The sequence below is a fragment of the Ornithodoros turicata genome, unplaced genomic scaffold (genome assembly GCF_037126465.1).
Source record: "Ornithodoros turicata isolate Travis unplaced genomic scaffold, ASM3712646v1 ctg00001046.1, whole genome shotgun sequence".
Taxonomy (NCBI): domain Eukaryota; kingdom Metazoa; phylum Arthropoda; class Arachnida; order Ixodida; family Argasidae; genus Ornithodoros; species Ornithodoros turicata.
The window spans coordinates 144,328-216,416 of record NW_026999445.1 but is presented as its reverse complement, the minus strand read 5'-3'; the positions used below and the strand labels follow the sequence as shown (position 1 = coordinate 216,416).

The 72,089-nt window shown below is 44.9% G+C and overlaps 2 protein-coding genes across 4 annotated transcripts in view; one reads left to right on the top strand and one right to left on the bottom strand.

The window, feature by feature from the left end:
- LOC135376141 (glucose dehydrogenase [FAD, quinone]-like) overlaps positions 1 to 7,898 on the top strand; it is a 110,785-nt gene extending 102,887 nt beyond the window's left edge. For all 3 annotated transcript variants that reach the window (XM_064608719.1, XM_064608718.1, XM_064608717.1), the window contains one exon: positions 7,704 to 7,898. In XM_064608719.1, the coding sequence (XP_064464789.1) occupies positions 7,704 to 7,860 (157 nt within the window). In that variant the 3' untranslated portion in view covers positions 7,861 to 7,898. The remainder of the gene's footprint in view (positions 1 to 7,703) is intronic.
- A 6,699-nt stretch (positions 7,899 to 14,597) lies between these two features.
- LOC135376138 (uncharacterized) lies at positions 14,598 to 44,520 on the bottom strand. Its single transcript, XM_064608715.1, has 8 exons — positions 44,487 to 44,520; positions 44,398 to 44,404; positions 40,835 to 40,917; positions 39,884 to 40,099; positions 38,927 to 38,971; positions 23,963 to 24,090; positions 18,285 to 18,440; positions 14,598 to 14,994 (listed from the first exon to the last, which is right to left on the bottom strand). Exons 1-8 carry the CDS (start codon positions 44,518 to 44,520, stop codon positions 14,905 to 14,907), a joined length of 759 nt encoding a protein of 252 aa, XP_064464785.1. The 3' UTR covers positions 14,598 to 14,904.
- Positions 44,521 to 72,089: the final 27,569 nt, after the last annotated feature.

Sequence of the window (72,089 nt, the reverse complement as noted above, 5' to 3'; positions counted from 1 at the left end):
GTTCTAACAGTTTCTTGCTTGATGCTTCTAGTTCTAGGCGTTTTAGCCTTTCTGCAGCTTCTGCCTCTTCCTTGCGTTTCTCGCGCTCCGCCAAAGGATCCTCGCGGAATCTGTCCCGCTCTAACTTGACCCACTCTAGGAGCTCCTTGCCGTCGAGGCCCAGGGTTTTTCCCATGGCGGTTAGTTTCTCAGTGACTTCTGTCTCCATTTCTGCAATTCGCACCCTTCACCCTTATTCCACAAAAACGGTAACTATTTTCGAAGTACACCCCTCCTCTACTCGGTTATCAGCATGAGCACTCTCAATTATGCACGTTTTCTCTCATGATAGGCAGGCTTCACGTTTTCCCTCCGTCTCGATGTGTGTGGACAGCCCGTCCTGTCGCGGACGCCAGTTTTATTTGTCACCGAAAGTTAGGATGCATCTAAAGGGGGTGGTCCCGCCATCGTATAAGGGTCGTTTCGCGATAGCACCAAGTGGGCTTTCACCTCCGTTTTAATCTCGGAGGGATGAGCGTTCTCCACCGGCAGTCGATATTGACCCTCACGGTTAGGAAATGCAACACCGCTAGGACAAACAGAAGAATTGGGCGGACTGTCCTATGTCCGAAGACACATGCTAAAGCAACACTGGATCAGACAGAGAGAAAAGTGTTCGAACAACAACATCAAATTTACTTATAACAACTAGTCATGTAAACAGATGCAACAGCTACAATTTAACCCGTCAACTAACAGATAAATCTGATGCAAGCTTCCGATAATAGGTAAAGTTTGTAAGAGAACAAGTGAAAGTCTTAGCTGTCGGATGGATGATGGCAGACGTGGACTGGTTGAACTTCAGGAAGTTGGCTTGCGATGCGATGGTCGAGTCCGAATTGGGTGAAGGCACAACACTTCACTTCACTTCACATAGGAAATATACACTTAGGACGATAGCTGCAATCTGGCGGGAAAACGGAACTGGTCCTGGCTCGTACGTTCGGGGTTACATTTCTGGCTGCCTCTCCACACAAAGACCACTATCCTTTTTATTCCCTCCTGTTCTTTTATTTTCTCTTTCTTTAAATCCCTCTCCCCTGACTTGTTCTGCTCGACCCTGAATACTAAAAAAAAAAAACATATACATACTTCTAATGGCTTTTAGCCCTTAGAGTTGTTTTTCCCCCTGTCCTTGGCATTTCCTGTTCATCTATGACCTCTTAATTGGAGACAGGTGCTTCTCCAGTTTGTTGCAGAAAACACGGCTCCCGTCGTCTAGACAGATGGGGAAGTAAAATACCTTCATGTTGAACAAGAGATGTTCATGTATTCGCTCATGTATTCGCTCACAGATTTTCGGTATTGTGTACAAAACAGCTATGCGGAAGCGCGTCCCTTTCATTCAACCCTTCAACGAGACAAAGTACTTAAGCTGTGCCAGCGTGACCAAAGCACAGCGGGGTGGACCTAGACAAAGCCAGGTGTGACCCTGAGGCCTGCCCAGGTGTCTTACGGGTTGGGGAAGACTGTTGGGAGAGGCGAAGTGAGACGGTCATCTTGGTTTTGTCACAAGCACAAAGACACTGAGTAGGCAATCATAATGACAATTTAGGGGACTGAAACCACTGTATCAACAAGGAGTTATTAAGTTTGACATATTTTCTAGCACAATAAAGTAGATGGCTTTGACACGTGTGCAAACCATTTTAGAAAAGTCATTACAAAATAAGGCAATGTTACACTAAATGGCATATAACCTGTACAATTAAATCAATGAAATGTGTTAATGAACTAGCGTTCTTGCTCTGGCCCATTATGGATCAAAGAACTGTCCTGAGCGGAAGAGTGAAAACACAGTAGAACTTTGGCTGTTTCAACAGTTTTCTGCTCTAGAAAGCTGACAAGTACTGTTCTATGCTCGTTTGGTGCATTCACAAATTTGTCTAAAATTAAATAAGCAGATGCAGCAGAACTGCGCCATGCTCTTTCAGGTACACAATAAGTAAACAAATTGTGTGATATTGACAACGAACAAAATGTAAAAACAGTTCCCTGCTCTGAACGATAAAGTTTATGTAGCATTTTACACATTCACACAAATATAACATATCATTAAATAGGTAAAGAAAGTTAGCTTGAATGAACGAGCATACTTTCTCAGGCACATTCCAAATAAGATAATGTTTTGTACCGAAAACAAAATCACAAAGGCAATGCAGAAGCCTCATTTTTCATACTGTTATGCGTCTTAAACGATAAGGCAAGATATTGTAAAATGGCCATGGCATAAACGTGAAGAAAAAGCTGCTACACTGTAAGATGACAGGCACCCATATCAGAAAACAACAAGAAAAGTCCCTAGGTAGACACATGCAGTCATTCGTATTTGATCGCATTTTGTTTTGTCACCTTGTGATGTTTCAGAAGGATTAATTTTTTCTGAAGTTTATTATCACACCATTTATCAAAAAAGAAATTTCCGTAGTTAAGACTACATTTGCATGGCACCAAAACGAAGCCCATCTAAACATTACTCCATGTTGCCATGAGTCTGATCATAATTCATGAACCAAGTAGTGGCAAAGATACCCAGAAAATGATGCCTTGTGGCACCTCTGCAGTTCTGCGCATAGCGAATTCAGCATGCCTTCACTCCATCCGTGCTTAGAGAGGGGTTGTGAGTAACTTACACAAACCTAGGGGGAAAGTGGTAATGAAAAAGTTTGCAGGGTAGCACCACAGAAAAGAGGGTTGCTGCATGCTGATCTGCATCAAATATATCTGTCGCCAATTACACCCCCCAATCTTACCCTCTCTCCTTTGCATTTTTTGTCGTTGTTGTTGTTCTGTGCTCCTGCAGTTACTTTGGCTCAGCTTGCGAACCTCCTCTTGTCGCATGGGGAGCAAAAGCATGCTCAATAGGTCAGATGGGGACATGTAGTTTTTCAGTTTTTTTTCCTAGCTTGTGATGATCGATATGCCTGAGTCAACGCCGAGTAATTTCATCAGGATTTCTCTTTCGAGCCATGGCACAGGGCCTTAAGTGGCCTTGACTGGGTAACTTACTGAGCTGCTTGCTCAAAGATCATCATGATAGAGCTCATAAGAAATGAAGCCCAGTACCTAAGGCCGTGGAGACATAATGGAGCGAAATACTGTTGGCCGCATGCCTTTGTTACAAATCTTTGACGTAGGTACTGGGACTGGGACTGTGTGTAGCTGCAGCAGTTCCTTCACGTTTCTGCTGAGACAGTTCTTGCTACCTCATGCAATTCCTTTCTTTTAAAATATGTAACAATCACATTAATGTTTATATAACATGTTGCTATGCCATCCTGCATATCACAAAAGTGGTAGTACAATATAGTGTATGCAGCTTATCAGCATGGCGAACGAGTGCAATGGAGAGCTCAGACAGACCAATGACAGAATACTCAGAACAGCTCACGACAACAACCATGACTCCTCTACCTTTCTGATGATAATTTTCAAGACAGGTACTTAGTATGTTCTCACTGCCAGCTCACAATAGCAGGAAATGTCTTGTGTTGCCATCAATTACCTGCACTAAATGTGTTTCTCATGAATTTGTCGCTACATTTCTGTGTTTTCCTGCACCCGTTCACGATGGTGAGCACAACAAGTACAATCTAGGTAAGAACCAACTTCATTGCTTTGAAGTCTTTTAGTTTTATGAACAAAGAGAGCGCCCTTGCTGCTGATCCACTCACATGGCTGCTCTTCGACTTCTCATGTATTTTGTAGACAGTTTGATGCCCAGGAAATATCTGCAATGTGCAAAGGTGCTCTTAGGACACTTAACAGAATGATGCCATGATTGCACAAAACAATCAACCCTATGTTAGTCTCTCACAAGTCATGAAAACGCAAAGAAATTTAAAGTATTTTTTGCTGTTAAAATAATAGTGATTAGCTGCGCTTCGGTTTGAACTACCCTTTGCAGAGTAAGGGTACCTACCACTCAAATACAAGAAAAGTAGTTTAATTAGTAGCTGAGCTACAAGTAGTTTAATTGCTTCTCATTACTAGGCGAGTCACACTGTGTTCCAAAAGAAATAGCTTGACATGTATGAAAACATACAAAACACATCAAGAAGGAAGGAAATCATAATCCGCTGGTCAGCTGCCAGGAAGAATGCCACGGTTGCTTATTAGCTCCCTGCATAAGGTTCCTGATTTGCAATGCTATATGATCAGGTTCAAGCAGCATCTACAACAATTAGTGTGAAGTTTGACGTGCCACAGCTCCAATGAATTGAAACTATTTTTTTATCGGATATGTTGTCCATAATTGAAAAAGCTGAAAGCTGCTTAACAAAAAACATCACTTTTGCTCAATTCACACTTATTAGTGTTGTTGCCTTGAATGTGCACATAAAAGTGTGCTGATAATTCAAAGAAAAACTGCTAGCCTCTCGAGTATCAATTAGGTAATCGATTACAATTATTACACACAGCATTTGCACTTTCTTCAAAGCACAACGATGCACTACTCACATTCACTGACGGACACTTTCCTTTTTTGACGGTGTTTTCTCTCGCAGTGCTCTGAAGGTGCATGAAACGTCTCAAATGTCACCCTTTACTCAGGATGGTAGCAAGGAAATAAATAGCTGTTAATATTCATATGGTTGCCCCGGTGTTCCACACCGGCTACAGGCGTGGAGCGGCCCATTTCTTGCACTTGTACGTTTTTCTTCATTCTGCTTGAGGACAACACATATATTCTACTCAAGACGCTTGTAATACAACACTCACGCATCCAACAGTTTGCTAACGCCGCACAGGAAATGTGAACATCATAACTTTCGGGTTCTCATTCACGCCAGGCTCTTGTGAGCCATCAGTTGTGTAAGCTGATGCCGACAACGAATATCACGGTGAAGAGGAGCGGTTCGCTCTTGTGGGTATTGTTATCTAATAACGAACGAGACACCGATTGGGTCAAACGATAACATGCACCGTACCACATATTCTTGGCTCAACTCCGACTGCGCGGTCAGGTGCACGCACAATCATCCCACTGCCGTTACAGCAACTTGCCTTCAGGAACATGCTCAATAACGTACACATTCAAGCATACCCGCGTCAAGAATTGATATGCACCCCGATGCAGTCAGTTTGAGCATATCGCCGTGTCGTTTTATGCTCAACCACATGACTTCACTACGCGGCGAGTATAAATGGCATGCATTGGTGAAGTTAGGCCTAAACAGTTTCTGTTTGTACGACACGACAAACACTACTTGTCTCCGCACAGGCACACACTCTTAGTGGAACTTCTGTTCCGGTATCAAAAAGCTAGCACTGTGCACTTGCTACTGACCATGACAATGGGATTCAATTTCAACAAGAAAGCTGCTCACCTGAAGCCGAGAGATGCAGCTACGCAGCAGAGCGCCAACCGCCAACTTTCGAAACCGCAGTTCGTGAGCCCACGTTTGTGAGAGCACGGTCAACAGACGACGATTCCACGAATCTCACGCTCGTGTCGAAGCGGGAGAAAAAATATTTGATTCGATCGCATTTTTGCTGAACTGATTGCAATATGGCTGACAAACGTCGATCGTGCTCGCTGCAGTTCTTAAACAGAGTATGCTCTGTGAAATGGTTATACAGAAGAGTCTGTACCCATTTACAGGGAATTTCTCTGTTTTTTCTCCGTTATTTTACAGAAATTTTTTTCAGTGTATAAGGGCTCTCGATCTACATCCCGCGATGCGCTCTACAAGATAACCAACACACTACAAAACTACATCCAACAATGAAAAAATGGCTAGGAAGCAAGCGAGCTGGTGAAGATGATGCATAATGTAAAAAACCCCTTCTTTCACAAAGTGTCTCACAACTTGTTAGCCGTTGCGAAGAAGTTTCAAATCAACATCGTTTTCAAGAACAACTTCCGTCTTGACCGCCTCACGCCTTTCGCCAAACCTGAAGTTTTTTGCAAGAATCACCGGAATAAATTTGTCCCTTGTTCTTCAAACGTTGTTTACCAGATCCCCTTAGCTTGTGGTTTCTGTTATATTGGCCAGACAAAACGTTGCTTAAATGATCGTTTGAGAGAGCATTCTTTAAAAGTAAAAAATAAAGCCTCAAACTCTGAAATTGCAAAACATTTGGAAGAATGCTCAGATTGCTTCCCTCTATGGGATGAAACAATTGTAAAGGCATCCGAAGTGGACCCACACAGAAGACTGTTGAGAGAGACACTTTTCATAACTTCTTGTGGGAACTGTGTCAGCAAACCTTCCGTAATCTTCGGTCCGGCCTTGAACAGACTGCTCGTTCCCCCGAAATGACCTTCTATTTTGTTCTCAACTGGTGTTCCTTTCCCTTCTGTTTGTATATATTTCTGTTTTGTGAAGTAAAATTTTCAGCTGTGTTTGAGACTTCGTGTTGTGTCTGTCCCTTCGTGTTCCCTAGTCTCGGGGTTTTTTACATTATACATCCAACAGTTTTTGTGCGGGGCAACTGTAATGACCACTTTCATATAACCGACGAATGGCTGAACGAAGCAGTTCGAATGGTCACGATACATTCCTACGTCGTTCATTGCGGTCACACTACGATGCTGCACAATATATGTATCTCGTGTGACAAGCCTGGCAATCGCACGATGCGCACGGGCAGAAATACGGTCTTTTTTCTTTGAAGACCAGTCCTCTGCAGCCTGTAGGTATATGTTCAAATGACCACCAAGTCTCACGTTGTTGCGCAATCGCTCCCATTCCTGCACTTGTAGTAAAGGCAGCAAACGGGTCGACGTGAATGGCAGCTGAATGGCAGTTGTTGTTTCCATCGTTCAATAGTTCTCGGGATTACCTAGGACTACGATGAGCGTTTCGCTCATCGTAGCCGGCGGCCATAACTGGATTTCCTCGCAAACGGGAGTTGACGCCAGGGAAGTCAGAGAAAGCCTCAGCTTTCATCCAATCAGAAGTACGATTCTCTATCTACGTAGATGGAGCAGGTTTTTCCCATCTACGTCACAAAAATGGCTGCGCTCATGGCTTGTTTTGGTTTCTTTGATTAATTAATTTTCGTAATAGGAAGACAAAAGTGATAAACGAAGATGCGTTTCGGGGGTAGTTGGATGTGCTCGTTCTGAATGTCACAACCGTTCTAACACATCGGGAAATCGGCGTAGCTGACCTTCAAGCATCGATCGTGTTCACTCTATAAGCTTTAGTTTGTATAGACGATTGATGTTCCTTCACAGCAGAACTGGCAAACCCAAAAGGAATGGGAAATCATCGAAGGAACGAAACGATATGGGATATCGGATGCAGATCGATATCGGGTCGATGTTCGAGAAAAATTGGGTAAATACGGCAAATAAAAACAGGCGGAATAGGCGGTATACGGTGTTTAAGAGTATGGCGTACTTCTTTTACCTAGCCTAACAGGTTACCCTGTTCATATACTGGCGTCAACTTACACTTAGCCTGGATTTTTGCAAATATTTGATAAAGGCCTCGAAGCTCTTCCATGCAACTGTACTTTTTGCTACGTTCCTGGGGGTCACCTGCCCACCAATTTTGACCACATCATAACGTTTGCTGCCATCTGTGCGTCAACGCTCTCGGTCGCTGTCCCAGTGCAAATCCCTTGGTGACCCCCAAAAGGAGCGCAATTTAATGTACAGTTGGCACACTAAACCGAGTAATAGCTTGCTTGACCAGCTTATCGTCTCACAGTGTGATTGCTGGCATCAAGGGTCTTCGAGTGGTGGACTGCTCAATCATGCCTAATATAGTCTCGGGAAACACCAATGTGCCCGCCATGATGATTGGAGCCAAGGGAGCCGCTATGATATTGCAAGACCACGGACTCTACGACCCAAACTCTATGTAATCTTAGCAGTAACTCAAAATAAAGTGAAGAATGTCGCAGCATTGTCTTCCAGTGAAAACGGTTATGAGAATGTTGTGAGCACGCGAAATGTAAGAACTCGCTGAAGGAGCTATATTTAATATGGAAGCACCTCTCCAACTATGTGATATGGATAGACCGCTACCTGCCGTCGAGATGCCAATAGTAGGTACACTTAACTTAGGTAGGTATATGAATTAGAACGAACTAGTAACGCTTAGAAACATAGAAAAAAAGATATTTGAACGAGACTCTCGTGTAACAGTCTACACTCCATCACTTCATCATCACCTGATGACGTGTAGACTGCTACACGAAAGTCTCGTTCAAACAATTTTTTATATGTTTCTAACCTTACTTGTTCCTTCTAACTCACGATCTGGTCGCTTGACATTGTTCATGTTCCTGCTGCAACTTAGGTACACTCTTAAAAATGAACTTCCCACATAGCACGCTCCTAGCCAACCATAATCCCGAATGACAACGTTCTTGCTCTAGATTTGTTGAAAACGGAAGGCGGAGCCTATGTTGTGCACATTATGCATGGCACAGAATAGGCTCCGCCTCCCGTTTTCAACAAATCAGGGGCGAGAACGTTGTCATTCGGGATGATGGTTGGCTAGGAGCGTGCTATGTGGTGAAGTTCATTTCTAAGAGTTTAGGTATAGGTAAATTATGTTCAATATATTAAATAACCTTACAGACATTTTCTCCTTGGAAAAAAAAAGAAAAAATCGAGAGGCAGCAGCATCAACAACTAAAACTTTATTTCTGGGTTCATCGCCACAGGCGATACTCTACCCGATTGCCGGTGGGAATGTGGGGAATAAAATAACGAGCCCCTTCACAATAACGATCGAAGTCCGATGGTGCCCAGAAATGTCAGAAGAGCTTTGAGCGCAGAGCGTTGCTGGGCTGGATTAGGCAGCATCAGTCCTCTTCTAGTCACCCATGTACATAGCATTAGATACTATTTTGTTCCAAGAACAATATACAGCGGAGTGTCCCCGCGGGAACTCACTCCCGCGGGAAACCTTCTATAGGGTATCTCAGTTAAATCCCCGAGCTAAGTAGTTCACGAACCGGAGGACCAATCGAAGAACTTTCTTTTTTACAAGTACCTGTCCAATACCGCCTACAAGCTGCGCACCGTGGGAAAGAGCGGGAGGCGCTCATTATTTAAATGAAAATTCAAACGAGTTTCGAGAAGAAACATAACTTCTAGAGCAGGGCGCTGTCGGCATTAAAATGGGTTCGTCACCTTTTCGAACCTTCAGTGGACACCTTTTAGAGAAAAATCTGCCACGGGAGCGAGTCATTTCTAGCAGTAATTAATTGGTTTCAGTTTACATATTTGTATCGCGGCTGGTCGCGGCGAAGCGCAAAAGGACGTAATTCATTGGCGGATAAGGGAGTGGAAGCGAGTGCTGTATGTCTTGCAACGTTCAGAAAACGTAAAGATCGCACCCCGGCTCATGAACAAAGCGGTGTTGTATAAAATGTTGAGTGCATAGACTGTGATGCAACCTACATTGGCGAGATAGACAAAAGACGTGGGCCAAGACTAAAAGAGCACACAGGGGACGTTGCCAGGGATACTATTGCTACTCCAACCAGAACTGAATTAGGCTACTATTCTTTGCCTAAGGGGCGCTAGAAATTTCTTAGAGTCCTGGTTCATCAGGCGTGACGCATCAGCCTGTAATACGTACAAACCGTGGCCCCCTATCGGATGTGTATGACCCTCCGCAACGCCCCATTGAGCCCATATTAGGAAAATTCACACAACACTGGGCACACGGCCAATGAGAATGCAGCGATTGCTTCCCACATCGTCCAATCAGAAGTCTTTCCGTCCGGCTCGCAGCCGGACCGGTTCTGGCTCTTGTTGACTTCTGCATTCCATACTGGTCCGTACCGGCTACCCCTGACCTCAAAATCTATTAGCTTTCATGCACGCTGTAAAGTTATTCAGTGATTCCAAAGCAATTGTGAAAAGTGTTGTAGTGAACAGAAATTTATCTGAGCCATATATTGGCACAATCGGCAGCTTGACGCGCTTACATGCATTTGGCGTACTGAGTCCATTGCGTAGCGCTGCCTGGCACACTGCAACACAGTTCAAACTTGCCAAATACGCATATCGACACAGCCTATTCCCAACAACGAATAACTGTCACATACTTGCGCACCATATCTCTTGATCATCATGTCCTTGCGTGCTATACGTGAAACATAAAATGATGCTGCTTCATGAATCTATTTTCTTGTCACCGCTATGCAATTCTGATAGAGCTCGAACGTGTTCATCGAGCCAGAATTCACTACAGCACTTCAGTTCGAAATCCGATTGGCTGTCCGTAGACCGATGCTTGTGTCAAGAAACAATACAACACGATCAACGACACCATCATACACGGAGAGACGGCGACCACTTGCCTCCCAACCAAAGATACCGCCGCCTGGCGTCCACCGTTCAAATTTCAAATGAAACCGCCGAGAGAGTACGCAGCACGCAGGCGAGGAAGCGCCGTTTTGAAATTCCGGCAACCATATCCGAACACATGTGGCGTCCGACCAATGGAGAGGCACGGATTGCTCCATGCGCAGTAACACGCACTTTGATACAGATTTTGCGACTGCTGTGGCGGGCTGTCTAATGTGCCCGTCTTTGGCCTCTGTTGTACTGATGACGCCACTCGGATCGGCGGCAAAACGTTTACACTATTTGTTTTTGATCGTTGTGTTAAGCCGGCTTTTAGAATATGTTTTCAAATAAAGTTGTTTTTACAAAGCTTCCCAAGCTTCGTAAGCTTCGCAAGCTTCGTAAGCAAGAGTTTTTAGAGAAACACAAAGCGAGGCAATCCCAATGAAAATAATAGGAAAATACGCATCCACGCAATTATTCCCCGTGGCACGAATTCGGGTTGTGTGAGTGCATCAATTTATGACCGAAAGAGTATTCGCAAAGATGCGTAGTTTAGCATTCCACATGCGAGGGCCATCATTTAATTTTCACGAAATTACCCACACATCTTCCAAATGCCGTGCCTTTTTGTGCGTTGTGGGGGTCCGACCAATTACAAACATACGATATTTCATTATTTGGCCCTGAAATACAACATAAAAACGAAAGCTGGTGTGTCCCTGCATACCACAGCTAAACCTATAACCCGATTTTGACTGCCAGAATTTTGAAAAGTACAAAATCCGAAACCGAAAAACCCTCCCTCATGAACCAGCTCCCATCGCTTAGCGGCTATTACGATCGCCGTCCATGCCAATGATGGGAAGTTTTCTTCTGATTGCCATGTTAACGCCAGGAAGCAACTGTGGCTGTGAGTGGCGTACAGATGTAGACAGATACGAGAGGACAGTAGGGAGAAGTAGGAGACAGGCGGGTTTGCATGCGCCCTGGGCCTACTTGAAGGGAAAGTGTGAACATTCACTTGGAAAGTCTTCGGAAAACCCGGGGAAAAGTTTCCTTTTTTTTTGTGGGGGTGGGGGTGGGGGTGCGCTTAAAATGAAGAATGTTGAGTGGTTGCGACACCACAGCCGGTGGTAGGATTCGGACCCATATCCTCCCAGTCTTCAGCACGACGAGCGAGCGGACACATTACCTGCTCCGCGATGCCCCTGGTGAATCTCGAAAGCGACCCACGCACCAAACAGACATCGGCTGCGCAGCCTAATCTTTCCTCAGGGATTTCCTCAGAAGCTGAAATGCTGAGCCCCCCCAAGCAGCTCCATACGTGAGACTTTTGCTTTAACCTAGCTTCAATGGACCGGAAGCTTCAACTTTTTTGGAACTTGTAACTTTTGGAATGGCTCCTGATGAAGTCTGCCCAGGGCACGTTATTCGACCTCCACCCCAACCCCAAGAAACGTATCGCCGGATCGGCTGCTCGACTACTCGGCAATAACAGTCACAGATTCCAAACACAACTTGACATGACAACCTTTCCATAAACACTCTTAAACAAATATGTTACATTATAGCTCCAACGCTTGCTAACATTATTAACTATTCATTTGAAGCCGGGATATTTCCAGACCAACTCAAAATAGCCAAAATAAACCCCATTTATAAGAAAGGAGACAGAACAAAACCTGAAAACTACAGGCCTATCGCCATCCTGCCAGCGATATCCAAGGTATTCGAAAAACTAATTCTCAACCGACTGGAAAAATTATTTACATCAAGAAATCCATTATCAAAAACACAATATGGTTTTACTAAGGGAAAATCCACAGAACTAGCCTTACTTAACGTCAGTGAAAATATAAAACGAAATATAGAAATTAACTGCCTTTCCTTAGGAATATTCATTGACCTCACCAAAGCATTTGATCTGCTTGACCACTCCATCTTACTTCAGAAACTGTCCAAATACGGCGTGAGAGGCACACCCCTTAATCTTCTAAAAAGTTACCTATCCAATCGCAAACAATACGTTACACTAGGTAAAGGAAAATCAGAACCAAGCGAGATTAACTGTGGCGTCCCCCAGGGATCCATTTTAGGTCCATTCCTCTTCCTAGTTTACATCAATGATCTACCTAACTTTCTTGGATGTAAAGCCATCATCTACGCAGATGACATCAACCTGTTCTTGACAAGCAAAGATATAACACACTTATATGAACTAGGTAACACAGCTCTCCAAAAATTATCACACTGGATTTCGACCAATCGACTAGTCATTAACTTAAAAAAATCTAATTACATTATTTTTAAACCAAAAAACAAACCACTACACACAACATTCAATCTGAAGATATTCAACAAAGCACTACAGAAAGTTAACGATTCCAAATTTCTCGGCATCATATTTGAACATGACCTCTCATGGAAAAAGCATATTAACTCTATCTGTCAGAAGATCAGGGCATGCATCCCCATTCTATATCGTTTGAGATACATATTTAACACTAAGACGTTACTAGTGATCTATAACTCATTTGTACACTCTCACATATCATACGGCATAACAATTTATGGACTAACATATAAAACATCTATACGGCCTGTCGAAACCATCGTAGATAATGCCTTGCGAATCATACTGTTTCTTAACAGACATCACCCCATAGCATTCGCCTATGATACTCTTCAAATATTAACTATGGAGAAATATATTGCGTTCAGATCACTTCAATTAGCATATAAAATTATAAATGACCTAGTTGCAATAGACTCCATAACACTAACACCTCTGCAACCAATTGTACGTACAAGAAGCACATCAACACAAACGTTACACGTTCCCCCTATACGTACCAATTATGGATGCTTCTCCTTTGCCTACAACACTTCCCGTCTTTGGAACTCACTACCACCTGATATTCGGTTGGTAAGTACGTTTGGATGTTTCAAAAAAAAGTTAAAGGACCACCTTCTATACAAAGCGCACCAGTAACAGCAACAGATATTTCGCTTGTACAGCAGCATGTTTTTCATCCCAACACATTTGTTTACCACATTTGCTCTCCATGCACCAACACCAATAAATTGCTCCGCATCTATGAATATATTCCTTGACGAATATATATATTTTTTTTCTCCTTTCTTTTTCTTTTTGTCGTCCCATTGTTTGTCATCCCATGTTGATGCATTTCTGATAACCTCTGAACTGCCATATAGTCCACCTTCTCGTATATTATACATAATTTATTGCATTTTTTGTATAACCTTTTATATCAATGTATATAGAGCTGATAAATTCACATTGTAACTAACACGGGGTCCCATACTAGCTTGCTAGGGACCCCCGTCTGCATATTATGATTTGTATTACCTGCGATAACAATAAAGGTTTCACAACAACAACAACAACTTCCAAAACGATTCTTCCTATCCCCCACTTGAAAATCCTATCTATGTGGCGAACATTTCGTGCTGGTCGGTGAGGTTATTATGCTTCTTAATCAGGAGATGAGTAAAATATTGTGTGTGAACTTCAATGCCACGTTTACAAGCTTGGTCAAGGTAGTTTAAATCTAGTTTCCAATTTTCGGAAAGCAGCAATCTTTGCATGTGTAAGGAGAGTAGGGCAGAGAGCGATATATTTGTTTCGCTGATATGACCCCTCTGCATAAAGTGAACGTCTGTCCATCCTCACGCTGTTGCAATAGGTACTACTTGGTTCACCCCATCAGATATTGTCATGAGCTGTTCGTCACATTTCACACTTTGAGCTGCATTGGAAGCTCGATTCGGTGTAGGCTCACTTAGTAGTCGTATTACACACGCTAGAACACGTGAAAGGTGGTGACATGCAAGTGATTGACGCGAAACGTGACGTACGTCACGTTTCACATCAATCACTTGCATGTCACCACCTTTCAAAATTTCCGCTATCACCTTTGTACCTTTGCGCTATCAGCTACGTCCAAACTGAGTTTGGATATGAATACGAGTGGAAAGTCATTGCCTTGTTTCTCTCACAAAAGGTTAGCGTCGCACATTACGTATTACAGTATACTGTACAGATGGGTACGTGTACGTGGGATGTACGTATTAGAGTATACTGTACAACTCCCCATTTATTTTCCTTGAAGGAATTCCCCGTGACCTTCGTCGTGCGCTCCATTGCTTCACTCGGTCGTAACACAATGCCCTTGGCATTTACGACGATTGCCACAGCAAAACACACAAACACACGGAGAAGCACAGGAGTGATTTTTTTGTGAAAAATATGACTGACGACAGAGTTCGCTATGCGTTGTGGTAATAACGTTGATTTATTTCCTAAGTACCATGTTTTGTTTCCTATCTTTCTCAATGCTTTATGCTGTGAGAAGAGGAACGAGATAGAATCCTATTGTAATAGTTAGAATAAGTATCAGCATGGCATAGCAGGGACGCGTTGTAAAACGAAAACGGGAGGGTGCAGGCACTGTCCAGTTTAAGTACCGGCCATCGGTTTAAGTACCGGCACTTATATTCGCACCAGATAATTTTGGAATTAATGCAGGTAGTGTTCCATGAGTTCGATGACAAGTCTTCAACGCAGTTGGTAGATATTACTTTGTGTGCTTTGAAGTTGGCGCAGGTAGAGCAACGTACCGGGCCTTAAATTCACCCATGTGAACGTTCTTGTCCCGATGATACACCTGCGCAAATAACACGATGACGGTTAAGAGATACATCAAAAAGTCCGCCGCGCAAAGCCGTGTGATACATATACAGGGTGTTACCCTATAAAAGTCTACCCGTGCCGCCATGCCGTACTCGCCAATTACTCAATGCAGGTGGCACATTGTGCGATCTTCATATAAAGCTCATAAGGACATTTAATCTTGGTGAATCCCGTAGTCAAAACAATCAAGATGGCGGCGTTGAGAAGAGCACTTGCCATGCTGCTCCCCAGATGACGACGTGTCGCATATCCTGCCAGCCGGATGGAACTGCAGTTTCCATTTCGCTTTCGTGTAACTGTCGTACTTTGCTCAGAAGTAAGCAACGTGAGCTACAAAAAATGCCGACATACTCAGCAGACGACCGTCAAAAGGGATGTCGTCTGCTTACTGAGAGGCGCCATCTTGGCTGTTTTGCCTACAGGAACCTCAGGTTTTGCGCTATAACTTTGCGTAACGGTGCTCAATCACTTCGATATTTGCCATGGATGAATGTCCTTATGAGGTTTATACGTAGACAACACATTGTACCGCCTGCATTGAGTAATTGGCGAGCACGGCATGCCGACGCGGGTAGACTTTTATAGGGCAACACCCTGTACATCGCATACACCAGCATGCTTTTCCGTACTTTTGTGACTCATGGTCACCTTAAAATGAACCCCTGGTGTGATTTTTGGTGCTTGTAGGGTTACTTACATAAGGTCACTCACAGCAGCAGTCAACTGCCGTCAGCACAAAGTGCACGCGACAAACCGAGAATGCCGAAGGAAAAAGCGACACGAGCTGTCCGGTGCAGGATATGGGTATTCGGAGGCGTGTTTTCAACAGATGGAAGTATCCTTTATTGCAAAGCCTGTCAGATACGGGTTTCCGGAGAGAGAAGTTGAGAGATACCTCTGTGGAAACTCACGAACAGTGAGCTTCACAATTTCTTGGAGAAGCACACCAAGCAATGTGTGCCCGACCAGTCAACGCTCCGTAAAAGGTATATCAGAGACTGCTATGAAGAGACTCTTGCAAAAATCGGAGAAGAAATCGGCGAGAATTATGTATGGGTGTCCGTCGACGAAACAACTAATAGCACCGGCTGTTATGTGGCAAATTTTATCGTTGGGAGTTTGAAGGCCGAGAAAGCTGGCCGTCCAATCCTGCTCAACACAGTGGAACTGGAGAAGGTGAACCACTCAACTATCGCGCGTTTTTCTACTTCGTCTTTGGAACTGCTGCGGCCTGGCAACATACAGAGAAGGTTCTTCTCTTCATGACAGATGGAGCGTCATACATGTGCAAAGCAGCAAAAGGACTAGTAGTTTTATATTTCAAAATGATTCCTGTGACGTGCGTTGTTCACGCTGTACACCGTGTCGCCGATGAAATTCGCTTGGCTTTTCCTGAAGTGGATTCGTTGGTGTCGAATACAAAAAAGTTTTTCTCAAGGCTTCTTCCAGAATGGGCATCTCCAGAGAGCATGCACCGGACATTCTCCTGCCGCCACAACCTGTCCTAACACGATGGGGAACATGGATCAATGCAGCCATATACTACGCTCTCCATTTTAATGCAGTAAAGCGAGTGGTAGAGCCGGTGCAAGTCGATGCTGTGTCTCTGAAGTGTGCAAGAGACTGCTTTAACAATGTAGAAGTTGAAAGGGACCTCGCAGATATTAACGCAAATTTATGTTATGTGACGGCATGCATGAAGAAGGTGGAAAAAGCTGGCGTTCCTCTGAGCGAATGTGTAAAAACTGTCCAACGTGTCTGCTCTGCGCTCCAATACCTGAAACGGAAAGGCTCTAGAGCCACTGTAAAGATGGAAGCACTTATTCAGAAGAACCGGCATCTGTCCACACTGCTCAACATTGGAGAGGTTCTAAACGGGAGCAACACGCCATACCAGGTCAAGACCTAAGCCCGCACGAGATTTCCTGTTTAAAGTTTGCCCCCGTGACGTCGTGTGACGTAGAAATAAGCTTCACCCAATACAGGGCTCTCTCAAGGGCAAGCAGGTGCACTTTCAAGTTCAAGAACCTGCGAATGACTTTTATTGTGGCATGCTACAAGGAAAGTGATTTTCCGGAAGAACTGGATCAATCAAGATACCACAATCCAGTAGCCATCTAGGCGGTCGGCGCGTTCGTTTACGATTGTGACGTCGAACGTCTTGCAATGGAGTTGCAAATCGTGTGTCACTTGTTAAGCTTGGTTGCTCCGGTGAAGGCTAATCCTACTCACCCTCTTGATACAGCTCACTGAGGTTAAAGTCATGTTCGGAATGAGAGGGTTTGCGATAGGGTTTGATCTGCATAGCCGTCGCTAGCTTCCTTTCGGTAGCCCCATTCGGTAGCGGTCGTTCTATGTTGTAAGCGTTATGGGCATTGTTCTTGATGGCATAAGGTCCGTCAAAAAGGGCTCCTAATTTCCCATCTCTGATTCCGTTGGAGAAGAGCACTTCATCACCGATTTGTCTGGAATCTAATCTTGGTTTCAAACCCTCGAAATACTTCGTAAGCTTGCAAGGCTATAGTGCCTATTTTGCTGTTTTTAGAGCCTAAATACCTGCCTATTATGACCCCATGCCACCATATCAGCACTGCACAGGTATTAATGCTGGTAGTACACTAACAGCTGTCCAGTGCTGGTAAGACGGCGATAAGCGCTTATAAACACATATTCGACGTACAGCCAAAGCGCTTCGGTTACTTTTCTTTCTTATCTGGCTAATTGGTTTGGTTAACTTAACTGTGTTACATGTGCCACCCCAATGTAATGCCCTCTTACGGCTATTGGGGTGTTTATATAAATAAATACATTTTGTAAATACTGCGGGGGTCGAGCACGATAAGCAAAACGCATGCAAGCACTACCAGGAACTCGCGTGATCTAACTGGTACTCAGCAGAAAAACAGGACAAGACATAGTACAGTGAGCTTCTCTGAGTACTTATGATGCGGCTACGGGAGTGTACCTGGTCGAAGTGCTCGGGACTGTGATGACATTTATAGAGGGAGTATGCCTGTGGGGAGTAGAAGCAGCTGACGCGTTTTGAATGACACGACTATATTGGAGTTACGTTAGATCTCAGGACAAAACAGAACATCATAAGTTCAGCCGTAAGGACAGAAAGCCAATTTTAAAGTGTTTCTGATAAAATAGAGATGTTCAGCTTCCTCACTGTCCTCAAGGAGACCGCAATCTCCTCATACCGCCATGCACAACCCCGAGCGTGAGATTAGTGCACATACTAATAAGAAAGCGTATACATACAACGTAAAGAATGTTCCCGGTCGTCTTGACTGGTTTTGGGATTGTGAGACCACAGACAATCAGTAGCATCGAAGCGCCTGAACTGCCACCGTTGAACAGTCGAATGCTTTCTATCGTGCACTGCTCTGCCTGTGTTAACTTCACTTTCTCGAAGTGCTGCATGGAAGAATTGCGAGATACGATATTGCACGTGTATAAGACAAAGACTGCAGGCTAACTGGTGCAGCATGACGATCTCGAATTGTTTTCGTTGATCCCTGAAGTATGTAGTCAAAATTGTTTGTGTACCCCGAAGACAGATAATCGTCGTCATCTCTAAAAGTAGAGTATTACTAGCGTAACGGTGCAGTATAAGAACTATACAAATTACGTTGAAGCAAAAGCCTTATTTCGGGAGTCTCCTTCCATCGGTACAAGAACAGTCCCTGGTCGAGATATTGGCGTTTCCTATCTGAGGCTTTTGATTCAATATACAGGGTGCTTCTTGTTATCTTAAACAAAACTTTATAGAAAAGGGATTTGCCTTATGGGGCTTTTACTTTTGTCATTGGACTTCTCGACGGAGCTGCTTCAAGGCAACCCTATTTTTATCTCAGATAGGTGACAAATTAACTCATATATTCTCATCAACTTTTCAATTATTGACTCTAGGGTCCACACTGCAATTGCGATAGTAAAGCCTGATCTCCACATCGTCCGCTCGAACTGCTGATGAAGCCCAAAAGTAATCGCAGCGCGCGCCACAGACCTAAGTATTTTAGCTCTGCCGTCTGCTGCAAAGCGCAGGTGATCGGCAAAAGAGCGACAGTGACGCCGACATAATCGCACAGACTGAAGTATACTCTTTAGATTAGGCTTTAATATCTCAATAGACAGACTTCAGTGTAATCTGTTTCACACCTGCTGCTTCTGCGCAAACTTGGTGCACTGATAATTGATTCTAATGTATGAACTGGGCTTCATTCCTTTTTACCTGGTCACAGTCAGTACATCACAGTTAATGATACAGATTCGAACATTGCCGCTGTTTTGTCCAGTGTGACCCAGGGCTCTGTTCTTGGCCCCTTACTTTTCTTAATATATATTAACGACCTACCACAGTGCCTTTCATCCTCGACAATTCGATTATTTGCTGACGATGGCGTTGTTTACAAAGAGATTTCATGTGATGCTGATACCGTACTCCTTCAGACATACCTTAATAATATACTAACATGGTGTAACACGTGGGTTATGGAGCTTAATATTAACAAATGTATGCACATTCACGATCTCACGAAACGCGGAACGTCACCACTCTTGCGCACTGGACAACATTACATTAGAAAGAGCTCCGAATTATAAATATCTAGGCGTGTTCATTTCATCAGACTTGCCTCGTAAAACTCACACTGACTTTATATCTAGCGACGCGAACCGTTCGCTAGGTTACATTCGACGTAACTTTCATCACGCACCTTCTTACTTCAAGCTAACCCTGTATAAATCCATCGTTCGACCTACACTCTTAAAAATGAACTTCACCGCATAGCACGCTCCTAGCAAACCATCATCTCGAATGATATCGTTATCTTCCCTGATTTGTTGAAAATGGGAGGCGTACGCCTTTTTGTGACACTTATGCTGTTCATAATTGTCACAAAAAAGGCGTACGCCCCCCGTTTTCAACAAATCAGGGAAGATAACGATATCATTCGAGATGATGGTTGGCAAGGAGCGTGCTATGCGGTGAAGTTCATTTTTAAGAGTGTAAGCTCCAGTACGCAGCTTCCGTCTGGGATCCAGGTCAGGTAATGCTAATTAACGCTCTCGAAACCATCCAAAACAGAGCTGCGCGTTTCATCCTCGGGAACTATCAACGTACTGCAAGTGTCACTTCTATGAAAATTAACCTTCAGCTAACCGATCTTGCGGTACGCCGAAATATTTATCGGCTGTGCCTCTTTCACAAATTCTATTATCACAACGAATCGCTGTGAACTAACTTTATCTGTCCTGCCACATACATCTCCCTCCGCACCAATCATCGCCAAAAAGTGCACATACCTATTTCGCATACTGCATGCTTCGCCAATTCCTTTGCTCTTCGTACAAGCCAGAATTGGAGCCACCTTCCCTGTTGTCTCACATCGATTTAATCCATTAATCTATTTAAAACCGCTGTCTGTGTTTGTTACCCAAGTGTGAAATTTCCTAACACAGTATGTTCTTATTTCTATCATATTTCTGTATTACTATCTTGTTGTTGTAACGTTTTTGCAATCCACTCCCCTCTGTAACGCTTCTTGCGCTGAGGGTAAATAAATAAATGTGTCTGTGATTTTTGCTCCACGGCACTGGGGTCTTAGCGCTTTTAACCTCAATGGATCTCTCCCTCTTTACAAACAAATGAGGTCAGATGGTACAACAGCGCCGCAAACTTATTAGACTGGAACTACAAAAACAAAAGTGAATGAGTCAAAAGAAAGCCATGGTTCAATATAGAACAGAGACTGGTCTTCTGCGCACCGTCCTCTTCATTGGCATGGTAATTAAAGGGTCAAGTATGACGTATTAAAGGTCTATGCGAATTTTGAGTCAACAGAATTACCATGTCAATGATGAGGACTGTGCCCAGAAGACAAACATACAGTCTCTGTTCGAAATATCGTCGGCTCTCGTCCTGAGACAATTCTCTTCGTACTTCCTTGCCCGTTCGTTGGATTTCTAGCCGTCTACGGTTAAATATCGTTTTCCATATTGTACTGTTTTTGTGCAATTCCTTGCATACTGTTAGTTGTATGGCCTTGTTGTGCTCCATTCTATCGGCAATCCTATCTTTTCGGTAGCCCTTTCTAAAGATGGCTAGCGGGCTTTTCTATCTTCAAGAGCCTGAAGGTCACGAGTTTCTCTCGGAGTGCATTGGGTCTCTATACAAAGCAAGCACGAACTAAGTCGTAACTAGAGTCACTAAATAAGCTTCGCTTCAGAGTATCGACACTGAGGTCCAAGGGAGAGCAGGAGCGCCATCTTGTTTCCGCAACGCACCGGTACTGTCCCCGGTTGAGGATCAAAGACGGCTAACATAATGCTCGATGTGGGATAGAGAAGCGTGCAATTATTCTTGTACGATAATCCATGTATTGTGAACCAGAGCCTCCCGAGGGTGTCAAGGTGAGCTCAAGGCCGTCAACGTTGATAAGCTGCTTGCAAGAGGAACATTTCACCCGCGCACGATAGATGACATCGTGAGCTAAAGTGCACCAATGTGCGCGTGCGCATGAATAGCGTCACTAGCGTGGCGCGGAAACAAGATGGTGCATGCTCGCTCTTGAAACTCAGTGTCGATACTTTGAAGCGTAGCTTATTTAGTGACTCTAGTCGTAACAACAAAACCACATTCCGCACAGGATTACGACGTTGACCTTCCAGATGCGACGAACCCTTAGGTCGAGCATTCTTTTCTTCCCGTGGTGGACTGGGAATGGGAATGAACACAGGAAAGCAACTAAAAACGTGACCTCATTTGTGTGTACCACTAATGCAAAGAAGCGACCCTTGACCTTCTTGAAGGAATACGGCTTTGTGAAACAGCGGTGTTCTCCGCCCGCGTTGTTTCGGTTTCACTATGGCTACCAACGTCATGAATACGTCACGGTGATGTTTCATCGGCAGAGGGCTATTGCAATGTGCTCTCTAAACTTAATAGAAAAGTCGATCAACATGTCTGTTAATTAGTCCCCTAACTGAGAAAAAACGGTTCGCTAGTAGCAGGCCCGTCGACTGATCCAATGACAAAAGTAAAAGGGTCCTAAGCAACTCCCGTTTTTATGAAAATTTGTTGCAGATAAAAAGAAACGCCCTGTATCTTCACCGAACCGCACGATCCGGTTCTTCAAGTTTTCGAAGTTCCCCTAAACACAGTTATGTGTTTTACAATAAATTTGACCTGATCTGTTCTGCAAGGACTCCTACGTAACAGCCGATGTGCACGGCTTCAACAACAAGGCTTATGAACAATGATGCTCGGACTTTAGGAGAAGGCGCGCGATAGTGTCGCTCACGTTGGAATACGATCTTACCGTGCACCGTACGCGTCAATGCGAACGGAGTCTTTCTGCTAGACCTCCTAATTGCTGGGCTTATTGCCGCACACAAAGGCAGAAAGGCACGCAGATTACCTCACTAATCTTTAACGAGGAGACTTCTTACAGAAGCGAGACAGCAGAATGGGCGAGGACCCTCGTTGAAAGATATTCCATCTTTAAAACTTCCTGGAACGCGCACACGCCTCAATAGTCATCGCCGAATTTCGATATGCAAATGAGCCGAAACTGAAACCTCGGCGAGCGAGAGCGCCGGGAGAACAGTGCTGATTACATGTCAGAGGACCACTTTTCTTCGAAGGTAACTGGAGATTTGCTGATGTGCTGGCAGGATCAACAGCTTTGCGCTCCAGATAAGCCTCCGTCGGCGTATGTGTATGCAGTCGTGCCGCTCGTTGGTCGTTCTCAAGGTCGTGCTGGGGACTGGTAGGTGACGGGTTCGAATCCTACCACCGGCTGTGCTGTCTGAGGTTTTCCCTGTGTTTTACAAAGGCTTTCCAGACGAATGTTGGCACAGTTCCCCGATGCCGAGCCAGGACGTATACCAACACCTTCCACGTCCTCCACTTCTTCCTGGTGCACACTCTGTGTTTCTACGTGTGTGCGCCGCTCATAGTCACAGTTGCTTCGCGGCGCTAACACGGAACTAAAAAAAAAACATGCGTTCGTGAGGCGCACAGTATTGCTGTCGTCTCATTTGCATAGCGAAATTCGGCGATGGTTATTTAACTGCACGCGCTCGTTTCAGGATTTTCAAAAGATAGAATACATTTCAACGAGTATTGTCTCCCGTTCCGCTGTATTGATGTTGCCCAAAATTCCTTGATTAAAGATTTAGTCATGATTTCGGGTAATTAGTCATGTTATAGCAACAACCTCTTCGAGAGGATGTCCGCTTGACCGAAAACGGAACTTCAACAACGACATCTACGCTGCTCTCGTAGCTTCCTTTTAAAAATCCGTAAATCATAAAGGAAATATTCGGTATGTATAGTCAGTGCGTTTCCAACAGATATAGTCTGTGGCTAGCAGTCGCTGTCCATGTGCCTGGGAATCGGCTGCGTGGTTATATAGTATACGGTCATTGCAACGCTACGGTCATGACTGCGATTGGCTGGACTTCTAATGACCACGTCACGTCGATTAGCGATAAGTTCTTATTAAGCCTAGGAAAAGTTAACTTCATGCGAGTTTGTTTGTAGAAGATAGGAGAACATATTGGTTGCGATCCGAGTAACGTGCACGCATACGCAATGCCTTACGGTTTTCGACACTGCCATACTCTTTTTGGTGACTTTCACTATACCCCATACAGGTGGAATATCAAGCGCCTAGCCCCCGACGTCCGAGTGTCAAAGCAAACGAAAAAAAAAAAAAATTGATGAGGAACGTGAAGGAAATATCTGGATGTGGGTGTGTGAACGGCAACAGCTTTTTATTCTCGTTACGGCGTGTGTGTATCTCAAAGCTTAACCAACAGGAATCCTTGGACGTGACGCGATGTCGCTCGTGCAGCCAGTTTTGCGCGTGCCACAACGTCAGCCAGCCACTTGGAACGTTCAAACTATGATGCAATGAAGTCGAGATACGTACCACGCTAATCACGGTTCTCGGCTCAGTTGCCACGCACCAAGTAACCCTGGTCCTGTTCCGAATATCCGGATTTGATTGCAAGACGCCGGACTTGTTCAGAAGTACCACGTCACAGGGCTCCGCGAACCCTGGAAAACTCTTACGTCAGTTTTTGAGTCACAGATTAGTAATCGAGAAAATGTCGTTGTTCGAACATTTCGCCACGCTAAACAAAAGGACACCGCGCTTTTTGAGTGAAAGAAACGGAGATGCAGTCGCAAGAACTTATCACACCAACAAGAAGTCAAAAAAAAAAAAAAGAATACACACGAAACTGGATATCGTTTTTTCATGTGCAAAGTTAAGTTCTCGCTTTGCTGTGCACCAAAATAGTGTGTTGGTGAACTGGTTCCGATCAAACGTTCGCCAACGATTTTCGGGATTTCGAAACCAGAGGATTCCGTTCAGAGTAACTCCCTCTTCTCACTGGTGGTCCGCGATCACGTTAGCGAACCGTTTAGGTGCAGGTAATTCTTTGAAAATTATCTAATGAAAAGACCCCATCCCGAGAAGAAAAAAAAATATGGATGACCCTTCATGCTCAAAACAAAATTCAGGAAGGCGTGAAGAATTCCTGAATTATGTAACTCGGGATTTCTAATAAACATTTTACAGCGACAGCTGTTAGGGGCTTGATTTCGTGAAGAGCCTGTCCGTATATCGCATCGTCGAAAACCCTGCTCTCTCTTGGCGCGAGATGAAGCGCAGAAACGAGAAAAAGGCGCGAGATGCAGATTCATCATTTCGCAGAGCCACGTTGTGCATCACGCGCCTCGCAGAAACAGCGCAGCGACGGTTGCGGCTTCATGAGAGTTCCGCTGCGCGAGTGCCGGCTTCTCGTTGCCAGCAGCAGCAGCAGATACGGTATTGGGAGTATCTGTGGAGGCGAACAGCGCCTATATGGGTCGTCCTAGGAAGTGTATGTACGTTAGTAGATCTTGCTGTGGACCACAGTCGACAGGGCAAACGATGCACATTGCGACGGGCGAGGTCAGCTCAGTAATAAACAGCTCTGTCGCTGTCATTGATTTGATGCCACTGTATCTTCCATCATATGTGCACGTTCTGTGACATTGACATGTCCTAGCATATCGGCTACCGATGCATCGACCATTGTATCGTTGCTGGCGACAAATATTTTACAGTGGAACCTCTCTATGCGGTTGTCCACTCTCAGAAAAAAAGGTGTAAAAAGTTGGTAACTCCACGAGTTACCACCTTATGCGTACGGGGTGTAACCACAAGTGGTACGACTGCCCTGATTGCTGCCTTCACGGTAGGGTGATGAAATCTTGTGACTGTGTGCATTTAGCACAAATGTTGCGTCTCTACGGCCTTGGTGGCTCATTCAGTAGCGTGTTAGCAGGCTGATCACAAGCTCGCGGGTTCAAACCGGAAGGACGTGAGGTGTCTGGTACTGTGTGTCGAGCCCGAATTATGATTATTATTGCATCCTTCTATAGGTGGCATAGTTACGTGCTGGGTGTGGTAATGTTACACCCAGGGAAGGGTAAGGGAAACAGAAATGCTATATTACCGAAATTGAAGATGGTAACGATAACGGAAACGGAAACGCATACCACGGTCCTCCATTACCGGAAACAGAAACGGAAACGAATTTATCGTCCGGTATTGAATTCGGGTAATGGCTATTCCTGTTGTGCAGTGACATTTGAGTGATTTTTGATTTTTTGTTTTTGTATTTTGATGACTCCATTCCCTGTAATGCCATAAATACTACCCGATAGCATGGAAAGAAAGCGCAAAATAGATCGCGAGGGTAAACAACAACAACAACAACAAATAAACCATGACTATGGCCTAGGGCGATCACGGCTTGAGAACAGTACACTACCCCAATACAAGCGAAACATGAGGTGTCTATTTTGTACTTTTTTTCTTTTCACTGTGGCCATGACAGTCTTATTTACTATTGAGAGCGTCCGCTTATGACTGCGACATTTGATGAAAGTTACGCCCATCTTGAGCTGCTGGCCTCCGAGTGACTGAAGACTGAAAACATGTTCCTGGCTCCCAATCAACGGAAAAAAAGCCATTAAAAAGACAAGTAAATGACACTAGACGTGTTTGAAATTCAAAATTACAGATTAAGATGGCTCCTATGGCTACACGCAGAGAAACAGATACTCATGGAACGATGCGACAGCACCAGAGGACACGTGTTTCGCCGTGTTTGCGACTCGTCAGTTCTGGGTAGCTGCGCATCGTTCGGAATTCGCAAACCAGGAGTCGCTCAGCGAGCTATATACACCTAGGAGGGTGACTGAGCACTCCATAATGCCACAGTGCAGGGCTGGGCACTATTATAATACTTTGTATTATTATAGTATTACTGTAATACATTTTTGTATTAGTATTACGTATTATAATACATCAGTAATACTTTTGGGTCTGCCCATGGGTTTTTCACCCCGTATGTATCATAGCCACCTGGCGAATCCAAGAATAGGAATTGTAAAGGGAAGGCAGGAGAAGATCCTCAACAGAGGGTGTTAAGTTCTGTGTTTGTTAATATTATTGTCTTCACAATATGTATATGATTTTGTGCTTTTCTAAGTGGCCCCAGCCTGCAGCATTATGGCGCGTATGGTATGCTTTTATTTTTGTGTTTATCACAAGGGTCTCGGCCTTGCTCTTTGATAACAAAACCGCACCTGTGACGACACGCTAATGGGTTGTGTCGCAGTTGGGACCTAGACTAAGGGAATGACAAGGACGTCTCGGGCACGCGAAAGTTGACTTCCTTTGTATACTAGGAAGAGTGTCTGGGGACAGGCTAATCCGCTGTTTCCTTGTGGTTTAGGGAGTGCCACTAATGTACTTGCTTTTAGTTGTGACAATTGTGTTTTCGGCTAAGTGTCTTTTAAGCAAGCTCTTCCGGAGTACATTTTATTGGCTGCATGGATTTTTGATGTGCCGAATCAGGGTATTGGGAAAGTGCAGTCATCAATTGTGATTCGTTGGAAACGTTTGGGCTGTACACTGATGGTTGTAAATAAAAGGGCCCGGACAAACAATGGAAGGAGGACTGGACAGCGGAAGGCTACACCTCAGTTTGGGGAAGAGACAATCAGTCTCGACCTGAGGTAACGTGTACTATGTATATATTGTAATTAAACAGTTATTGTTGCTAGTATACCCTGGAATGGTTTCTGCTCGCTCCGTGACGGACTCGCGTCATCCCACCACCACCACCCCTTCACGACAACTTCTACCAGGGCGTCTTCGTTTCTTCAACGGTGGAAGCCCGGACAGAAAGTTGACTGGCGCAGTCGACAGGATGGGATTGACAGAAGCGAGGTGAGCAAGGATCAGCCAGGACTGTGATCAGCAGAGTGACGCGGAACAGTATAGGCAACATCCAAGCGAGAAGCCTGCTTCGCTGAAGCTGACTCCAGGAAGAAGCAACGGAAGGCGGAGCGATATCCAAGTGAGAAGCTCTGGGAACAACTGGACAACGACGGACAGAATAGGGCGGTAGCTACGTGTGAGACCTGCTTCGTCGGAGTCGGTACGACAAGGGATCGGTGACATCTTCGTGAGAGACCGGGGACCTACGTGGTTACATCAGCGAAAAGAAAGGGCCGAAGGTGGACAGATTAGGCAGCATCGGCAAGAGAAGCCTGCTTCACCGGAGCCGGAACAACCAACACCGACGACATCTACGTGAGAGGTCGGAGACCTTAGCGGTCAGAAACGTGGAGCCAGGGGTGAGCGGCTCAAGATAGCGGAGGACGTCATCTACGTGACAGGTCCATCACCGGCCGTGAACCGACATATCGGAACGTCGTCGGAAGGTGAAAATTGTGCAAACGGTGACATAGTGGACTTCATCAGATTCCCAGGAGTTGCGGACAGTGACCAGGAAGACAGTGTCCAGACGTCCGGCAACAGACACAAGCAAGGCATCGAAATTTCGGGGTGAGTCTGTTTGTCATCTTGGGCTTGAGGGCTCACCATGTCTATGGTTACTAGGCAGATGGCTAGGAACGGGAGTACAGAGCTCCTCAATGGAAATGCTAATGATGACACTGGCAGTCGCGATGAGATCGTAGATGAAACAGGAGCCGCTACGCGGGAAGTGCATGCTAGTGTGCTAGAGAAGCTTCGGCTAGAAATTGAACTGTACAAAGCGAAAATGCAATTAGCTCAGATGGAAAATGATAGGACAGGAACGAGTACTAGTCGGCCGAGCGCAAGTCGATGCAGGGTAGGCGAATATGCCAGAGACCTAAAAGGAGTGCTAACGGCGATGCCGGAAAAGGAAGCGTTGGTGCCTGCCTGGTTCACCGCGGTAGAGACAGTTTTCACAAATTTTGAGGTTCCTGATGATGTGCAGGGCCCAATCTTGTTAACCTACCTCAATGAGAAGATGAGAGCAGTCATTGCTAGGCACGGTAATGGGCAGATTCTCAATTACGAAGAACTAAAAGGAAAAGTTCTAACGGAGCTACGTTTGACTCCTGGGGAGTACAAAAGATTGTTCATTCAAGCGCGAAAAGATGACTCTGAGTCTTAGGGTCAGTTCACGACGAGGCTAGAGTCCCTCTTTGACCACTATATCACCAGTCGCAAAATCAAAACACTAGACGATCTACGTGACCTCGTGATCACAGACCGTTTGAAGGCTGTGATGCCGGAGGAAACGCGGTCGTATATCTTGCTGACAGAGGTAGACACATGGTTCAGGCCTAGTAAGTTGGCTGAGTTAGCTGAGAACTTCGACGAAAGCAAAAAGGGGCCAAAGCATCACAAGAATCAAAGTCATCTTGTGGAAAAAAAGGTGCAGCCGGGAGCGAAAGAGAAACAGTCACCAGTTAGCAACGGGAACAGTCGACAAAGTAGCACTGTGAATCGTAATGTCAGTCGCGGAAGCACTATCAAGTGTTTTGGATGTGGGGAATTAGGGCACTACAGAAGCCAATGTCCGCAGACGTCTGTGAAAACAGGGCAGACGGAGTCACACCCATCTGGAGCAAAGGGAAAAAGGGAAGAAAACGTGGTAGCCAAAGTCACTCTTTTGTGTAAAGAGGTCAAGGAGTCGAATGGATTAGCAGACAAACAAGCTCCAACCATGCGGCTTTGCATAGACAACAACGTCGTAAATGCCCGCCTTGACTCGGGAGCCGATGTCACTGTAGTTAGGAAAGAGGTGGTTCCTAACAGATGGAGGGAAGAAGGGTGTCAGGAAGTAAAATTGAAAGGGGCGTTCGGTCATATTGCAAATGCAGAACTAATGGAACTACCCCTAGGTCTCCAGTCTGAACGGGAATGCGGTCAACAGGTGTTGGCAGTGTGCGCGGTTACCGATGAGCTGTCTGTTGGCGTAGATGTGTTATCAACGCCGGATGATTACGAGGAGATGAAGCGTGCTAAGCACATTTTGGACGAAGAAGCCGAAGCGATAGCAGACATATAGGAAGAATGGAAATGCCCCGATGTATTCGAAAAGCGGGAGGAGGAACAGTCTTCCTTCGAGGAGGAAAATGATAAGGATACACAGCGTGATGCAAAACTCTTAGAAATGTCGGTAAATGCAGTGGAAGCCACGGTAGAGGACAGCATATTGAAAAGCGAAGAATGTCGGAAATTCGCGCCCGAACAAAGAGACGATGAATCGTTAAGGGAATTATGGGAGCAGGCGAAAGAAGGGACACATGGCATGGTGATAGAAGATGGGTTGTTATTTCACGAGGGGAAAAACGACGCGGGTATTTGCAGACAACTGGTGTTGCCGGTAGGGCGCAGAAAAGAGGTGCTCTCCTTGGCACATGACTCGCCCTGGGGAGGCCACTTTTCGATGAAGAAGACAAAACAGCGAGTCAAAAGTGCGTTTTACTGGCCATCAGTCGTGTCAGACATAAGGAAATATTGTCAGTCATGCCATAGCTGTCAGATATTCTCCAGAAGTAGAGACACCGATCATGTTCCTATCACCCCATTGACGAGGCCAGAAAAGGCATTTGAAGTGTATTTATGGACTGCATTGGGCCTTTAGACCCACCGTCCGCGCGCGGACATAGGTATGCACTTAGTATTGTAGACTTAAGTACCAGGTGGCCGGAAGTTATTCCTCTGCGGTCTCTAACTGCTAAAGCTACGTGCCAGGCACTCATAGAGGTGTTTGGTCGGTATGGGACACCCGAGCTAATATGCTCTGATCAGGGCACGAATTTCACTAGTAAACTCATGCAGGAAATGACAACAAGAATGGGGGTGAAAATGAGGTTTTCGGCACCAGACCATCCCCAGAGTAACGGCCTCGTAGAGCGCTGGAATGGGACATTCAAGGCTATGTTAAAGCACGTGATCGAGACCGAAGGTAGAGAATGGGATAGGTATGTTCCCTGTTTGCTTGGGCATACAGAGAGGTGCCCAATGAAATCACTGGGGCTTCACCATTTGAATTAATGTTTGGTCGTGCACCGAATGGTCCGCTTTCCATTTTGAAGCAGACATGGACGGGAGATTGGACTCCTCCAATAGGACTAAACAAGCCTGCAAGTATATATTTGGCCGATCTCCGGGAACGTATGACGTCCATGGCCAGGGAAGTGACCGAGAGGGCAGCTGTAAAACAAAAGGTATACGCGTCACGGTACAACTTGAGGGCAAGGTCGAAGGAATTTAGGACCGGGGACAGTGTTCTAATACTAGAAACAGACAGTGCAAGCAAGCTCAGATCAAAATGGAAGGGACCAGCAACTGTAAAGGAGAAAAGGCGGGACGACAGTTATGTGGTAACGCTAGAAGACGTTACGGAGCGTTGGATACATGCAAATAAGTTGCGTCCTTACATTACAAGAGTGAATGCCGTTGGCGTAATTTTTGAAGAGGACGAGGAATTTGGAAGGGTTAGTACACCGCCTCAACCTGCGAGCGGCGTAGTAAAAATGGGAATCGATAATATATCCTCCCAACTCACTGCAGCACAAGTATCACAACTCGAAGAGATGATCTCCAGATTTCATATGGTTTTTAATGACCGGCCAGGCAGATGTAAGATCGGGAGTCATCGCATCCGGTTAACAGAAGGTGCGAAGCTGAGTAAAAGCTTCCCATATAAAGTCCCTGTAGCACTACGACAGGAAGTTGATAGACAGGTCGAAGAACTGTTGAAATGGGGTCTCATTTATCCGATTGAAAGCGACGTGGCGCACCCTGTTGTATGTGTAGCCAAAAGGGATGGTACTATGCGAATGTGCGTAGATTTCAGAAAACTCAACGCGGTGAGTGAACAAGACCAGTTCCCAATGGAGAATATCTCTGAGCTTATCTATAAGGTATCAAGTGCGAAATACATATCTGTTCTCGATATGACCAGGGGATACTGGCAAATCCCCATGGAGCCAGAGTCCCAAAAGTACACAGCCTTCGCCACACACCATGGATTGTACGCGTGGAATGTCATGCCGTACGGGCTGAAAAACTCCGCGGCGACCTTCCAGCGCACAATGAACCAGATTCTGGGCGACCATAAAGATTATGCTTGTGTGTATATTGATGACGTGGCGGTACATTCAGATACATGGGAAGATCATGTTCGCCACATTGAAGCGGTGATTTCCGCGCTGAACGAAGCTGGCTTCACCGCGAACGTAAAGAAATGTAGGTTCGGGGAGGCAAAAGTTAGATATCTGGGACACTGGGTAGGCTCCGGTAAGCACTCGCCGGATCCAGAGAAGGTAGCGGCAATCACCGAACTAAAAAGACCCGTAGATAAAACACAATTGAGGAGCGTTCTCGGTATGTTTAATTATTATAGAGAATATATAGCCAACTACGCCGAACTAGTGCTACCTCTAACGGCTTTGACCAATCGTAGAGTTCCAAATAAATTGCCGTGGAGCAGTCAGGCAAATGATGCATTCGAGATGGTCAAGAGGGAGTTGGCCAAGCTTCCTGAGTTGACTCCTCCAGATTCAAGACTTGGGTTCACGCTAACCACTGACGCATCCGAGAAAGCTATCGGCGCGTGTTTATCCCAAAGTAGAGGAGGGAAAGAAATGCCAATTGCCTTCCTTAGTAAAAAGCTCTCAAATTCTCAGTCGAAATGGTCCGCAATAGAGCGGGAGGCTTTTGCCATTATTTGGGCATTAGGTCGTTTGGACACCTGGCTATTTGGAGCCAAAATAAAGGTTAAGACAGACCACAACCCTCTGACATATTTGTCGCGCACTGCCTCCACTAGTTTTCGCCTCACAAGATGGTCTCTCGCTCTGCAAAAGTATGATTTAGAGGTGGGACATATACGCGGCACACTTAATAAGTGCGCAGATGCGTTGTCGCGTCTAGTATAACTTAGCTCAGCAGTGTTTGTGCGCATGATGTTATTTTTCTTTTCTGTTTTGGACATGGTGAGTCATCGGACCAGATGATGAAGGGACTCTCCACTTGAGATTATTTGAAGTATGAAAGTTAGAGTTGGGCCTCGAATGAACCTCGTTTTTGTGGTGCTATGTTGTGCTTTCAAGAAGCCCGCACAACATAGTTAAGGGGGGAGGTGTTAAGTTCTGTGTTTGTTAATATTATTGTCTTCACAACATGTATATGATTTTGTGCTTTTCTAAGTGGCCCCAGCCTGCAGCATTATGGCGCGTATGGTAAGGTTTTTTTTTTTTTTTTTTTTTTGTTTATCACAAGGGTCTCGGCCTTGCTCTTTGATAACAAAACCGCACCTGTGACGACACACTAATGGGTTGTGTCGCAGTTGGGACTTAGACTAAGGGAATGACAAGGACGTCTCGGGCACGCGAAGGTTGACTTCCTTTGTATACTAGGAAGAGTGTCTGGGGACAGGCTAATCCGCTGTTTCCTTGTGGTTTAGGGATTGCCACTAATGTACTTGCTTTTAGTTGTGCCAATTGTGTTTACGGCTAAGTGTCTTTTAAGCAAGCTCTTCCGGAGTACATTTTATTGGCTGCATGGATTTTTGATGTGCCGAATCAGGGTATTGGGAAAGTGCAGTCATCAATTGTGATTCGTTGGAAACGTTTGGGCTGTACACTGATGGTTGTAAATAAAAGGGCCCGGACAAACAATGGAAGGAGGACTGGACAGCGGAAGGCTACACCTGAGTTTGGGAAAGAGACAATCAGTCTCGACCTGAGGTAACGTGTACTATGTATATATTGTAATTAAACAGTTATTGTTGCTAGTATACCCTGGAATGGTTTCTGCTCGCTCCGTGACGGACTCGCGTCATCCCACCACCACCACCCCTTCACGACAACTTTTACCAGGGCGTCTTCGTTTCTTCAACGGTGGAAGCCCGGACAGATACTCATGGAACGACGCGACAGCACCAGAGGACACGTGTTTCGCCGTGTTTGCGGCTCGTCAGCTCTGGGTAGCTGCGCATCGTTCGGAATTCGCAAACCAGGAGTCGCCCAGCGAGCTATATACACCTAGGAGGGTGACTGAGCACTCCATAATGCCACAGTGCAGGGCTGGGCAGTATTATAATACTTTGTATTATTATAGTATTACTGTAATACATTTTTGTATTAGTATTACGTATTATAATACATCAGTAATACTTTTGGGTCTGCCCATGGGTTTTTCACCCCGTATGTGTCATAGCCACCTGGCGAATCCAAGAATAGGAATTGTAAAGGGAAGGCAGGAGAAGATCCTCAACAGAGGGTTTTCTGTTGTGAGGAGTGTACGCTTGACCTGGTCCGTTCAGAAGCCCTCATTGCGCTGGGACTAGTACCAGCCTAGTTAACTGCAGAACACCGAAAAAGAAAAGATGAAGGTCAACAATGGAAAAAGGCTGACGTCCTTTCTCTTCCGGGAATTTCCTGGGCCAGTCAGAGGTTATTGCACCAAGAGTTCCATGTATGCCGCGTCATAGAGGATCAGTGCATACGCAGACCACTTCATTAGCGACCTGGGCACCGCTATGGACGGTCGGACCATCCTAGATGGAAAATTTTTCCTCCCAGTAAGCGACACTGGAACATCGGACAATGTACTGAGAGCGGGGTGCCAAATATGCCACAAAGTATTTTCTGCATCCCGACTGTCTACTTCTAATCTAAAGCTGCATCTCAAGGTAAGAAACCTAATTCAATGTTTTGTTATTAGCATTTTAGCAATGTGCCAACTCAACACAAATTGACATTGTAGGGCATTTCCGTATCCTCTAGCGGCAGCTCGTTTCGAGAAATGACAACCACTGGCTTTCTATTCTTTAGAGGGCAAACCCCGCATCACATCTCGATTATGAAGCAAGCGTGAAGGTTAGGCCGCTGACAGAGAAAAGGAAACGCGGTGTTCGAGCACCTGGTGCAGATGCATCTGTCAAGAAGCAGTTAAGGCTGAGCGAATGTGTGCGAGCATCTGGAGAAGTGTCGCAGCAGAAGTTTGACGCGCTTCTAACTGATCTGGTTGTCAAGGGACTTCACACCCTTAGCTTTGTCGAGGAAGAATAATTTCGGGTATTTATCGAATGTAAGATGTGTACTAGTTGCCAATAGCAAAAAAATTGCTTGAATGAGCAAAAAACAAAGTGGGTTACACAGCCCCTTTTGTTTTTCGGTTTTCGCTCGCTCAAGCGGCTTTGTGCTACGAACCTCCTCCTCCAGCTTGCTTGCGTAAATGCTACTTTTTCTGTACTACATATCCATGATTCCTAGCCAATGCACCAGCTGTCAGCACCCCTTTGTTATTGTTTAATTTACATATGTCATGTATTTTTAAACAGCCGTATGCCCAGTTGTTACCCTAATGTCAAGGCGGACACTGGGACGACGGATTGAAGATTCCCATAACGACCTTCTCTCCAGGCTCGTCTCTGCCTTAGGGAAGCAGAACTACGTGTGCCTCAATGCGGACGTGTGGTCAACCTCAACAAAAAGCTTTATGGGTGTGACAGCACATTGGGTAAGTTGAAGACTGCTAATGTATGCTTAGTGAGCGAGGATGTGAGTATGCTAACCTGTTGCACTTGTTTTACAGATGGGCGCAAATACCCTGGAACGGGGATCTGCTGCATTACCTCGCAGAAGGTTCTCCGGCACGCACTCCTATGATCGCATCGCGGACATCATCAATGACATTTGCCTCGAATACAAGCTTCCCTTGGAGAAGACTTCCGGAACGGTCACAGACAACGCTACAGATTTCTGCAAGGCTTCCAAGGAGTTTGGTGTGCGAGTTGATGAAGAGGAGAGCTGCGACTCAGAAGCAGAATTCCAATGCGTCGAACGTATGGAACCAGCTCTCTCTCCTCACGTTCGCTGTACGTGCCACAAGCTAAGCCTGGTTGCCACGAATGATGCGAAAAAGGGAATACAACCAAATACGCCATGCGAGAGATATCATGCAAGTGTGATTGAGAAGTGTTCCAAATATTGGGGCTGCTCAAAACGACCGGAATCTGTGGAGGTCATAAAGCCTGTACTTGGTCAACAACTTCCAACGCCATGCGTCACCCGATGGAATTCTTTCTACGAGGCAATCTCGAAGATACTCTGTAACAAGGACAGTTTACCAGAGCTCCGACTGCACATGGACCTGCCTATCATAAAGGACTGGGAGTTCGACTTTCTGAAGGACTACGTGGAAGTACTGCGACCAATATCCTTAGGTAATTGAGGACATGCTTGGAGGACCGCGAGGAATCTGGAATCTGTAATGTTTTAAGCGTCCTACTAATGTTTATTAATCTCTCGTTTCAGCACTTGATCGCTTTCAGGCCAGCAAGTCAGGCTATTACGCAGAACTCCTGCCTACACTGCTAACAGTCATGGCGAAATTAAGACAGGCTGCGCAGTGTCGAAGAACATCAACCATAGCCCCAATTGCTGCCGCAGTGATTGAAGGCTTCGAGAGGAGGTTCCAGTCCATCCTGAACTTAGAAGAAGATGTCATCATTGCAACAATATCTCACCCGTTTTTTAAATGTCGTTGGCTCCCAGTGGGCAGTAACATCAGACTTGATGACCTTCTGATCAGAGCCGCAGAGTCGCTGGCGTCTACCGCTATGGATGTACCTGACGCTACTGATGATGGTGACGGAGACACGTTTTTTGACTTCCCCACCGCTACCTCGCAACAACCTGCAGCCGCGACGCATGGATGCCAAACACGGTTGGTAAAAGGTTCAACATTACGATGCTCCAGGACTTTCCCACCGTGAAGTCAGTGTTTTTAAAGTATAACACCAATCTGTGTTCCTCTGCTCCCGTGGAAAGACTGTTCTCGCTGGCAAACCTTGTACTTAGACCTAACAGACGGGGACTAGATGATGCTGTCTTTGAGAAGATGCTTCTCCTGAAGTGCAACACTGTGTAAACGTTTGTGGCGCAATAAAACCCCTTTATGTGTATAATAAAATAATCCTTTACGGATCAGATTGGGTGTAGAGTGTTCCTTGTATTACCTAAGTATTATAATACAGTATTACTGTATCAGTATTATATTACATGATTTCAAATGTATTATGTTATTAGTATTATAATACAGATTTTAGCAGTGTATTATGTATTAGTATTCTAATACGAAAAAATGTATTACTGCCCAGCCCTGCCACAGTGCAAGCCAGTGAATTATAATCAGCGGAACAAAGCCATTAAAGAGACAAGTAAATGACACTAGACGTGTTTGAAATTCAGAATTACAGATTAAGATGGCTTCTATGGCTACACGCAGAGAAACAGATACTCATGGAACGATGCGACAGCACCAGAGGACACGTGTTTCGCCGTGTTTGCAGCTCGTCAGCTCTGACGAGCCGCAAACACGGCGAAATACGTGTCCTCTGGTGCTGTCGCATCGTTCCATGAGTACCTATATATGTGTATATATATATTCAATAAGGATCAGAAGTGGAGACAGTGCTTCCACAGGACAAGGTATAAAAGGGGAACTTTATAAAAACTAAGAGGGGTATTCGACGTTTCGACAGCAGCGCTGTCTTCAACAGGAATGAGATATTATGGTGACGCAAGACTTGCGTCACCATAATATCCCATTCCTGTCGAAACGTCGAATACCCCCTCTTAGTTTTTAATAAAGTTCCCCTTCTATACCTTGTCCTGTAGAGGCACTGTCTCCACTTCTGATCCTTATTGAATATCTTCATTTTTCGTGGTCAACCGCATGCCTTTATTTCAACACACACACACACACATATATATATATATATATATATATATATATATATATATATATATATATATATACTATATAGTATATATATATACTACTATATACTATATAGTATATATATACTACTATATACTATATATATACATTATACTGTTGATGAGGCCCAACAAGGCCGAAACAGCTGTCCAGTACTGGCATGGCGACGTTTGAGTTACAAACATATATATATATATATATATATATATATAGTTTTTATCTTGCAAGATGTGCGCATCCCAACGACGTAAAATTACTCGTGCAGTGTGTACGCGTGACACCGAAGCAGCACTTCGGCAAAACAGGGTGCTTATAGAGCCGGACGGGCTGTCCTCCTGCAGCAACAACCGTTCCATTACCGGAAAGAGTAACGGAAACGAAATTGAAACGGATAACGGAAACGAAAATATGGCAGTAACAAAAATGAAAACGGTAACCAAAATACGTCCGTTAGCCTTCCCTGGTTACACCCTTGTATGGGGCGTTACTTTGCACTCATAACCGGGGGTGTAACTTTGCAACCCTTTGGGCACAACATACGCACCAAGACGGTTACCCCCCAAGAGGTGTAACGACTCAACCCCTTTATTATTTTATTTTCTCCTGAGAGTGCACGGGATCAAGGGTGCCTGTCCGTATGACAGATAAACGAATGTATCCGTACAGTAGAGGTATTGAAGTAAGAGCACTGAAGCTTGACGGAGGAAATCCACCTGTATGCAACAGGGAAGTATCCGTCTGAGGGTGGTGTCCGTAATGGGATGTTTCACTGTACCAACATGGAACTGTTCTCTCAACTGGAAGGCAAGTCTGCCTCGAACACTTGGGCCATTTCATAAGTTCATAGCACGCTGGCGTACTTGGCAGTGTAGCCAACCCTGCATTCGTCCTCACTGACCTAGTCACTGCAATGTGATACCTTTGTTACATCAATTACAGCTGCTATATAACCTCGGGAGAGCTTCGTTCGGAATCAACATCGTTCGTCGCTTATAGCGCCGTCAAGCTTGAACTACAGAACGACAACGATAGCTGCGGCTGCGTTATTTGTGTCTTCTATATGTCTCCTCAATTTACAGTCCCATATGATTTATGATAGGCCAACGTAACAGGGAATCTCGGACGTTCTCTGCTTTCTGGAGTGTATTAGGCGAGCAAATATTAACGTACCTTGTAAGAATAGTAAGACGAAAACAACCACCAAAACAATAATAGAAACAAAAATAGTGTAAGATCTGTCGATTTGATTATTTTGAGAATTAGAGGGTGCTGACAAATTAAACAACCAGTTTGTTACACAGTGGCAGCACCGGGATAGGACGTCGATGTTTATTCTGTGGACATGAGGCACTGATCCGTATGCCAGTGTAGTTAAGATAGAGGTGGTCAGAAACGCGCCGCTTAATGAAGAATGGAGGACAATAGTGAAAGAATCAGATACAGGTGCCTCCATATCTCCAGATCAGGGAAGTACCGCAAATGAGGTGCCTCGTTACAGGTTGAAGAACACATAGAAGACAGACACATTCCACCAGCTGGACTGCATCTATGCCATACTCTCAGACACGTACTGCGTAAGAGAATGTCGAGAGGCGCTTTCATCCTCGTGAACTCAACATGCCGCGACGTTACATTATTGGTGGTGTTATGAGCAGCCCAATAAGCCTGGATTTAAATGTCTCATGAGATCTTGTGTAGGGTTATCGAGGGCTCCGTTAGCTCCAACGTGATACATATGCACAACGTACGTACCAGATAGAGAAGGAGGGATTGTAGCCCGGGTCCTCTTAGTTTTTCCTATAATGTAAAGGCGATGTCAATGGCTGTCTCAACGCTAATATACCGTACCACGTAACATAATAACACGCTGGTAGCAAACGACAACATATATTCCGCTTATTTCTGTACTAATCTTATTGTTTCCACGGATTATCCTGGCATCGGCAATGACAAAGAGATACAGTGTCTCCTCAGCACATCCAGCAGTAACAAAGACGTTGTCATTAGTAACTGGTGACACGTTACAATAAAAAAAAACTTTTAACCACATTGGCGCTCTTTGACACACGGCAATGAAGGCAGTCGTGCTGTTGCAAGAAAGGGCGCTTCAGTTCCGTTCAGGTGTAGCTAGCTTACATATCCTGGGTGGCCCAGTTTTCCCGTCAAATATGAATTCAGAATATCTCATTATACTGACCCAGAGTAATTTTGTTCCAACGCCTGACATTGGTGCGGTGTAACGCAGTGGAGGGTAGTGTAGCGCGCCAGTCGCTGCGGGTTCCACCCATTTGTCAACTTGTGGCATGGCACGCGTAACACCACATTATGGTACTACCCTACACAGTATGACTCTACTCTGAGATGTCGTCTCTCAGCACACGAAAAATCCTCTGTTCAATGTAACATCCCATCGAAATTTTGAGTAACATTCCTGAAGGCACGTGTGCTAGTACGCGCTAGTACGCTAGTAAGCTTGGGGGCCTGCTCGAAAAAAAACAAAAAACAAAGCAAACTTCACATCCCCTATACACGTAACAAAGTATGTGTCAATGATAGCTACACCCTCTCCTTCATCCTATAGGCAGCTACGCTCCATTAAACGAATAGGAACCTTCCACGATGAAGGTAGAGGCTCAACTCCTTCCATTCCGAACTCCCAAGATGCTGAAAGAGGAGCACCGAGTGGGTGCGTGCACACACAACACGTACTTCTGGTCGTCCTTGTTGACCTCGGCGTACTCCGTGTAGGTATCTTGGGTGTTGACCCTGTACGTGTGGTCCTTCGCGTAGTAGTCGTTGTCGTAGTTATGCTAGGACTGAAGGAGGGCCGTGTCGGCAGAGTTTTGGTCATCTTCGTTTCCTCGGCTATTCCTGCACTTGCTGGTCGTACATCCTCTTCGCTATCCGAACTGCTAGACATTGCGGCTGCACACATGTTCATAAAAAGCGTTGAAACCATACGTCCCACTCAACAGTATGAACCTGCGTTCGTAAAACAGAACTTCACCGTAAAACCGGTTCCTAGCCAACCATAATCTCGAGTGACGTCCTTCTTTCGCCTTATTTAGTGAAAACTCTATCATTCTGTGCAATGATTGGCCTTCAGCATGTTACAGCAGTTCAGCCTGAACATAGCCTTCAGCAGTCAAAGTCGACCATAGCGCAGAAGCGCCAGGACACATAATGATAATCAAGGAAGTGACTAAACTTGTAGACTTATTTTACGACGAACTTATCTAGTTCACGGCGATAACGATACGTTTACGAAACGTTCAGTTCTCATGCGTTTTGCGTCACTACGTTGGACCGTGTGTAAAGTCTGGCTGTAATAACAATTTAGTAGCGTCAGACAGTTCATTCCGCATAGTCACTCCACGTAGAGCTGTAGTGGTGCTAAACGCCCGTGCCCAAAAAGGACAACGAAAAGCAGATACTGCACACACAGAGAGCAACCTCACAAGTCACTTTTCTGATAACCTAACGAAAATCGCGACGCTGGCTGTTGAGAACTTGAGATTACTCCTGCTTAGGAAGCTACACATCTGCGTGTACCACTCGATTCGTCATGCAAAACTTGCTTGTTCATGCTCTGCTTTGACATTCAGGGACCTAGAAAACGTGGCTGCTTCCTCGAGACTTTTATGATGAACATCGACTCACCTGCTACAATAATGCCCACTGCAACGGCTCCTACGAGGACTCCTGCTGCAAATCCGTAGACGACCTTCCTCCTCCTTTCAACGCTGCACATGAGAAAATAAATATGTGACATTTCATTTCAATCGGCGAAAATCTCTCTTTTCAATAACGTTATGCGGCCAATTATTGTTCAAAGGTTGCTTTACATCGCAGTTGACGAAGAACACACCACTAGCAGCGGAGATGGCATTGCGTCTCGTGTGCAGGTGTTGATAAAAGCCTTTTACACGGTGTCAGTAACGCGGCGCAAGTACGGCTATGGACAGTGGGATTTGATCCGACCAGCTCTGTTTTCATTTTCAGCATGACCTTAGGGCTATCGCCCGCCATTGGATGCTGTGTCCACTCAGACAAGCAGACAAGCAGTTTCTTTCATTTGATGTAGACACAAAGATAGTACATACAGATACAAGATAGGTATAACAGCCAAGTACGACCGGAACACTATTTTTTTAGCGCCTTTTTCGTTCTCCCTCTCGTTGTTAAAACATACTGCTAACTATGACTTTCTTAGCTGTGGTCACAAAGAACCAAGTGGCAGTTAACTTTTACCGCCGTTCTTGTCTGACGCGCTGCTAGAGGGTGTCTTTCCAGGAAAAAGAAAAAAAGTGATTAGACATTTGCCGAATCTCTCGTTCTTTGTTGCCGTTACACGCTGCGGCTTTATCATCCAGATTTACAAGATACCATGGGATGTCTGTTCTAGCATATGTTTGTAAGTTAAAAAATTTGTGTAAAAAAATAGCAGGAGCTCTTTGGCTGCACGTATAGCATATGTTTGTAAGTCATGGCATGGCGACGTTTGACTTACAAACATATGCTATACGTGCAGCCAAAGAGCTCCTGCTAATTTTTTCCCCTTATACACTTGACTGGCTATGCACTGGGCTTTCAGAGGTGTCTTAGGACACCCTGCCGGGAGGCATCACGTGCCACGTGACCTTCTGACGCCATCCACTCAAACGTTGCCTGCCTGCGAACTACTGACAAGGCCCGAGAAGGCCGAAACAGTTGTCCACAGGTCCCTCAAGGTCGCCATTTTCCCATGTATTTGTTCCTATCCCGATGCGTGCAATGCCGGAGGCCGCCCTTAGATACCCCATTGTTACCAGACGTTGGCTTGCGTTTGATTGTAGCGCGCTAAAGATCCAGTTGAAGCACAATTCAAGCCAGGCCAAGTCACCGAAGGAGAAATGGACGACTGCGCCTGCGGCGCCCACTGGCGGCGCCTGGTACGACAGGTACGCCATGTGATGCACGCAGCCGTGCACTAGATCCTTCCGATCGCTCAACACGTTTAAAAACGGGACCAAAAAGTGAAACACGACACAGAAAGTTGTTATACGCGTTTTATTTGGACATATAAAGACTAGATTCATTCGCAGAAACAACAAAAACATTTTACCGCTAAACTTAGCGCGCTGAAGTGATCCGGAACGGCAACAGTGGGGTATCTAGTGGCGGCCTTCTTCGTTGCACGCTTTTCCGATGTGAGTTTGGGGGACTTGGTTGTCCAGTACTGGCATGGCGACGTTTGACATACAAACATATATATATATATAATTGGGGGTTTACGTCGCGAGACAACTGAGATCATGAGCGACGCCACAGCGGTCGGTCTGTGGATTGCTTTTGCCCACCTGAGGGTTCTTTAACGTGTGATGAAAGCTCACCACACGGCACCCCGTATTTAACGTCCCTCGCGGAAGACGACGTGTCTAAGCAACTTGTACCCTGCCACCAAGTTGCTAGCGTTCTTGGCCGGGTTCGAACCCGCGATCTTGGGATCAGAAGGCGAACACGCTACCGACTGAGCCCACTTTTGCCCAAGTGCCTACTGTTAACTATGAATTGAAACTGAAACAATCATATTCGTCCCTGACGCAAACCAGTTGCAATTAAAAAAGGTGATGCACGTTTTCTTCGTTTCTTCTTCTTTGTTTCTTTTTTTTTTTTTTTTTCAATTAGTGGCGTCTGCAGACGCAAAATGCCACATGTGGATGGTACCGATGTACGCTCCCATAATATCGAGACAACTTTATGACGCCGGAGTTCACGTATGTTGGCAACTTGTTCATTCCTTAACATCATCGCACATTACAGAAGCGATGCTCATGGCACTTCAGGCTTTCCTGGATCGTGTTACTCTGAATTCGGGCATTCTCCGCACATGCGGCAACAAAACCACCAGCGCTACACAGTAAACGCGATTACGCTAATTGTTTCTACAAGACCGAAATAAAAAAACAATAATAATCATCTTTATTTGTCACCACGTGAAATTCCGAGTTTTTGACGAGCATGACGTTATATTCCGGGTTAGCGCCGCCAAGCAACTGTGGCTACGAGCGGCCGACAGACGTGGACAGATGGAGAGAGGACATCAGACAAGAGTGGAACGACAGGGTGTATAGCATGCGTCCTAGAGCGACTCCGGGGAGCTGTGCCGACATGCGTCTGGAAAGTCCGCCTGGAAAGTCCGCGCTGGAAAACCCAAGGAAAACCTCAATACCCACAGCCAGTGGTAGGATTCCAGCACAATAACACCCCTGTCTTCCGCAGGACCTTGGCCTTGGCTGACGACATTACTCGGTCGGCCATGCCGGTGACATATCACGTAAAGGGTTCGCAATCTGCAATGCACCTTGCAACATGGCTCCCGGAATGTCGATAACCGTTTTTTCACCCCGGCTTCCGGCAGACTTCGTTGGGTAAAGAGCGGAGGACCTCAAGCTATTGCTTGGAGAGACACCGGCTCTCGATGATGTCACATCTATGGAGAGTGGTGCCTTCTACCGAAAATTCCTCGAAGCGCATGTAGTTCATTGACAGCATTCCGACGGCATTCGTACTTTTAGGGCTAACTCCTTTAGCGAGCCTAATTTCTGATAAGAAACAAATTAAACATAATTTTAGTAAGTATTGGCACTGTTATCACACCACGCGTTCACAGTCGTGTATTCACCGGCCGTAACCATGAGAACAAGCCACCACTAGCCGCATTGGAAACCACTCGTAGGCACAGACTTTCTATATTTGAATCCGTCTGCGGCGATTTAATAAAGAGTACGACACCGCAACTTTACGTGTTAACGTAAGAGAACAAGGGAGAGGTGGCATTTACTGTGGACTACTACATCTTCAGTGTAGGTGGCTTTTGCCCAAAGGACGTCACTTAGCAAGGTGTCTGGATCACATTTATGGATACATTTTTGAATCGGCCCTGATAAACAGTTCTAGAACCTAAGCCTCTATGTAATAGAAACACCATTACAAAAACAAAAGGAAGGAAAACTACAAGGTAACCTTAGGCTCGAAACGAGATAGCTATAACATTGAGTTGCTGAAAGACTGCACGACCGGAAAGACCACACTGCGGATAGTACTGAAGCATCATTGTTGACACTTCGTTTAATATTCATGGTGCAATTTTGTTGAGACGGTGCGAAGTTATATAACATATCTAGCAGCATCATACAAACGGGAAACTTGACATCCGTTCTATTCTATGTTCTCCTACTTACTCGGAAACTGCGAAGGAAATGAACGGAAACACCTGTTGTCACGAACGCAAAAACCTGCAGTGGAAAGAGCGCGGAAATCATTTCCTCACCTGACATGTCATCTTTCATGGCACTCTGAGCCATCTTGCCGGTCCAAGAATCCGCTCTTGTGACCTAAAGACACAGATATATTACGGCTGTCATATATTATTCGTACCACTTATGGATGACGCTTACACTACATACATATCATGTGTCATAAATATGGCATGTTTATCACAACATATTATATATGTTACATATCCCTCAATATTATCTCTAGGTGCGCTGTTACAACTATTTTGAGCACATCGAATGGCATCAGTTGTGCACCATGCTTGCTCGACATGCCTTGAATACAGGTTCTTCCGTCCACCAGATAAATATTTCATGTACATTTCTAGAACTATCTTAGCTAACTCGAACTGTGCGAACTTTCATGCGTTGATAATTGACCGTGTCAATGCATCGGGAAACGCCTGTCAATTTTAAGTATGCTTAAAACATTTCATAGCCATGAAGCAATGACATTTAAGCTATAGAGTACTTTTTGTGCAAATGGACGCTTTTCATTGTCCCCTTCGGGTAAGGACGATCACGGTCACCGTGGTGGAAAAGTAATATTTCTGCACGAAGCTTCGGAGCGCCAGAATTAACTCAGACGGGCAGAGCGATCTCACGAATGTAGGTCGCTCCATTAACTACTTACTGGCTCTCTAACACCAATCCCAAATAATCGCTAATCCCACGTAATATTTATGGTATTAGGATTTCCGATGTTAGTCATGCAAAGTTGATGCGGCGGTTTATCATGCACCTCGACAGAATCATGAAATCTGATATCGCCAGTGATGTTAGCATCCGCACGACGTATGGGATCTCTATTGAAAAACATCCTCGTAGAAACGAGCGTTGGTTAGGGTTTAAATTAGGAACCTCTGTCCTTACTATTCCGGTAAATAATAATTTGGAGTAGATTGAACTATTCCAGTATGCCATGCTGACTTCGTAGCTATCACGTACTAGCCAGTTCAACAATAAGTTCTCAATAACTTAAATGACGCGACATTACCATGCGACCCCTTACAACACCATATTTTCAAGGGAACGACAAGCTGACAACGCATAACTGACGTCTCGAATCGGGTGCCGCCTGGTTGATATGTACGCTAGATATATTTGTTTGCCCAAAATACTACACACGATAATTTTATTGTTATAACTAGATAGCGATGATACCGTGGCAGCCCACACACAATCGACATATCCAGCGCATTTAGCATAGTAGAAATTAGTAGAAACTTACAAGGGTCTACACCAGCAGAAGGAGGCCGCGTGACAAGATCACACTTCGTCCACCTCTATCAATGGATAGGGGATCATGTGTGATGGCCAAGCGACATACATCTTTCCTCCAGCTTTTCGCAAGGTGTAGAATAATCCCGACGACAGCTCGGGGCCAGAATTATGCATTGATGCTAATACTGTGCTACGCACATATGCCCTTGTATGCAATAGGCGACTTCTGTTTATCTGTTTATCGTTGTAAGCAGAACATCTGGATGTAACTAGCACTTTCAGTCATATTGATACTGGGCAGGTGCTTTAAAAGGTCAGTCGCATTTACATGCGTGACGTGATGCTTCCTTGACCAATACCTCGTTCACTCTTAACTCGGTACCCTTTAGTAAAGGGTAAAAAATCGCAATATTTTACCCTCTATTTCAGAAGCTACCAGGTACCCTCTGAGCGACCCCTTTTATAAAAGTTACAAGGAAACCCACTAATTAGAGGTTACGGCCTTCAATCCAGCACCTGCCCGTAAAGGTTACGCCAACGTGCGGTTTTTATACAGGATGTTTATTTTTATTCGCAACAGAATAGCGCTCATTTGGCAGGTGGGTTATGTGAATTTTTGCTAATTAATCGATCCGTAGTTACAAACACATGCGTCAGGAAATGTCGGAAATGTTTGTAACGACGGATGGGTTAATTTGCGAAAATTAACATAACCCAAATGTCAAATGAGCGCTGGTGTGATTCGAATAAAAACAAACACCCTGTGCGTGGGATATGGACAGACCTTTACACAACACACCAAGGTACCAAAATGAACCAGCAGAAAAGGAGATCTTGAACATGTATATTACAAAAACAGAAGTCTGTCAAGAGGTGACACATTGTGCACAAGTGCGATTCTGATGTGAGGAGAAACCATGGTCGCTTTACCATGCATATGGAAAAAAGAACTATCTTCTAAGTGAGAAGCAATGCATAAAAGTGCGAGGAAGCCAGCGAGTCAAAACAACTGACCTATGTTTGCCAAGCTGAACAGACCCAATGAAATGGAGAATTGCAGCAGAAAAAAATTTATTCCACATTCGTGTTGCACAGGCGAGCGCAAATGGCAATACAGTATTACATAAAACGCACACAACCTTGAGGAATATGAGTGTACAGTAACGCAGGAGACACTACCTTACTGCGTTATCAGCGTTGGAGGCGCTCTGGGACGAGTTTGTGAGGTACTGCATTGCGCTGGTGACGGTATGTGAACCTGCATGTGGGATCCTGGGAACAAAAGTTTGAGCAATGAGAGTAACATTTACGGAACCATTCAAATCCGTACAAAGCACAAGCTATAAAGCAGCATAAATGCGGGAAGGCGTTCACTCCGCGATTGAGTCTTAGAATATCGTAAGAACACAACAAGTAGGAAGCTGCGAATTATATATCTCGATGCATATATCCGCAGCTCGCAAAATGCAAGTAAGAGCAGAAAAGTAGCAAGCGTTAGTGGCGTTCATATGCAGGACCGCAAAACGCTTGCCATAATCACAACAAACATGCGCTAAGAGCTCTTACTATCAAATTAAGCACGTACCTAGCACAAAATGTACACTTACCCAGCGTATGAAGTGTGTGAATTAGGGCTGCGGTGGTGACGTTCGTTTTCGGTTATATGTTCTTTGCAATCTTCGCACTCACTACACTTTCCCCTGAGAACACCGAAAATATCCTTGTTTGCTAGCGACATCTAGCTTTTCCGTTCTTTTTGACGATACTATGATAAACGCGAGGAAAACCACTGATTAAAACAGATTACACTTGTTAACGGACGGACGACGAGCGTTAAGCGTTTCAAGGAAACCGCTCTCAGTGTGGATAGACCTAGACCAGGCTCGGCTACGCAGCGAAATCGGAAATCTTGGTGGTTGCGGCATTGACAATGGTTTTCCACCCTTTAGAAAGAAACATACTATCAGTATTCCAGACTGCGAACTTATAATCTGTGTTCATACAGCATTGATAACATGTAGTCGAACGATAAGACAAGAAACGATACATTTAACAAACGATAAGAAACTAACAAAGAAATTATCGTTGGAGATTTCGCTTAGAAGTTACAGTGTCGGAGTAGAGGGTACATTTATAAGTTACAACAAGCTGTTTTTGTTTTTTCCGAGATGTAACTTCTATTCGTCTTGTAAAGACATGACCTTGGTCGCTTTTAACCTCTAAATATACGTTACAGTGGTGTAACCTATAAGAAATCTCGAAATCTACGTCTATATAGAAGTTACATGTTTCTAAAAGTTACAATAAAAGGTACGGGTTTAAGAGTGTTGACGCACGGACTTCTGCTGCCTCAGAATAACGAATTTATGCCAGAGAAACCTGCGAAAAAATTGTGGTTACAAAGCACTGCGTAACAAAATAAATACGACCATGCAAACTTTCGACTCATTCCATCGCTATAGCGCATATGAAATGAACGAAGACGAAACTTTGCGTGGTCGTATTTATTTTTTACGCAGTGCATGACAACCGCGATTTTTTCGCACATAAAATGACATAAATCATGTACTGCGTGGTGGTAGAACGCAGTGTCTCTCAAGTAGATATGCCGTCACACGCGAAAATTTGATCGACCTTTTACAGCTTCCAACCTGTACAGATGCTAAACCGAATTATTGGCTAACGTTCCAGGTCAAAGTTGCGACTATAAGTAACCGGCACAGTCAATGAACACAAGAAATGGAACATCATTTGAGACAATGTTTTGAACCCTTTTAAACTAACATAACGTATAGAATGGTAGAAAATCGAGTGAACCGGTATGGAAATATGAAGGAAAATGCCTCAAGACGAGAGGCGCCGATATTTCGAACAGAAACTGTAAGAACAAGCGCCCAGAAGAAGAAAAGTCTCTGTTCGAAATATCGTCGGCTCTCGTCCTGAGGAACTTCCCCGAATATTAACTAAAATAATTTACGTCGACACAGTGATCAAGAAACGTCCAGTGGTAAAGTGTTAGTATGTAGAGGTGAAAATATTTTGGTGCGGTACCGGCAACAGACTATGCCGCCAAAGTGTCGTTGCCTATATCTCACACACGACATTCGACATTTGTTTTTCAATAATTTTCTTCGTGTTTTTGTCTTCTTTCAGGGAAAACGACGTGTGTGTCTTCTTTCTTTTTAGCCCTAGCGTTTCCCGTACGGAACTACATCCGAAAGTACATATTATGATACTTAGGCTGCACTTAGGCTGCTTTCAGTGAATCAAGTTACTTGTCTGAGAATACCAGTTGTAACTTCATCACATTGTAGGCAGTGTTATAACAGAGTTGTCTCGCAAATGCTCTTCGTCGACTATTTGGGGTCCCTACACTAGTTTTGAACTGTGGCACATCTCCTTGTGAAACACAATACTGTATTGATATCCCTGTATGCGCAAATAAACCATCAATCTGAAAATCTGAAGAACGTGTGGATAGCCAAACCACTACAACTGCCAAACAAGCGAAAGTTTATCAAAGAAGACCTCATCAGATATGTTGGTTGACTTGGCCTCGGTCAAGATTGTGCGGTATAAACTGAGACTTTTACGTGCACTTACCAAAATTTGCAATGGAACAACTTACACTACTGGAAGGACTAACAAAGAAGGAGCAGTGCGTTGGTGTTGGTGCTAACGAAAGAGCTCACCGTTGTCGGGCTCACAGAGGTGGTTAACGCCACGACTGACACTCTGGGCGTCCTGGGCCGCCTTCTAAGGGAAATGTGACGACATATGTGTGACCGCATTTGAGAAAAACACATGAAAGACCGCAGACAGCACAGCAGGCACCGTGACTGGAACCCGAATACCTCCCCGTCTTGTCGTGGCGAGCGCGGTAACCACCACTGAGCCACGCGAGCTCGTAACAGGGCCTTGGAATCAGTTTATTAGTACCGTGTTTTTTGTATATCACGAGCCCTGTCCATGAAGCCGATTTCACCGCGAGTTTCAAAGGGTCACCGTTTGGAGCGCCGGCCGAAATGCATGCCGGTACCTGTAGTCATAGCTCGGAATTTTTCCATCGCTTATGTATGCGCGGCGCGATTTTATACCCTTTGAGCCCTTGCTTTTTCCACTTTTCTCTGTGAAAGATGGGAGGCTTCACGCGTTGCGTTCCCGGCTGTTACGAAAATAGCACCAAGCGCAAAGGTCTCGGCTTTTATAACTTTCCCACGAACAAAACACGAAGAAAGGAATGGATATGGCGTATTGGCAGGAGAGGAAACAGCGGCAGGTAAGTTGCACCCGTGGCTTCGTTTGCCCTGTATTTTGTCCTGTTAGGCGCGTGCAACATGGTAACGGCCATAATATTGTGTCGACATAGGGCTTCCTTGTAATATCATTTAAGTATTTTGACCACGTACTCGTTGTCATTCTCAATAGCTTTGACATAGCATTATACGCTCCCTCGCTGTACGCGCAAAAAGCACTACCAAAGGTTTTGGAATGAGAACGAGTACGTGCTGAGCGTTCTATGCGAACGGGGCCGGAGTTGAAATATTTCCTGTAACGATGTTAGTTTCCTAGTGGTTCGTCCGCTTTCTTTCATTGCCTTTGTTACTGTCACATATTCGTGATATTATAGCGGATGTGTATCTGTGTATTTTTTGTTTGTTCGTTTGAGAAGCAGCGCGCTTGACAGAAGAAAGAAAACGAGAACAGGACGAAAACAGAACATCTTGTGCAGCTCGAGTTACAGACATGCGCTGCATGCGACACCTGCATGCGCTGCAAGCTACACCTGCATCTAACTCAAGTACTTCCAGGATAGCCTACCCCCTTTTCATTTATCGCTCCTTTTGTGAGGCGCTCTGTTTCCACAAGGTAAACACCCAGTAGATTGGTATTGTACTAGCACACAAGGATTACTGTTCAGGGCTCGTTATTTTATTCCCCCCATTCCATCCAGCAATGGGGTAGAGTATCGCCTGTGGCAATGAAACTCCCCACTCTCCAAGGTCGAAAATAAAGTTGTTGTTGTTGTGAACGAATGGTCACCGCACGTTTTTCTTGCAGGTACTCAGAATTCCTTGCTACAGATGGTCATAGAGTCTGCGGTCTTCACTTCAAGGCTGGTGTGAAACATATATGAATCGTACCCCAACATTTTTGTCTGCTGGGGCCAATTGCTAACAGATGCCCGCGGTCAGCAAGGTTGCAGAAGAAGCAATCGCAACAGTCGCTACGATTTTTCTTCATTGTGGTACACAGTATGTCCAATGCGTTCTGTTCTATTCGAGTTTTGTTATCATGCATGCATTCTCATAGTGAGCACTCATTTATTGCCAGAAGCTCCAGTTGAATGAAGATGTGACAGGACTGTGTCACCTGAGTCATTCACGGACGGCTACCCTGACCAAAGCACAGATGATAACTATTGACTGCCATCTGAGGCAAATGACCCTTCAGCAGTGGAATATCAAAGAACACCACATCGAACGGGAAAAGGAACATGAAGAGCTCCTCAAAGCAATGGATGTGCAGCTTAATGAAATGCGTGTGGAATGTCACAGGAAGGAGGGCCAGACATAGCGCAAAGAGCTGGAGATCTTTGCAGAGCACCAGCGCAACCTGTGGTTGCTCGCGCAGTTTCGATCTGCGTATAAAACTATGAAAGCAGCACAGCAAAACATAGCTGAAAACTGCATACCGTACGACGTCCTTAAAACGACTGTTAGAAACCTCCAGTACTACATAAGGTTCGCGTCACCAGCCTTGTTGGAAAACTTCTACAAGATCTTTGAACCTTATATGAAGCAACTTCGCTTCTGGCAAATGAGGAAAGCCGCAGTGCTTCAAGACGAAACGAAATGTGTTGTTCCATTGAAAGATCCGTTTATCGTGACTTTAATACGTTTGCGCCATGGCCTAGACGGTGCTAATCTTGCTCGCAGGTATGTACACACACTTTAATTTAAGTAGTACTCCCCTGCCTGTCCAGACACCAATTCTTGGAAGCTACTGCGTCCCGTATATGCACGACGTGGATCGACCTTCTTTAAACAGGCTTTTGTGAGCATGCTCAACTAGACACTGAAGAGCATGTGCATGCAACAGAGTGCTGATAATCTTATTAAAATATCACAGGTCCCCACATGGATGTCCGCAGATCTCTGCGACGGGTACCGCCCAGCAGTTCTCCAAGCGAAACGCTACAGCACAGTTGATGGGATACCGGACTGCAGAGAGATTTTCATTAAAAAGCCGTCATCGTACAGGGTATAGAGTGAAACGTATTCTCTGTACAAAACGGCCAGCACCATGAACGGCCTTGTTGTTTGCAACCCTGCAGGTTTTGTTACTTTTGTATCAGACTTGATTTCTGGGTCAATGAACTTACTCTTGAACCTAGTGTGCTAAAAAAGTTTGAGCCTGGCAGAAGTATCATGGCAGATCGCGCCTTTCAAATCGATAAGGAATGTTAGCTGGGGCAGGAGGCAGGGGGAATAGGCCAACATTTCTAAAGGGAAAGAGCCAGCTGTCTTTGTCAAAAGAGGTTGAGACACGCAGGATTGCGAGTCTTCGCATTCATATTGAACGTGTCAAAGGCAAAGTCGAGTCCTTCAAGATCTTGTCACAACTGTTTCCGAACAGGATATCACAAGAAGTGAACAAGGTGTGGCATGTCTGTGCAAGACTTGTGGATGTTGTTGACCAGCTACTAGTGGACAAAATATCTGAACCGCTGTAGTGTAAGACATGCTTGGTCAGTCAACGAGCCTGGAATTGTCATTTGTTCAACTTATGTAGTTCCTCCCAGAAAACCTGTATACTTTTCCTGTGTCATTGGGAACTAATGTGAGGTCATTACTAAACAACTGATAATCACATACTCCCTGGTGGAAGTGTCATAGAATGAAAAGTAAATGTGGCAAAATGAGATACCTGTTCTGGCCCTTTTATTCACTGCACGCTGTTCGGCTTACTTCTGCATGATGCAGTAGCAATGCACGGTACGACATACTCAGAGTAAAAATGTCTCAATGATCTCGTAACACTGAGATAATAGCTCTTGTGAAACTTTACAGCAACCTCCACCGAAGGCCTATAATTCTGGTAAATGAACAGCACTCCTGAACTGATGGATGTTGCTTCCATTTGGAACTGCAACTGTGTGTAAAAGGGGTTCATACGGAGCTAAACGGAGTCTCTCATTTTTCAAGTGCTGCACTGTAAGCCGTTGGACACTGAGGGGCCAATTCACTTCTAGGATCTTCTTTTCGCAGTACTCGCATTTGATTCCGTCTGTGCTTGCGCCCACAAAGGCACAGCCAGGAAGCACACAGAGTCCTTGTTCCACAGCCAGTGAGTTTCTGTGGCTGGCCGTGTGTTGTGCTAGGTAGCTTGCCTTTGCAACAACCTCCATATCGAGTGCCCTCTTCATAGCATCAGTCTCGACACACTGTTTCTTCAGCACTGTATGAACCAGCTGTACCGCTTTGTGCGGTCTTGGCTTTCGGTCAGTTGCTTTTATCCATGTGAATACCCTGTGGGCTGAGGACGAAGTAATCATTCCAGCTCTGTATTTTGACCACATGTTGCACATGCTTTGCCCACGAGTAATAACCTCAACCTGAGTAGCAACTTCAAGACTGCAAGGAAGGTGCTGATCAACTTCATGATTTGTAGCCAGACGTTCAGGCCTGCATCCAAGCATTCAGAGCAACTTCGTTGCTCTGAATGACATCTGCTAAGCAGTTCATTCCATTCAGTCTACAGTGCCGCTCAATGCCGTCCAGTTGTGTACAAGGCATCGCACAGCTGCACAGCTTAGCCTCTCCGTTGTGTCCTTCGCAAGATCTAGAGCGTCTATGGTTCGTGGTACCGCTTTTGGGTCTCGCGGTGTGTACCATTGCATTGGGCCTTCAATGCAGGACTTAGCTTCAGGAACACTCTTCAGCTCATGCGTCGTGCTATGTACTACAGCATATAGGATGTTTGCAGACACCGCTAGTCCCTGATTTGCATTCGCAGAGTCCTGAGGATATGCTTCCCGTTGCTTTGTCCCCAGGTGAAAAAGGTCTGCAATCTCATGTGGTTTATGAAATCATTTCCACTTGAAACCACTTTGAACCAATTTGTACGTAAGCGGTTTAAAATGGAAATGGTTTCATGAACCACTTGAGATTGCAGACTTTTTCCACCAGGGTCAACCACCAACTTCACCTTATAGGTATATGAGACAGTAGAGGTCTGCATGGTAGCAAGTACGTCAGCTCGGACCAGTGTATTCGGGCTGGAAGGGTCCTCGAACAACTCCAGCTTCTTAATGTGTCCAAATGTAAACAGTCGCAAGCCTCCATCCTTATATTTCGCTGCTCCGTGCTTTTCGACGCACTTGGAAGAATGCACATCACTGTAGAGTCCTAGTGTCCGAGTCTTCCAGCAGCCCTGCACATACATACTGCAAAAATGTTGATAAGTCTGCTTTCCGAAGAATGGATACAGACTGTGCGTGGAGATGTCCATCTTCCTTGGTTTTCCAATTGCTGCAGTGGGGTGGGTGAAGCAAGCTTCAGCCCTTGCACCTAAAAATTCAGAAAACATGGTTGGTACTCTGTAGGACAGGGGACCTTCTTCGCAGTTGCTTCTGCAGTCGTGGCACATGCCGCGCAGCAATCGGCTAACGTTGTGCAGGTAATCGGATGAAGATTGCGGCATGTTCTCTTCGTGCAGCAGAAATATGCTGTCGTACGACATTCGCATTGTTAATTTCTTCGTTTTTACGTCGTTATCCTGAGCCATTTGCATATTTATGCCTCGATGTGCGGCCTCGTACATATCAGAATACAGTGTTTTTTTATTTTTTAATTCAATACAGAGCGCTACACAAAGGGAGAGATAAAAGACTGACGCTCCATGAAGCGTTCTGTCCTCAACAAACAAAAATACCATTTGGCACTTGCAGTGGCCGAACGGAGAAGCTGAAAGAACACACCGATGAGGCAGTGATATCAATAAAACCACTAAACAAGTTAGAATACTAGCTTTGGTCTCCCGTCATATTAAATATTAAATCTAAGACACTTTTCGAACAAGCTGTGCACCTGTTTGAGCACCACTCAGGCGGAGGGACAACTGATATCTTGAAATCGCCATCATTGCGTTTCATATGCAGACCACAGGCAGATGCTGGAGAAGCCGCATGGTGATGTCAATAGTCACAAATTATGATCAGAGCAGGTGCACAAGGAAAGGATTCGGAACGAGTGTGACACGAAGCGATGATGTTTACGTCGAGGAAAAAGGGAGAGAAATACCAAAATGGTAGAAGTAGTACTACCGTGTGCTTCATCGAGTGCTACCCTGCTAGGCTTTGGCGTTTGGCCGATGCGTGTCGCCTGCAGGGCAAGCGAGACCGGCATCTTTCTTCGCTCTCTCTCTTTTTTTTTTTTTTTTTTTTTGTGCAGTGGGTAATTTGTCATTGAAGTAACCGTCTTACTGCTCAGGCTCGTCTTTCGATGGACATACTGGATGTCTCAAAGCTAAAGCGGTTAGAAACACAGGCGTTATCTCGATGGTGAGTTGATACTCCAAGCAATTTCCCCCTTTAGTGTTGGTTGTATACGTAATCAAATTAAGCTGAGACACATCGCTCTTCATTCTGACTCAGAGGCAAGCAGGACTCTTCGAATTTGCGTAAGCTCGCAAGACAAGCAATGTATAATATCTGTTTTCTATAAGGAAGGAAACTCCAGTGCTGCGTGCTCAGAGGTGGACGTCCTGAATGTACAGGGAAATTAAGGTATAGTCTCACTTCACCGCTTGACGTGATAGCAAAGCCGTGGCACTGCTGTCGTGTTTGGTGGCTAAAGTCGGTGTTTGCAGTCGTTACTAAAACGCAATGCTGCAAAGTGATGTAGTTCTTTGATGTGTCACGCTGTACAGAAACACCAAACACACCCCAAACACCCTGCGGTTAGACTTCCACCTTCCACATTAGACGAGCTTTATTTTTCTTGTTTCCGTCGGAACACTTATTTTGTCGTTCTTTGGGTCACCTATAGATTGTTTTCTTTTGAAAATAAAGAGAAGATAACTCCAAAGGCTGTCAGTATATTTCGTTTTGGTTTGACTTCTTGAGACATGCCAGTCTTTGGACAATTGGGACAATTGCCAATAGGGAATCAAAGTTAATAGAAAAGACAAAGAAGCCAAATAACGTCCAAATGAGGTCAAAACACAGGCACGTTCCATTTTTATAAGGGAATTCTCAGTATTTCCAGAAGTTCATGAATTAGCTAAACATTCCTAAACAAACAGATTTTTTCCGACAAGATACGGCAAGCTCAGGGTCGCGGGTTCGATCCCAGCCGGGTAGCAATGTGGGGGAGGTAAGCATTGCTTACAGCACCGTGTGTCGGAGATTTCCGACGCACGTCAAAAGAACCCCCAGGTGGTCCAAATTATCCGCAGTCCTACCCTGCGGCCCGTGTAACATGCCGCCACACTGCGCAGACAAAGCTTACGTGTAACATCACAGTTCCATTATTCTACAAGTGTTATTAGTTTCGTGGATAAATCACAAACAATATTTCATACATAGTACATTAAATAAAGCAGAAGGGAGAGAAGAGAAGGGAGAGAGAATTTTGGGCTATTTTTCTCCAGAAAAATAGCCCAAAGCCAAAGCCAAATCGTCGTTGGGCCGGCCAGAAAAGAACTTCAATGTCTGAGTAAGCTCAGGGGTGGTGACTATCCTCTGTGGTGTAGAAAACGCCTGTTTGAAAGTCTGAGATAATGATCGATGGTGATGATCCTGTCACCACCCCAAAAGGCTCTGGGTGTTCCAGGATGAGCATAACTCAGTAGATCGGCTCCCAAGACGCCCCATACATGCTCACTATGTGCTGACAAAACGAAGTCCACAAGGACGGTGGTACTTTGAAGTGCGTAAAGATGGTCACCTTGGCGTCGATGAGCGTCCCAGACTATCACTTCATCTGCTGCGCTGGGTCTTTGCTTAGATGCTCGGGTGCACAAACTGCAATAAAAAGTCACATATCCAAATTACACAAAGTGTTATTGTCTCTTCCCTTGTTTATGTGTCTCACGGTCTTCATGTTCGTCATATACTAGCTCGTCTGCGCCGTTTTCCTTTTGGCCATCTCAATCACGTCATGGGAAATTTAAGGAAGATTTTCACAGGGTGTCGGAGCGAACCGAAAACCGGAACCGAAAACCGAAAAAAACCGCCATTTTGGATGCAAACTGAACGGAATCGAAACCGTATACGTTTTTTTCGCTCAGGAGGGAAACCGAAAAATATATTTAACGGTTTTCGGTCCAAGAAAAAACTTCGCCGGTTTGGACTACGGATAGGCGAATGAAACAGACGTCGTGTGCTCTGAAGTCATGTCACGGATACTATACGAGGGTTACGGTTACGGTGGAATGTATGTCGGTATACTATGACCCTTAGGCTCCGTTTGTAATGGTTTATCGTTCGCGCACTCACACAGACTTAGAGGTACATGTGACTCTCTAGCAATGTGCCGTAGTGTTCGTTTTAATTTGATCTCCCCAAACTCTCCTCAACTAAACAGCGACCCAAGAGGGCTGCATAACGGCTTCTTTATCGGTAATGTCGCGCAATGCGTCCCTTGTTTGAGAGCAGCTAAGTTGAATACATTTACGTATACGCGAGGGCAAGCCCGTGCGAAGTGGCAACTCTTTTGTGGTCAGGACACGAAGAAAATACAGAGCCGTCGAACGCGTTTGTGAGTGAAGGTGTTCCTCGATTTGCGTCGTATTCGTGCGGTGGTGCTTGCTGGCTAGACAGTAGCAACAGACATTCGGATGGGACGCGATCGCTCCAACCCAGCAAGAAAGTACAGGGTGTGTGGAGAAAAACGTGACCCGCATTTTTACATGTAACTCGTTGTCTACTTAGCCGAGGAACTTCCGGTGGCGCACGACGGCGTATTCATGCGTGCGAAAGCTACAAAAAAATCCTGGAAGCCATACTCAGTGTAAAAAAATAAGCAGAGCGCGAAAACATGGGCTTCCATGCATTAGAATAGGGCGGTCATGACAGTGCATGGTAGTGCATTTCGGTCTCAGGAGAGTTATGTGTAGGCACCGCTAGGAGTACTGCCGATGAGCGTCCAATGTGGGACATCGTTTCGATTTATGCACCGATAGCTCCCTTAGCGGTACTTGAACACATCTCTCCTACGTCCACCATGTTGCCCTTTCACATACACCCTGTTGTCCACCATGTTGCCCTATTCTGATGCACGGAAGCCGACGTTTCCGTTGTCCCGTTTATTTTTTAAGCTGAGTATGGCTTCCACAATTTTTCTGCAGATTTCGAGCGCATAAATGCGCCATCATGCGCCACCGGAAGTTCGTTAGTTAGGTAGGCAACAAGCTATGGGCCTAAATGCGGGTCACGTTTTTCTGCACACACCCTGTACTTTACGTATGACATCACGACAAACAAGTCCGTTTGTAGCATGCGCTTCAAGAAAGGAGAAAGCCCATTTGAACAGGCAGTAACTTACAGGAACCAGGAGCTACCAATTTCACAGCTGTCTATTAATATTAAATACCATGTATGCGGAATAAACGGGTTTACATTTTGTAACGTTGATTTTTTGTTGTGGGGATGAATATTCCCAGCAGAAGCGAAACCGGTTAATAACCGGTTTGAACCGTTATTTTTTTGCTCCTGAGCAGAACCGGTACCGCATCGTTTATGATGTAACCGGAACGAAAACCGGAACGAAAAACGTTTCGGTTCGACACCCTGGATTTTCATTCGCATACAAATAGGGGGAGGGGAACTTATTGTCAGAAGAAAAAAAAACGATAAAAGAGGAACGGGGATATAAGATTCATTCAATGAAACTCCAGGAGAGCTACATCCTCCAGAAGACCTTCATAGCTTCGTATATCTATCGCTAAAATCGGCCTGCATCAACGTGAATGCACGGGTACATAGTAGATGGCCTTACGCACATGAGATTCCTTCTTTGTGCTTTATCTCTTCCTGTCGGTTGTGATTTACCAAAGATGAGAGCACACACAAAGATGGTACAAAGGTAGACATGGTGTCAGAGCATCCGATCGACTTCGTGGGAAGAATCATGAAATCGCTCGTTTGGGAAAATACGGGGAAATGCACGTAGCCCTACGGGCAACATCGAAGCAGTTTGTCTTTTGAAACGGTCGGTGTGACTGAGAGTCCCTAGGACGTCGCTCAGTATATACGGGGTGTCCCTAGAAAACGTGTGATTAAATTATAACTTAAAAAATTACTCCACCCAGAGCCACGCGGTCAACGGTATTTATTCTTTGTAAGTTTTGACACCTCCTGACGTGAATGTAACCTAACTTAAGTTTTATTATGTCAGTTTTATTATGGCATGCGCTCGACACTGATGGGGTAAGAAAGCGGCCGTTCCTTGGTAAATTTTTACGAGTTCGGATCGTAAAACAATGATCATCAATTTTAAATTAGATGACATTCGCATCAGGGAGTGGCAAAAACATGGTAAGAACAAATACCGTTGACCGCATCATTCCAGTTGGCGTAGTTTTTATTATAACTTAATGACACGTTTGCTGTGACACCGTGTATGTGCGTATGGCGGTACATGACCTCTCCAAGCACGTGTTGTTGCTCGAGAACGTTCCTGGAAATCACCTCGTGAACGCGACTAAGGGGAATTCCAGGGCCACATCTAATGGATTCGGCGTAAAACTAGACCTTGTTGCGCACTTTTCGCTTTGTTATAAACATGTGTTATAAACGCTGAGAGAGGGCGCGAAAGAGTTAGTGGAACTTCGCTAAATTTTGCAGCTCTCCGCGAAATGGCTTCCCAACATCTGTTTTGAGTGCTCGGAAAAGTATTTCACCACGTAGTAGGTTCAGGCACGTGTCAAATAGACTCTGGCATATTTACGCGTGGAAACACATGTGTTTTCACTGCACTTGCCGAATATCTAAAGCTTTCATTAGACAATCTCCATAGAGATCGTCAGTGTGCACATGTGGAACTTGTGTTCTATTTGAGTGTCACGGAAATGTTTGAGTGCCACGGAAACTCATGCTACCGCTGTGAGAAAGAAGAGATCTTCACAGATCGGGTCAGATTTCGGTTGCAGTCGCGTGCGCATTGCTCCATTACATCCAACGTGCTGGTATACCCCCAAAAAGAGAGCACACCTATAGCGTGATCTTACATCGATAATACTGTTTTAAGAGTATTACAACATACAATAATATAATTATAGTGTTATAACATGAAAAACAAAAAGAAAAGCAATACAGCGTGTCTAGTAATTTATGTATCTGTTGTGCATTGGTACAACTATATCTTTCGAAGCCATTTGTAAGTGCTTGCAGGGTGTAATGGTGTTTCTCAGTATCTTGTGTAAGTCAGGAGAGGTCAGCCGGCTGTGGCCAGCAAGCGAAGCACACACATGCCCCCACGTGGGAAAAGACAGGAAATAACTGTGAAACGACGAGTGCGAACGACGAAAGGGAAATGTACAAGGGTAACAGCAGGAGAGACTCCAAATGAACTTAGCCTGGACGACTGTCCGAACGGGACATCCATGTTAATGTTACAGTGAGGGCGGCAGTGGTACCCATAGATAACGTAGCAGGGGCTGTGAGACCCTTACTTGACAAAAACAATGTGTGTGCCACTGACTTGGTTACAAGTGTAGAGCTCTCCTTCGTATTCTTAGAAAGTAGACAATTTTGCCACGCACGTTTCTCAGAACCGTTATTCGAGATCTGCATGGCCACATGTGTAATGTGGAAAAAGGGAAAAGGATGGCCATTGGTCCGCTCGTTTCTCGTCATTTTTTACGTTTAATTGGTTCATAAGTCTGGGAAAGTGAGTATGGCCGCTTTATTTAACTATGGTGACTTATGGTTTCGCCTTACATTGTAAGCGGAAAATTGTGTGACCATGTGGTACCCGGGTTTGGAACCCTTTTAAGCAAGGTTGCTGGGTTTGGCTATTCTATTCTGTACTTTGGAACAGAATCCTGTCTTGGTTAAACATTCAATTAAATTGTTATATTTACTGGACATCGTGACTGCTCGCTTGAGCACGTCCAATTTTAACCCACCCAGAGCTACTGCGAACCCAACAAGTCTGAACATCGACCACCTCGGATCGTCGCATTATGAATCAGCCATTATTAAATCAAGCAATCAATCAGAATGTGCTACTGGCGGGCCTCTGGTTTGGAAAAACCAGACCTTGGCAAACCGCATCTGCAGTGCTTTCTAAATCCTTTTGTTGACACAATGAACAACTTTTCATCATCTGGGTTCACGTAGACCAGGAAATCTGGAGGTCAACAGGAGCCTTCCCTGGTCCCTGCACGGTCGACAGTGTGGCACTGTACCAGATTTTAAACATGGCCCAGTTCAAGGGAAAGTATGGCTGCTTGTGGTGTGAGTACAAAGGGGAAGTGGTAGAGGTGCACAGCGGCCATGCTAGAGTTTACCCGGTTACAAATAATTTGCCTCGTCCAAGGACGCAGGAAAACATCATGCACAACGCTGAAATTGCAGAGGCAAAAGGGCGGTCTTCTCAGGGTATCAAGGGGCACGACATCCTGTTCTTGGTAGCGTTCTTCAACGTTGTGACAGGGTGTGTAGTGCATTACATGCACGCCGTCTGTGCTGGTTTTGTTCGAAGCACGGCATCCATATGGTTCAGCAACAAACAAGACATCTCTACCACTTGGGTGGAAGACTAGATGAAATTGACGGCAGACATAGGAGCTTGAGGTCGGTATGGGAATTATCCCGTCTCCCGCAATTGGTCAAAAAGTGGAAATATTGGAAAGCGCCGGAGTGGCGCAATATTCTGCTTTTCTTTTCACCACTGGTACTGAAGGGCATTTTGCCCCGAAAGTATTACAAGAACTGGTTTACCATTACCGGTTTGTTTGTATCATGCATCATCTACTTAAAGAGGATGTGCTTGGACATATGGCCGACCTGCAAAAACACATGGGATCCTTCCTGGCGGAATACCAAAAGATGTATGGTAAGACGCACATGAAATACAACACACACCTAATGATCCATTTAGTGCAGTGTGTGAGGAACTGGGGATCTTTGTGGAACTACTCCACATTTACGTTCGAGAACATGAACGGCCGGCTGCTAAAGCTGGTGCATGGAGAACGCTACGCCGCGGAACAAATTGCTGAGAAGTATTTGTTTATGCAAAACATCTCAAGAAAGTTGTCAAACCTCCCAGTGCACCGTTAAACAAGTTGTGCCAAGCCTCTTCTTGATGAGCTACTGAAGGCATACAAGCCCCACAAGAAAATTCATGGTTCCAGTAATATTGTACTGTATGGAAAAGGAAAGGCATCGCATGGAAAGCTATTTTCTTAAAAGTTCACTCGCGGCCCGTTCACCTTTTCCGTTCCTCGACTGTATACATCACGGCGATGGAATTCTTATGTGAGAGCTGGAGAGAGGTTTGGACTGATTTTGGAAATATACGTTTGTGAGGAAAGAACTGCGGTTCCGGCAGAAGCAAGAGCGGCTCCAGTAATGATAATATTCCAAGGTTTCAACACAAAGCAAACTTTACTTCGTGTTCCGCAGATGACTTCCGCACAGACAGCTTTGCATGTGCTGAACGATCTGAAGAAGTTATCGTGATTGATGCGTCACAAGCCGAAAAATGCATTGCCTTGGCCATTGACAGGTCAATACACTTGTTTGCATTGCATGATAATCTTGTTGTTGAGGCTACCTGACCATGTACCTTTCACACCTTTCATGCACCTTTCAGCATGCTCCCATGCTGCTCTATTCAGAGTTTATACAATGTCTTGCATAACAGTTTTTGAGCGCATTATTACTAAAGCCAAGTAATGTAAACGAATATATAACTGTCTCATTCTCAGTATGATGCTGACTTCCCTGCTGTTATTGTGTGCACATGGAGTTCACAGCATGTACAAATACTGTAAATTGATTGGAGTATGAAGGTGACAACATATTTGAACCTTATTGCCACTACGGAGCAGCCCAGTTAAAATGTTGCACGTAAGCAAGGAATTTGACATGTCAACAAACATCAACACAGACGTCTGTGGATTACATTTCCAGGAAGTACACAGAAATGCATTCAACAGGTTGTACATTCACAGTTAACAGGAATGCCTGTTGGCTTACTCAACAAAAAGTCAAAGTCAACAGTCTGTCAAATTAGGAAACAAAACATACACGAGAAGTCTGTAGAAAGCCCATTTTTGTAAGGGTTTAAATACCTACCTAGGCAATATAGGAGTTATTAGAGCGCGCAGAAGTCACGGCACGACATAGCCAGCGTTCCAGTTTTCGCGTTAGTTCCAAAGATTAGAAAGACATAGCTTTAGACAAGTTAACGCTATTCGCATTTATATATTTACAAAATCCGCTTTTGGAGGCTCGAGCAATCGAGTGCTGAGCAAGAAAAGCTATAAGCACTGATGGAAGGATGGTGGGGTTCGTTGCCTTTCGTGTCGAGATTGCCTGACATCTCTGGTTATCAGATCCTAGAATGAGGGAGGGTGAATGACGAAACACACCGAGTTTTTGAGAAATATAAAACGCCAAAGTACAATTATCCGATTACGCCCAAAAAGTAAACTCCGAACAGAACCCTGGGCATACCACTTGACGTCATGGCTACGTAATCCTCTCAGCCAGTTTAGCCTTTTACAAACATAATCGGTGTTCGTCTAACGGTCGCACTCTATGCAATACCACACACCAAGGAGCTGCGTCTCAGTAACTTCCTACATTCGCGTGTGGTGGGCTCTGTATGCGGCTTGTGTCATACACGCTCCATGACCCGAAAGCAGTCCTTGTAAGCCTTCCAGAGGTGTTTTTACCACACACACACACACACACACACAAAGAAAAAATCTCCGAGAGCCGCATACGCGTCGTCACTGCTGTTGAGCTGCACGGCAGGCGGACACCTTCTCGAGGACAGTATTTAAGTAGGAAGAAAAAAAAAGAAGAAACAGGAAATAATCATGAAACGGGACGTTGACGTTGATCCATCGTCGGATTTTGCAGAGGGGGGAGGGGGTGCTGAATAGCTTGCCGTTGTTGGCCGCACACGAGTGGGCATGGACACGCCTATAGCCGAAAAGGAAAGGAAAATCAGGTGAAGGGTTGCATGTTACTGTTGTTGTTGTTAAATGAATAATGAGCCGAAGCCGAAACTCAGTGGAATAGCAGCGCAGGGAAGGCAACGCTCATTCCACGTCAGAGGGGCTGAGCGTGGCCGACTAGTGCATACAGTTCCATCAACAAAAACAACAACACATCGGTGGCCACATGCTTTGGGGCGATGGACCTCATTGGAGCAGATGCCGATCTACTGGCCAGAACAGCCGATGGCCGGCCTATATGAGCCTCCGACGGCGAAGACCAGGTGTTCTTAAGCCACGCGGTTTCGTCTCATTCGCATTGGAAAAATGGCAATAACGAAATTCAACGATGAATATCTCAATGTACGTACTCTTTTGAGCGTTTTTAAAGCAGAATAGCATTCAACGAGAATTGTCTCCCATTCTGCTAACCCTAGCCCTATTCTGGCGGGGGGGGGGGGGGATCGTTTATCTAAAGAAATAAAAACATGAGAAAGAGAGGGAGGTCTGCTCTGGAAACCCTAAATTAAGGGTTAATGAATGAAGTTTAGGTAATTAGTCATCTAGTAGCTACATACTCCTTAGAAACGGTGTCCGCCTGCTCCTATAGCTTAAATTAAAAGCGGTATCTATGATGTCCTCATAGTTTGTTTGTGTGTGTTTGTTTTTGTTTTTAAATCTGGTGCAGCTAAAAAAAGGAAAAATCTATTCCATACGCACTTTCTCGAATGATCTCTGTTTCTTCGTTTTGGTCCGTCTACACATATTATCTGGAAACCAACTCCTGTTCAGCTTTAAAGCCGGCGGAACAAAGACCATTCGTCGTACCAGGGTTGGTTCCCGAAAATAATAGCATTTCCGATTCTGCTCCTTCACATCTTCCATTTTCATCTATTCCTTTACATCCTTCCGTCCATTCTCGGCATTGCTCGGTGTCGTGAGGGGGTGTAGAAGAAAAGGCTACTGGAAAAAACGCCCCCGGAGAAAACCTCCCCGGAAACCTAACCCGGCCTGTGAGTCTTTCTTCTTCATCACAAAGGTAGCATCAATGGAGAAACATTTGCGTGGCACTCAAATAGAACCACTATGCACACTCACTTTCGCTGTAGGGATTCTCTAAATCTTGGATGCATTAAAATACGCTCGTTGCTATACGCAGGTATTCGGGAACTGCAGTGCAAGCACAGGTGGTTCCACGCGTAAACGTGCTACAGTTTATTCGACGCGTTCCTGAACCTTAATGATGCATTAGCTAACGAAACGCTTTACCGAGCATGCGAAGCACGTGTTGGGAAGTCATTTCACGGGTAGCTGCACAGCATTATCAGCGGAAAGTGCGCAATAATAAACGTCTACTTTTACGCTGAATTCATCCGATGTGGCCCTGGAGTCCCGGTTTGTAGTTCATCAGCTAATTTCCTGGAACAATTGCCAGGATCAACACGTGCTTCGTGAGATCATACGACGCACATATATACTGAGGGACGGGCAAGGGACTCTAAATCACATCGTCTGTTTCAACAGGTAAGCCTCTTCGATGCTGCCCGAAACGAATGGCCTGTCTCGATGTACTTGTCCCAAACGAGCGATTTCATGATTCTTCCCAAGAAGTCTATCGGAAGCTCTGACACCATGTCTTGCCTTCGTACCATCTTCACCTTCGCTGTCACCTTCGGTAAGTCATAATCGACATGGGGAGATAAACAAGAGCAGCATTCCGGGACACCACTCTGAAACCCGACATGATCTAATAGCAGAGTACTACGCAAGGAAGCTAGCCCAGGCAGCACAATGTACTGAAAGTCGAGTGCAATAGGGGTGGACGGGTAGGTGGAAGGCCTTGAACGCAATCGTGAAGCTAAAGAACATTGATAAGACACATACCGTCCACCCCTATTGCACTCGACTTTCAGTACATTGTGCTGCTTGGGAGGTTTACAGGGTGGTGCGTGAGTACGTGAGGGGGCCATATCTGAGGTGAACAATTCCCTTCTCGCGCCCCGATCTCATAACAACACCGATAACACGCCAGGGAACTTTCGCGTAAGATAAAGAATAAGACGTGATGTATAACTGTGGGAACGAGCATGAAACTTTCCAGATATCGGGAGATTGCCGGACGAAATTGGCTGGTTGGCGAATGTGATAGTCTTCTGGACGACAATTTGACTAAATACGAGTTCTAAAGGTGCAGCAAGGACAACAGCTGCGGTCCGCAGACGATATACCGATTACGTAATTTTATGATGATGCCGTCAATGTCAAGTTGGCATCAAGAGTTATTACGAGCTAAAATAGAGGAAATTGACAATTTGGCACCAGTGAGTGCCACTTGTGCGACGATTTGACAAAATGTATGAAGTATTTAGATTGGGCTTTTTGGTGTAAATCCACAAGCGACCAAAGAACAAACACGAAACAACAACATATCGATTTGTGTGTGACCTCGTCTCCTGTTTGTTCTGTGGTCGCTTGAAAATTAGCAATTTGACCAAACGCTATTTCGCTGGCTGTAGCAAGGGAAACAGGTGTGGGCCGCGGACCCATAGCTATTAAGCATGGATATAGAGACTGCGTAATTAAATGATGACATCTTCGATATCACGTTTATATCAATAGTGTGGGAACTTCTCTACCTTCTGTCCCTCAAAGGACGATAGTCCCACTCTCGGGGTCGTCCCTGACCCGTTCGCCCTCCCGGAGGAAGTACAGACAACATCGTAAGGAACAAAGCAATGGTTTATTTTACCATTCGATGCAAACCGCAGGCTGGCTCGGCTCCGCTCCGTGACCCAGCTTCTCTCGGGAATGTCCCCGCGCTTTCTTCTCTTTTAATCGTCTTTTTAACTTGGCAATCGCGCCACTCCAGCGCCCTCACTCTGGCACGTGTGTGGTCCCTCTCCGATTGCGAGCGGCTAATCTAATCTAATATGACACTGCCATACTGATAACCTCTATTGCTCGAGATAACTCCATGGCGGCCTTGATACAACCTGCTGTGAATCCCGACAAGAGTTATTACGAAATAAAATGGACGATTTGGACAATTTGGCGTCTGCGAGTGCTACCTGGGTTTCGATCAAACGCGACTTCGTTGGAACAGAAATTTTGGTGCACCACTACACACATTCCGAATAAAAGGCGTGTATATTCCCAAATCCCTGGAGTGGCTAGGAATACAGAAAGTCAGCGACACAAGATGCGGTGCAGAGGTAGAGAACACTGAGTTAATTTTATTTTAGTGTATTTACAATACTGGTTTTCCCATACTTGTGGGTATAGTCGCAGCTGGATAGGTCACAGGGCAATTTACAACACAAGAACAGACAACAGATGTTGCAGTTTCTAACTTAAAGCCCCCATGTCAGATTTTGCCTTCCAGAGGTAGGAAAATTTGATTGAATGGCTGAAGTGTGGGAAAATCAGTGACGAAACCAAAATAACATGAAAATGAGCTTTTTTCTGGGGATCCATTTTGAAACGCGTTCTGCGGTGTGTTATCGCATCTCTGAATGACAATGCACGTCTGCCGCCCCCCGCCCGGAAAGGAAAATTTCCGTGATATGATCCAGTGGGTGAAAGTATTTCTACCGAGGCGACATTCGTCCCTTACAACTAGAAATGTAGAGTGCATCAAATGCATCGTACGGAGTTTGTTGTATTCCATTGTTTGTTTGTTTTATTGCGTGTTAGCGCCGCGAAGTAACTGTGGCTATGAGCGGCGTACAGACGTCGACCAATGTCTGTTGTATTTAGTAGTACAGTTATGCGTGGGAAATTTAAGGTGCTCCAAAACTAAAATGCATAGCAATCAGCGAGTTCCGATAAGCTTGGAACGAAACAACAATAACGCGGTTTGATAGCGCAACCCCTTCTTTCCATCCCAGCCTATACATTTCAACTTGATCTCCAATGTTTATTGTAGATTTCCAATAACCATTTGTATGGATCCATGGTATGAAGGCTGGCATCGGATTGAGTGGTAGTAGAGTCTCGAACAGGGCACAATATCGCTGATGCCGATTAGATACCCAACGTCAAAAATAAAGTTCTTCTTGAGTAGATTTGGAGATAACGCTAAACAAGTGCTACGCTCCCTTGAGAACATTATCTATTGCTCGAGGAAGGGTCATCAGAGGCCTCACACACGCGTGCCGCATGTGCATGGCTTGCAGTCAGCTATTCTGTGCCCCGAAGGCTCTCGACCACTAAATAGAATAAAGCTCCCCCCCCCCCCCCCGATAATAAAGAATTCATAATGAAACCAGGTTTTCAGGCATTGTTTTTGCCTTTGCTCGATGTAGTGCTGCTTCTGTCGATGTTAAGAAGTGCATATGCTTTCGAGCTGTTCTTGTGCCTCGTGAACCTCAACTAGTAGTTATAGCGACCTGGTCTGAACGTGCATTTTGACAAGCTACACTATAAGTAATATGATAATTAAGAAGTAATAATGAAGACAAGTGCAGAGAATGGCATCATCTTAATTAGTACATTAAGGGTATGGGCTTGCAGCATAGCAGCCTCCCCGGATATGATGCGCGAATACGGAGCAAAGAGAGGCGCAGAGAAAAAAGAAGGAAAATACAGATGGAGCAGTTATGCACTGGGTCATTGTGTGAAAAAATTGAATTATTTCACTTTCTCTGATTTTCTCTGTTTCACGTTAAATGAAAGCAAAATCAACAATACAGTGTATAAACCGACAATTTCGGTGCTCGTGAACGTTGGGATAATCGTTCGTGAAGAACTATGTACGAGGAACTTGAAACGCCTTTCAAATTTTCCGTGTCTCATGTGGAAAGGCAGGTCCTTTGTTTCTGTTGGTGCGTCAAGTGAAGTTTTTTATTGATGGATTGTATATACGAATACGTAATAATGCCGTTTCTTTTCTATATTTTTTACGCTAGGGTACTTTGCTATAATTGTGGTCAGTTCCAGGGATTTTATTACCCTCCCCCCCCCTCCTGAGATTGCCTAATACAGCTTGACCACCAATGCATATGCCCAGAGATATGTATCCATAAACATATACCGCCCTATGGTTCGCTCACTCGAAATCACGCAGACATCTTATCACGCCGGGTCCCGCATCTTGATTTCTATGAGCATTGCTGATAGAGCCAGACGAACAACAATGACTCTCTTCGGTGCTGATACGAATTGCGCAACAGACTAAAACATAATACCCGCCGTTTGAATTCAGCATGAGAGAGCCGCGACGATATGGCAACGAAAAATCTTGCCAAGATACGAGGCACAAAAGTGAACTTGCACGGCAAATCGACGGCAGTCCGAACATTTACGCGGCAGCCGACACCCACGCGCTCTGGTGCCAAGAACGGTCGATACTAGGGCTCGGGATCTAACACGTCCTTCCGATTTTCGTTTAAAACGTTTCCGTTTAAACGTTTTATACGCCGTTTAGACTAACGTATAGTCTCGAAACCCCTTCCTTATGAAACGTTTAAACGTTTTGTTAATGCGAAACGTTTAAGCGTGTCCTTAATGTGAAACGTTTAAGCGTTTTGTTAAAATGAAGCGGTTGAACGTTATGTCAAGGTGAAGCGTTTAAACGTCTTGTTAATACGAAACGCAACGCCTTTCGAAAAGGATAGCTATTTAAGCAACTTCTTATCTTTATTAATGGGAAACATGGACGCGCCAGGCATTACGGGTACAGAGACAGAAGCTGTCCCCGTTATGCCTGGCGCGTCCATGGCTCCCATCAGTAATTACCAACTACGCCAGTTTCTCACTGTCTTATAAGTTGCTTATTACTTCAGTTCGTATTTGGCTTTTAAGCAACGCTATTTGTGTTCATTTTCGTTGTACATTTCATTATGAACAGACATGTTTCTCTGCAGTTTGAAACATGTCGAGCTCGTAATGGCGGTGATGACGTTTGCATCTTTTGGGTAGTTTATATTAAAAATTCCGTATTTATCTTCTTTACGCGAGTAGTATTTTGGTGAAAAGACGCGGAAGATTGTGACCTTGAGCGACTACTTGAGCCTGAAGCATGTTACCTGCTCTTTCCTACTAGTTCCCACTATTGCATTCTAAAACCAGAACATTTGCCAATTACGCCTTAAGAACCAATCACTGTCCCGAATGATATCATTCCTGCGCCAGAGGGGGAAGAAAGGGATGAGCACGACTTTTGTGACATCATACACCGACGCGATTTCCCACAAAGAGCCGTACACCTCCCGTAATGAACAAATTGGGGTGGAGAAAAGGATAACACCTAGAATTGTAATTCTGCCGGACGAGCTCGATGAGATAAAGCTCTGTTTTTGGAGTGTCAGCGACCCAATGCCATGAGTGCACGAGTTCGGAGTTCAGTGATGGAGTTCGCTTCGGAGTTCGGAGAGGAGCGGAGTTCGGTGCACGCTGCGAACGGGGTCGTGGCAACGCTCTATTAACCACCAAGAAACGGAATAAAATGCGCCCTGCGCCGTGACTCTTCTTTATTAAACATAAGACGATCACAAATGAGCGGGACAAAGTAATATGCCACTTTAACGATACCCTGCACTGTCTTTCAAGGAAAGTAAGCTGTAGTGTTTAGAGGAGGAAAAAAAAAGAATATTTGCAATTCACTTCTTTCTTATAATAATATCTCCCTCGTGGTCATTGTAACCTATACAAATGATGAACAATAACTGGCCGTGTTTAACGCACATGTGATATGTCGCTTATTGTAACCAAAAAAGAAAGAAAAGGGAACGCTGCCTGAAAAAACGTTTACGTACGTATTCGTACCTTGAGACGTTTTATGTAAACGAAAACGCTTAAACGTATCCTCGGAAAACGTTTAAACACATATACGTGCTGTTGAACGTATATCTAACAGAACACGTTTAAACGTGTTTAAGAAAACGTTTAAATCTGTGAAACCTGTGAAACGTATTACAAAACGCGTTTCTTAAGAAAACGTTCAAACGTTTAATAGAGAGCTGTAGTCGATACCCCTTGTATCGTAGTTCCAAAGCCATATACGTATTCGCAAGGGTTTATGCTATTGCCCTTCTACTGCAATTATATAGGGACGCGATGGCAAACTCCATAAAAGGCTGCAGAAGAGCCCTTTAAAACGGACAAAAACACCTTTAATCATGGTGACAAGGACAAACTAATAGAATGACGCGACGACTTATGTTATGCCCCTCTCCTGTGATTGTATCGGAGACTACCGCAGGATTTGGAAAAGGCTGCAGCAGGGTTCTTTACAATGACTCAAATGACTTGTATCATGGTGCCAAAAGACACTATGAACGGCTTATACTGGGATTGTAACAGAGGCCACTGCGACGTTCGGCAGCAGATCGAACCCTTTAAATCCTGCGAAGTCCTTTTAATCATAGTGCGAAGGCGTACCTGTTTCCCCTGTATATGGAAAGGAAGCGTTTGAGGAAACTGCTTCCAAAACAATACTAGCGAAAAAAATAAAATGCCGTCAAATTTGGGGCTTAATATGGTCTGATATAACAATAATATTAATGGTGTCCTAAGCTGATATTGTAACATGTATATCTGAAAGTAAGATCACGAGGTTTGAACCCCGTACCTTGTTCCCCTGTTGCACCCTGAGAGGTCGCGTTTGACAAAATCGCTTCCAAAACGGCACTCTAAATTGACAAGATTATCAAGTTGTATAGTTCAATATAAAAGCGATATAATACAGAACGGTACCATTTGTATATTACTAAGACAACGCAAAGTTGAATATTCTGTCAGCTTTTGGAGTTCAAAAAAAAAAAAAAATTACCGTCCGCCTTTCGAACTCCTTGACAAAGGCAGTCGAGCCCCTAGGCCGTCGAGCACATAGGAGGGGGACCCTGTCTGAGTCGCAACTTTGAAGGCCCTGGGTGCATCAGGATTAGCACTCACACATCGCGCCGTGGTTAGTATGTGGCATGCAGGACGTACTGACTAAAAATAGCCGATGACATTTCCAGAATTTTACTATCTCTCTCGAAAAATCGTAGTCTAAACATGAGCCCTGTGCAAAAATCGACGGAATCCCATTGGAGAAATGCATTAAAATTGATTTGACCAGGGTGAGGGTGACCTAGGTTTATATTACGTTAGCGCCTTTCATGTCTCCAGGGGTTCTTTGCATAGTGTTCTTCTGTATTAGACGATGACATCTTCAATTGTTTATTCTGTTTTGCTGTTACACGCGTATT

Coding starts and splice junctions, on each gene's coding strand:
- LOC135376138 (XM_064608715.1), bottom strand. CDS start 44,520: ATGGCTCAGAGTGCCATGAAAGATGACATGTCAG. Junction 38,972..39,883: donor GTCAACAAGGACGACCAGAA/GTACGTGTTGTG, acceptor TTTACATTATAG/GAAAAACTAAGAGGACCCGG. Junction 24,091..38,926: donor AATCCCTCCTTCTCTATCTG/GTACGTACGTTG, acceptor AGAGTTTTCCAG/GGTTCGCGGAGCCCTGTGAC.